At 38.9% G+C, this 72,089-nt stretch overlaps 1 protein-coding gene, 2 long non-coding RNA genes, 1 other non-coding gene and 1 pseudogene across 5 annotated transcripts in view; 2 read left to right on the top strand and 3 right to left on the bottom strand.

Moving 5' to 3' along the window:
- Window positions 1-2,363: 2,363 nt before the first annotated feature.
- LOC140812810 (uncharacterized) lies at window positions 2,364-4,192 on the bottom strand. Of its 2 annotated transcripts, none has more exons than XR_012113756.1 (3): window positions 3,318-4,192; window positions 3,035-3,252; window positions 2,364-2,537 (listed from the first exon to the last, which is right to left on the bottom strand). It is a non-coding gene; the product is annotated as an uncharacterized lncRNA (long non-coding RNA). The 2 variants fall into 2 exon arrangements; XR_012113757.1 differs by having other exon boundaries at window positions 3,035-3,146; window positions 3,278-4,191.
- Window positions 4,193-27,655: 23,463 nt separating this feature from the next.
- LOC140811934 (protein RETICULATA-RELATED 4, chloroplastic-like) lies at window positions 27,656-32,702 on the bottom strand (annotated as a pseudogene).
- A 3,754-nt stretch (window positions 32,703-36,456) lies between these two features.
- On the bottom strand, window positions 36,457-36,563 carry LOC140813396 (small nucleolar RNA R71). Its single transcript, XR_012113930.1, has one exon. It is a non-coding gene; the product is annotated as a small nucleolar RNA R71 (small nucleolar RNA).
- An 18,845-nt stretch (window positions 36,564-55,408) lies between these two features.
- Window positions 55,409-58,643, top strand: LOC140811231 (uncharacterized). The gene is made up of 2 exons (XM_073169098.1): window positions 55,409-56,134; window positions 56,250-58,643. The coding sequence occupies exons 1-2, from the start codon at window positions 55,409-55,411 to the stop codon at window positions 58,641-58,643; spliced, it is 3,120 nt and encodes a 1,039-aa protein (XP_073025199.1).
- Window positions 58,644-69,360: 10,717 nt separating this feature from the next.
- Window positions 69,361-72,089, top strand: part of LOC140812512 (uncharacterized) — a 4,553-nt gene continuing 1,824 nt past the window's right edge. Inside the window, exons 1-2 of the long non-coding RNA XR_012113682.1 lie at window positions 69,361-69,463; window positions 71,090-72,089. The exon at window positions 71,090-72,089 is cut by the window's right edge and continues 339 nt beyond it. This is a non-coding gene — a long non-coding RNA (uncharacterized lncRNA). The remainder of the gene's footprint in view (window positions 69,464-71,089) is intronic.

The following is a 72,089-nucleotide window of genomic DNA, read 5'->3' as shown; positions in this document are numbered from 1 at the left end:
GAATTATTTCATCAATGTTTGCAAATGTCAAGTCAGCTTCGGAATAAATTGGATGGTTCGTAGCAGTAGATTGAGGCACATCCTGAACTGGCTCTTCAGTTGTAGCAACAGCTTGTTCAGTGGATGGCTCTCTACGCTGAGAAGGCGAATCATCTTCCTCATCTTCCGAAGTGCGTTCATGAATGACCAGTTCCTGGTCCATCTCCCAAAATTTTATTTGAGATTGCAGCGCCATAAGATCATTTTCCAGCTGCGTGAGCACAGCTCGATCATTGTAGGCAGTTGGACTGGTGGTAATATAGTTGGCTTTTAATTTCTCAATCAGTTGCCCCAAATTTTTGGCTCTGATTTGATCAAAGAAGTAATTCTTCCGCCCCAAAGCCTGAATTATCGTAGTAGCCTTGACCATTCATTGAACAGTTGCCTCCAGCTTGATAAAGGTATTCAGTTTTGACTTCTTTTTCAGCTTCTTGGCAAAAGTACGTGTTCTAAACCTCGTCCAAGCTTCAAAAATTTTTATCTTCGATGCAGCAAAGGCATTGACCTGTTCCCAAATTAGGTCAATATGAGTTTGAATGGCATTTGAGGGCCTTGGCTCTTCGATCATCTTGCCCTTTCCTTTCTCATCAGTGAAAATATGTGGAATGTTCAGTCCAAAGTGAGTAATGTCCACTCTTTCCTGAATGACGATTCCCTTGGGTCGAGCAGGAGCAAGAATCAAAGGTCGATTGATTTGTATTAAAGGGGCTGCAGCTTTTGCTGATTTCTTCTTCTCATCAGCTGGAATTGCTTTCAATGAATAGCCTGAATGGGCTGTTGAGCATCTGAGGGCTTTAGTCTCTCAGCAGGGATAGAAGTCAACAAAGCCACTGGCTTTGTCTTCTGAGTTCTTGCTTCTTGGTGATCAACTGAAATGGTGTTTCCTCATAATCTGATCCATTGGTGATCAGTTTCCTCTTTGTAGACTTCAGTTGAGCCAGAGTTTTGGCCTTTTTCACTGACTTGGGAGCAGCCTGCTGAGTCCCAATCTCCTTCTTGATCTTCACAAACAGATCAGGAGAGATGTCCAGTTTGGTCTTTGGTGGTTGAACATTTTTGGCATTGAAGACCTTGAACTTAGATGTTCTTTCTGAATCATCAGCCACCAACCCTTTGATTTTCAGCAAGTAGCTCAGTTGAACAGCAAATCCTTTGGACTGCTTGGTGGACTGGAGCATATTCTTTAAAATATTGAAGATAAGACGCTTCCAGTTCAGTCTTTGTTCAGCCATGATGATGGTGATGGCTGAATTTTTTCCAAAGTAAGGACAGCAAAGGATCCTGCCTTCGCCAAAATCCCTTTGGCCACAATATCGGCCAGCAACTGAACTTCATGCTTAAGTTATTTCTTTGGATCGGAAACCTTGATTTTCCGTCCATCAGCGGAGAGGAGGGTTTGCATCTCTTCAATGTCAGATGCTTTCACCTTAGCAAGATGTGCCATTCCATCAGAAGGCAGCAAGAATAACTCTCCAAAAGAATCTTCGGAAATGGTCAACAACTTACCATTGACAGTAGAAACGATGTTTCCATCAGAGGTGATCTTCAACCAAGATCCCATTTAAAAGCGCACTTTTAACATCTATTTGAAAAAGTTTGATTTTCATGTATCATGCAATAGCAATAGTCTGATTGACTCAATACGGGCAACAGGAGCAAAGCTCTCATCAAAATCAACCCCCTCAACATGTGTGTACCCTTGAGCCACCAACCTTGCTTTGTTTCGAATGATGTTTTCCGACTCATCAGTTTTATTTTTAAAAATCCATTTTGTACCAATAATATTACCATGGTCAGGAGGTGGAACCAAGTGCCACACATCATTTCGAACAAATTGCTCAAGCTCCTCATGCATTGCATTAATCCAAAATTCATCTTTAAATCTTCATCAATATTTTTAGGCTCAGTATTAGATATAAAACATGAAAATCTGACATGTGTGTTAGGGGTGTCAATCGGGTGGGTTGGGTCGGGTTTCAGGTCAACCCGCGAATTTTTTTTATTTTTTTTCCAACCCGAACCCGAAGCAACCCGAAAACCCCCAACCCGAACACGAACCCGTATAACCCGACTCAACCCGCCTAACCCGAATATTATTTATTTTTTAAAAAAAATTAATTAAAAAATTTCGAAAAAATAAAAATAATAATAATATGTCATATAGCTAACATTTATAATAATATCCTCACAAGTTTCTCATTAAGAATGTGTAATGCTGTGATTGTGTCTAATAGAATTTTAGTTGTCTATGTGTAGTATTAATTTTTCAACACAATAATTAGATAAATATTCAAAACACATAATGATAATAATAACATTTAAGAGTTCGAACAGCGCTTGATAAAAGAAAACGGTGCATGTAAATCTCTGCAGCAAACATATGATTGAGACATCTTGGATCCTTCTGTAGAATCTTTTTGTTGTATTTGCTGGGAGCTCATAAATCAAAACTTTTAACCTTCCAACCGGGTCATCTTCCAAAACATAACCGGCACTTCCTGAGATTCAATTGATAGACATATTAAGCATGATTATAAGTTCAAGTTAACAATATCTCAAAAGAAGTTGAAGCTTGTCAACTGAACTAGTAGATATATGTTCAAATTTAAAAAAAAACATTGAGAATTACCCAGCCAGGTGTTTTTTTATCCTAACAGTTTGATGTCATGTCAATTCAAACAGTACGATTTATTCTTTATATTGGGAATACCTTTAGAATTTTAACAAATTGAAGAAATAGCAACAAAGTATAAAACATGACAATGGGGCATGCACTCATTTTTTCGTAGAACACAAATCAATTTTTGGAAAACACATTTCAAAACAATCGAATATATATGCACTTTTAATTAACTCCCAAAGTAGTCCAAAACAGACTCTCTAACACAAATACCCAGAAGAATTGCTTCATAGGCTTTAACAACAGCTTGCACAAAAACAAAACCCGTTAACTTACCATTAGCAGCTTTATGATCTAATGAATACATACAAATACCCAGAAGACATGCTTCAATCATCCGTTGCAGCATTGTTTGATCCAGCATCCTCATTTATGAATAAATGCATAACATTTTCAGTCAAATCATCCAACCTCACCTCAGTAGTTTCTACAAAAATAAGATATTAGTAAAACAGATAACTTTAAAATGAAAATAACAAGAAGAATCACTAACCTTTCTGTCCAACTAACCAATCTCTACAACAAACCAACACCTCAATAACAAGAAGAATTACTAACCTTTCTGTCCAACTAACCAATCTCTACAACAAACCAACACCTCAACAACATCAGGCTTCATTGCACTATGATATTGGTCAAGTATCCTACCACCCGTACTAAAAGCTGATTCAGAAGCAACTGTAGAAATTGGAACACTCAAAATATCTCTGGCCATTTGTGAAAGTTCAGGATACCTAAATTGGTAAGCTTTCCAAAATGCAAGAACATCACAATTTGAAGATCAGTCAATTTTTGGTTCATCCAAATAAAGATCCAATTGACTCTTTTGAACTCTGTCATTTAATTCTGTTCTTTGAAATGTGTCAAATTCCTACATCATAAATTAAATGTATTGGTAACGAAAAGTAAAAAATAGTGAGAAAAAGAAAAAATTATCATAAATACCTTGAAAACATCCATGCATCCACTGTCTGAATTTAGAGGAAGAGAAGCATTATCGTCAATGCCACTGTGAGAACTCGTAGATGTGTTGCTACTACTTGATTTAGAAGCAAGGCCCATATATTCCTCAAACAAAGAAACTAATTTAGACTTCACCAGACTCAATTCGTTACTACCATGTCCGTATAACTTGTTGTAACAAAACTCAACAAACTGCATCTTGAACCTCGGATCAACTATCACAGCAATGGACAACAAAATGTTATAATCTTTCCAGTACTTGTCAAATTTCTGAAACATCCGATTGGCCATTGATCTCATGAAATCATCAGAGCTTTGCAAGGCTTGACTTAATGTCAATTGAACCGTAAAGACACGAGGAAAATAAAGGTTGGTAGTAGGATATTTCACCCCAGAAAACAAAGTTGTTGTCTCATAGAAAACCTCAAGAAATTTGCATATTTTGTCAGCTTGAACCCACTCGTCAACCAATGGACAGTGCATGAAATTAGTATCAGTCAATTTCAAATGATTAAAAGCACGTCAATAATATATGGCACTAGAAAGCATCAAATACGTAGTATTCCATCTAGCAGAAACATCTTGCCTAAGTGATTTCTTATGATTCAGCGAAGTTTGGGTAACAGATTCTACAAAATTTTCTTTCTCACTTGACTGCCTTTTACATACTTTACACATTCACGAATCTTATCAACGGAATGATCAATTATTTTCAAACCTTCTTGGACAATTAAATTGAGAATGTGTGCACAACAATGAACATGCAAAAACTCGCCACCATTCACTAATGAACAATTTAAACTAAGATGATCCCTTAAAAGGCCAACAAACACATCATTTGCAGCGGCATTTTCCAACGTAATTGTGAAAACCTTTCTCTGAATTCCCCAAGCATTGAATAAGCTATTGATTTTATCACACAATGCTTGATAATCCTTTTTTGCAATACCCAATTAGAATCAATGAAATGCGCTGTCAAACATACACAGCCATCAGTGGCAACAGAAGTCCACAAATCGGAAGTGAAACAAATTTTTCCACAGCATGAACGCATTTCTTGAGCTAGTCTATTGTATTCATTTTTATGCATCTTGAGAATATCAGTCATTGCGGTGTTTCTAGTGAAATGATTGACTTTAGGTTCCAAATATGTAAAAATTGATCTAATTGCCTCATATTCCACAAACTGAAACGGTAAATCATGTCTCACAATTGCTAATATTAGCAACTCTCTAAATCTTTCTTGGCTGAACTTTTGTGACCTTATGGCAAGACTTTTATCACCTTGTTCTAACAAAGTCCGAGCAATATCACGAGTTCTCTGTCTAGGACACTGTTTGAGAATATGACGTTGGAGATTACCTGTCCCCATGCTACTGTCGGCTTTGTACGTAGTCCCACATGCTTTACATTTGCAACGATTTTCTTCTCCTGCTACTTCTGGAAGCATCTAAAATATTGCCACCATTGTGATTTTAAAGGTCTCTTTCGTTCAAAACTTCCGGAGGCCCGACCTTGCAAGTTAGTACCTGTTTCTTCATCAACATCTAAATCCAACACATGTACACCCTCCACACTATCCTCCTCGTGAACAAGACCAATTGGTTCTGAACTCATTCTATCAATTAAAAGGCATAACAATATTATTAGCTACAAGAAAAAAATTAACAATTCCTTCAAAACAAGTCACAACATGAGAAAAATAAACAAGGCACTGATGTAAATACGTGGGGTATAAATCATAGGAGGAAGCCAATGCACAATTGCAGCTAAATTAAAGCATCGTAGTTGGTTAGCATATTCTGAGAAAATTGTGGACTACAGTGGACCGCCTAAGCTTTTGTCTCAACTAATTATCCAATTGGGTGCTAGCTAGAGATATATTAAGCTGGTGAAACATTTACATCACTAAATTAGCAGGCTGGTTTATTAACCAATGGAAGATTACTACTCCAACCTGTATATATCACTGATGTAAATACGTGGGGTATAAATCATAGGAGGAAGCCACCTAAGAAAACATGATGTCCTTCACAATTAAGATTTGCACACGCTCATTAGTACTAGCCAACAGGATATATGGTAGGCCGTTGGATTAATTTTGGTAATAAATACAAGGAAAATGATTTTATTTTTCACCGAATTTTCACATTTTTTTTTTCATATTTCAGCTATATCCCAATGTAGAGTTCTAAAATTGATAATATGTCGATGTCATTATAACTTGAAATTAAAAGAGTAGCAAAATTAAAGTTTTTTCCGAATTAATACTCAAATTCAGGACAAATTAGTAGACTATTAAACACTTATTTTCCATATAAACGATTTTTGCTCATTTTGTATGAAAACTTGAAACAATAATTGAGATGATTGAGAGAAGGTCCGAGTGTAGTCAAGTAATTAACTGGATATCAAACAAATAAAATCAAAAGATTGACCCATTTGTAACAGATTTTGAATTTCAGCATATAAAAAGTTTTGAATAAAAATTTAAAAATGAGGAAATAAGTCAGAGAAAGTGGTCTGTATTTTCGTATTTGGCTAAATATTTAACAAAACTCACTTCGTTCACCTGGATGGCTGGAAGAGAAGCAGATTAGCCGTGAAGGGTTTCACTTGGACTCTTGAGTGAGAAGCGGAGAAAGATACATCATACGCCTGGAGACTGGACGAGATAGAAATGAGAAGTCAACAAGGGTTAATCTTTAGATACATTAGAGAATTAATGGGTTGGGCTTTATTTTAGTTTAGAAAGGGATAAACCATGGGCCTAGAAAATAGTTGTGTAAATTGTAAAACTTTCTTTTTAAAAAAAAAAAAAACATGATGGGCCGGGTGGGCCGGGTGGGTTCGGGTCACTAGGTGACTTGATATTTTTTTCAGGTCAACCCGGGTCAACCCGAACCCACCTGGGAATTTTTTTTTTCGGGTTTGCATTCGGGTCCGACCTGTTTTGACCCGAACACGAAAATCATAAACCCAAACCCGATATTTTTCGTGTCATCCCGTGTCAGGTTAGCGTGTCGGGTTCATTTTCGACACCCCTAATGTGTGTTTATGGAGCTCATGCATATAAGTCCAGTCATCTTGCGATAATCCACTTTTTCTTTCTTTCGAGTTTGGAAATCTTCGTGCATATTCCCAATTATTTAAGATGATGGATGGTCTTTTTGAATTTTACTTGGAATATTATGTCCATCGTCTACTGTGTCATCATCGATGTTCGTTTCGTCCTCAGATTCAGTGGCTTCAGTGTCACGTGTTGTGCTAGGTGTTGCAACATCGGGGCAACACCTGTATTTTCCAAAATGATTGGAATTTCCAGTAGGTCTTCTACATCATCTTCAGCTGTTTTCTTTTTCAGGTCTGCACAGTCATCAAAAACAACATTAATGGATTCTATAATCCTAGTTCGTAAATTAAACATGCGATAAGCTCGACTATTAGTGGCATATCCCAAGAAAAAACACTTATCATTCTTTGAATCAAATTTTGAAAGTTGATCAATGTCATTTAAAGTGTAACAAACACAACAAAAAAATATGAAAATATTTAAGATTAAGTTCTTTCCCATGATTATTTCATAAGAAGTCATGGTCCAACCACTTCTCAAGTACACCCTATTTGAAATATGACAGGCGGTATTTAGGACCTCTGCCCAAAAACGCTTTGAAATATTCTTTGAAGTCAGCATCACCCTTGCCATTTCTTGCAGTGTTCCGTTCCTGCGTTCGGCAATTCCATTTTGCTGTGGAGTTTTTGGTGTTGAAAACTCATGTGAAATTTCTTTCCTGTCACAAAATGATGAGAATGAAGAGTTTTCAAATTCATTACCATGATCAGTCCAGATCCGTCTTACCTTCAAACTATGGAAGCTCGTGATTCTTGTGACTAAGTGTTTAAACACATCAAACGTGTCCGATTTCTCCCTAATGAAACTCATCCATGAAAACCGTGAAAAGTCATCAACACATACAAAAGAATACTTCTTACCTCCGAAGCTTTCCACTTCTATAGGACCCATAAGGTCCATGTGCAGTAATTCCAGACAACGTGTTGTCCCAGATGATGGCAACACTGGGTGTGACACGCGAGTCTGCTTACCCTTTTGACAATCTCCGCACACATATGGTATACCAGAACAGAGACTGTGCATACCTCGTACTGCATCATACTTACATAAGTTCTTCAAGGTCTTGAAATTCACATGTCCAAGTTTCTGATGACATATATCAAGTTCACTGACTTGTGCATGATTGCATGAAGGTTCTTCACTGATTTGGTAGCAATTATCCGACGACCTTGTTCCTTTTATGATGCACAAGTTAGTTTCATAAAAAACTTCACAAGTATGTTTATTAAACTTGACATGCAAATTGTCATAACACAATTGGCTTATGCTAATCAAATTCGAATATAATTCTTCAACATGAAGCACATTGTGGAGCTTTGGAAGTCCTTCAACATTCAATGTCTCCTTTCCCACAATCTTTCCTTTTGCTCCCCCTCCATACGTTACTCTACAACCTTTTTTGTCAACATAGTCAATGAGATGTTCTCGTGATCCTGTCATGTGGCGTGAGCTTCCACTATCAAAGTACCAATAACATACAGTGTTCGTTTTTAATGAAGTATAAACAACATTACAGTGAGTTGTTACCTTTGGTACCCAAACCTGTCTTATTGTAGGTTGGCATTTGGAGATGTTGTGGGAAGTGTTGTCCAACATTCGGGGCAACACCCGGCTTGACTTTTGGTTCATGCGGTCATCCCTGAGTTTAAAACAACAGGGCCTGATATGACCAGACTTAAAGCAGTAATGACATACATACCTACGTTTTCTTTTATTAGGAACAAGTGCAGTGGGTTGTCTTTTCGGTTGAGAGCTTTTGGTTGAAGGTGTCGGTTGTGACGGTGTAAATGTTTCAGTTTTTCCTTTCACAAAAAACGGTAGATTTTGAAGATTCGCCAATTTCAAATACACTGTCTTTAAACCCTAAACCCTTCTTGTCATCTCTTCCCATCAAAAGTATGGATTCAAACTTAAAAGTGCTCGTATTAAACTTGGGTAAGGTCTCAGTTGCCTTTTGAAGTTCATCATTGGTCTTGCTCAGTTCTAAGTCCTTTTAGCTAAGGATAACCTCAAGTTTGGCAACCACAGCTGTAACGAACCGTATTCTTTACTACTTAAAATTTGCGGAAAAATTAAAAATTTTCTTTTAAACTAAATGAAATGCGGAAATGAAATCAAATACGGTCGTCACTACATCCTTCATCAATAAAAATATTTGAAATCGACATCACCAATAAAATTTTGCTGAAAAGAAACAATGTTCCAAAAGTCTTGAAACGAAACATGACATCAGAGTATTTTAAACTTGCATAAAAAGAATCGTAAAATAACGTGGGCGGTCCTCGGGTTTAGCCTGCCGCTCAGTCCAAGCCTGCCCCTTGGTCACCACCTCCTGCCTCCTCGTCAACATACTCACTTGCATCGATCAAGTCTAGTGAGTCTAAAGACTCAACACGTATAAACTGGGATAACTAGTACTACGTAATAAAATCGCATGCAACTTCAAAATAGGACATACATAACTTGAAACTTGAACTTGCATAACAAACTTGAACATACGTACATGCGTAACTAGAAGTGCCATCAACATAAACTTTCATAACATACTGCATACGTAAACATAAATAACATGATCATTTTTGCGTAGAGGCATGTTTCAAAGCAAGTGACCCATAACATAAAAGAGCCTGATCAGACTATACCACAGTACTGGGCTGACAGGGACGTATCCACTGCCACATACATGAGATCCCCGTTCATAATTTAACGGGTCGGTTGGTCCCCGTTCATAATTTAAAACTTTCCAACCACGATCTAACCCGTTCATAATTTAACAGGCGGATTGGTCCCCATTCATAATTTAACGCTTTCCAATCCTAAACATAATTTGGTCACAAGACATTTAGCATACCTCAAAAACTTAAAATATTTCCTTTGCGCGTCATACATTCTTACTTGACGTTGAGGGATTCGTTGGTCTTCGACTGGGGTCGTTGCTGCGACGTACTAACATGAAATTGCATAACTTAAACGTAGGAATCATACTTACTCTCAAGTTCAATAATTTCTTAGGGCATTCTAAAATTTCCCATAACACGACCTTGATAACCCTTGCACTAAACCATGACATCAAACCTCAAACATGCTATAATAATTTTCCCAATTTATGAAGAACACGGACCCCGTGCCTACATCCGTGTAGGGGTCCGTGTAGATTCGGGTAAAAGGGTTCGGAAAGAAGGGTGGACACGGACCCCGTGCCAGGGTCCGGGTGGAGGTCTGTGTAGACTCTGGAAAAAGTACACTTCGAATGATATAAGGGCACGGACCCCGTCTATAGGTCCGGGTCAGGGTCCGTGTAGATACTGTGAAGGGAATACTCGGAAAGGAGAGGGGCACGGACCCCGTGCCAGGGTCCGTGTCCGGGTCCGTGTACCTACTGGACGCCGAAACCTGCGAGAAGAAATCTTACACTATGCATATTCCACCCCACAAACAACATGGAACACAAGTGGACACCTCAAGACCCATCCTGGACTACCATAATATTGACTCAAACTTCTACATTTGTTCCCAACAATCACACATCCTAAGCGACACAATAAACTCGTGGACACGAATTTGGCATAACGATCAAACCCTATGACCGCCATCGATTACAAGGGCCTAACGGCGCTAACCAACCCATTGAATATCAACCCAACATCATAACAATCATACTTAAATGCAGCAACGAACGCTCGTCGATCCCCAACGAAGCCTGCAACCATAAAACTTGAGGAACACATCAATATCGTAAGTTTTCTGAAAAATGCAGTTTGAGCAGTCACACGAAAAACGCCATAACTCCCTCAATTTTTATCCAAATAACTCGAATTTTATATCAAATCGAAGGCATCGAAAAGTTCTACAATTTTTTAGTTGAAAGTTTTCTCAAAATCTTGACCGAAAAAACGCAGTATTTGACAAGACAGCGAAAACGTGAATTTGGTGATCCAAAAATCGTTTCAAAATTGATCTAAACACGATTGCTCAAACTTCTACGCATCACACATGTATTTTTCGCATAAATAATAACACAACGCATAATATGACAAGATCGATGCATCAAGAACAGAATATACGTGCATTTTCGATATTTAAAAGTACCGTAACGACGACACCGATGCGGGAAAGAAGCGAGGTTGATCCGGGACGACTTGCGGCTCGACTTTCTTGTAATAAAACTCTCGAAAATTTGCTAGAAGATGGAGAGGGAGGGGGCGGCTGCTCTCTAGAAATAACCCTAGGTTTTCACTCTTTCAAAATAATAAAACTGAATGTGTGTGTGTTATACGGTATTCAGTGTGTGTTTGTGTGTGTGAGTGTGGGTGTGTGAACATGTGTGTGTGCGTGTGTTAAAGAGTAGATTAGGGAATGATTTTTGCTTAATTAAAAATCATTAGCAATTAATTAAAAATACTATCTATCCTCTCAACTAATTAAAAGCCCTTAGTGAATTGTACAAGTGCTAGACTTTTAAAAGTTTAAAACTCCTAAAATTACTAAATACATGATTTAAACTTAAAATTCTAAACTCAATAAATTATTTAAACACCCCATTCCTGACTTAAAATAAAGTACCACATAAAATTTCCAAAATCGTCACCGGTCTCTTCCTCGATCCCGCCTCGAATAATCGTCTGAAATATGAAACTCGAAAGACATTTTAACGTGCATCACAATAAACATGAATTATTTAAAATAATGCATTTCATAATTTATGCATGGCATAAAACTCATTTAAAATTAATTAAATGATTTAATAGTTAAATAAATGCATGGGTCATACGTGTACTGAATTTGGGCACTACAACAGCTTTTAGTTCGGTGTTCTCCTTCATGAGAGTTGAGTTAAGCTTGTTTCTATTAGTCCAATCAGCATACAACTCCTCATAAAGTTTTTGTACACTCTCAACAGTTATTTCTTCTTCATCAACTTCTGGCTCATCATCTACACTTGAAGTTCCAGAAGATGTATATTTTAGACAAACTGAATTTAACCACGTGTTGCGTCCAGGAGTGGCAACACCTAACGGGTTCACTTGCAGCCAATGTTTTTTGGTCAGTAGTGCAGTCAAGGAAGCGTGATCAGCTTCTTCATTTGATTTCTCCTCCTCATCAGATTCTTCATCGCTTAAAGTGACATTATAACCTTTGTTCTTTCGTAACCTGTTAGAACATTCATTGGCATAGTGACCGAAACCATTGCATTCTCTACATTGCACCGAGTCATACCTTTTCGAATTGAATTGTGCCTTGCCTTCATTCCTTGGATGAAATTGTTGTTGGGCAGGGAACTTTTGTGGCCTTTTAGGAGCTGGAATACTTGGGAATTTAGATGGTTGTGAATCCTTCTTCTTATCTCTGATTCTCTTCAAATAATCCCCGAATTTCTTTGTGACATAGGCGATGGAGTCTTCACAAAGGTCTGATTCATTACTTCTTGGGATATTTAAAGAAGATCATTATAGGAGTCATTTGAGACTTGGAATGCAATTGTCTTCCCTTTTCTTTCTCCTCCATGTCCATGTTCATTTCGAAGGTGTGAAGTGAACTGGTTAGATCCTCCAAAGCCATCTGAGATGTGTCCTTAGCCTTGTCTATTGCACAGATTTTTACGTTGAATCTTTAGGGCAAAGAGCGGAGAACCTTGCTAACTAATCATTCATTAGAGATAGGGTCTCCAAGACTGAACGCCTCATTAGCAATTTCCCGTAGGCGACGATCATAATCCAGTATATTCTCAGATTCTTCCATCCGCATGATTTCGAACTTGGAAGTCAGCATCCTTAGTCAAGTTTGTCGCACACTCTCAGAAACTTCACAGTGTCTTTGGAGGATATCACATGCATCCTTAGCAGAAATACAATTCGTAATCAAACCGAACATATTCATATCAACCGAGGAAAATATTCAATGCCTTTAAGTTGTAGATAGAAATTTGCACTTCATCAATATTCACTTTCGGGTTTTATCAGACTATCACCATCTTTGTCCAGTCTCCTTGGTGGAGTCCAACGGCCTATAACTCGTTGCCATGCTCTCTCATCTATGGATTTTATATAGAACCTGATTTTGACCTTCTATAGACTGTAATTGTTTCCATCTAGGACTGGTGGTCGAAGTGCTGTGTTTGCAAGTGATGTATCCATTTAAATAATTTTGTCAAACAAAACAAAAACCAGAATCAGCACTTAGTATATCAAGAGTATGTCTGATACCACTTGTAAGAATCGTTGTTCGATAGATGCAAGTGTATATAACAATATTAGTATAAGATGTAAATATGTGTTTTATCAAAATTAAGTGTTGTGCCAAATGTTACAACATTTGGGACAACATGCAGCGGAATATTAAAGATTGTAACACAAATTCACTTTAAATAAAAAGATGGACAAGATTAAATTTGCACAAGTCTAAATACTTGCGTGGTGCCTCAAGGCAAAAATAAATCACTAGTAAACCAAAATGTTTACACAAATCTATCGCTAGTGATTTTCACAAAAATCAATTTTCTCAACACGTTGAGAAAATAAACGCTTTATAAAAACAAATAACCAGAATAAACGTAGTCAAAAAAGCAAAAAAAAAAATGTGAGCCAAAAACTAAATCAACAAAACGATGTCCAGCCAACTTCGTCACGGATGTTTTCTGTAGATGTTTCTAACATTCAAGACACACGCAATTTCTACACTCTTTAAAACTTCACGTCTCTTGAAGAATGTTTTCTTCTGAAATTTCACAAAGCACGAGCGTGAGTATATGATTGATCGATCATCATCTCTTACTATCCTCCCTTCTCTTATTTATCAAATTTCTCACAATCAAATCTATAAGATAAGGAAGGTTAAAATTTGATTAGTAAATAAACTCCTCTTTTTAAATATTATACCATATCATGATAATACTATCATACTTATATCATTATCTAGAAAGAAAAAATCTCATTAAATATTTTACACAATCAAATCAACAAGGAAAGCTCTCTCACCACTTGGTGAGACAGAGATGAAAATAGATGGGCTGCAACTCAATTGTTGACTTTGTAGAAATATTTGTAAATTTTATGTGACAAAAAATAAAGTCAATAGTTGACATTGTAAAAAGCTATATAAAGTTTCTTAACATAAATAAAGTGTGAATGTAATCAGAAAATCTTATATCTGGTGATTCGATCGTCTGTATTTGTTTTGAATACAATAAAACTCATCTACGTCTGGCCAACATGTTTAATTAAGTATGCAGATAACTAGTTGTGGTTCGCTTTTTACCAACAAACATCTAAGAACCAAGAAGAAGACATTCGCTGATTAGGCTGCATAGCTAGCTACGCACTCATACGATCAAAGTTGAATGTATCTTAGCCAGAAGGTGGATTGTGATCTTGCAGAATGAACCTACCTTCGTTAGGCCAACAGATCTGCAAGCCAGTTGAGGCATTGTCCAGCAAACAAAAACATCCGGAAGAGCCAGAGAATGTTTCTATTGGGAAATGAATTCTCATGAACGAGAGATGATCTCCGAGAATACCTCAAATATATGTATTGAAAAATTACAGAAGGTTACCGCCACTACCTATTTATAACAAAAGAGAAGTAAAGCAAGTAAAGAAGAAAAATGTATTCAAGAAATAAAAGCGTGTAGCAACTATTCTAATACTCCTCCTCAAGATGGAGAGTGGATATTGTGAATAGTCATCTTGGACAAGAGTTCCCGAAACCGTCCAGAGAGAAGTGATTTCGTAAATAGATCAGCGAGCTGTAAATTTGAGGCCACATATAAGACCTTGATAATCCCAGCTTGCAACTTCTCTCGCACCACATGACAATCTATCTCGATGTGCTTGGTGTGCTCATGAAACACAGGATTAGAAGCAATGTGTAGGGATGCCTGGTTATCACAAAATAAGGGCACTGGATTACTACAGCATACTTGAAAATCTCTAAGTAATGAAAGCAAGCAAACTACTTCACATGTTGCATTTGCCATTGATCTATACTCTGCTTCGGAAGATGACCTGGACACAGTATGTTGCTTCTTGGATTTCCAAGATATTAGTGACTCTCCCAGAAGGACACAAAAACCAGATATTGATCGTCTCGTATCTGGGCAAGCTGCCCAATCTGAATCAGAGAAGCAACTTAGCTTGAGGTTGGTCGTAGAGCTGTAGAATAAGCCTTGACCTACTGTCCCTTTAATATACTTCAGCACAGAATATATAGCTTGCAAATGTGCGTCTCTTGCCTTCGAAACAAATTGACTTAGCTTGTTCACTGAGTACGCTAAGTCGGTACGTGTGACAGTAAGACAAAGAAGTCTACCCACAAGACGTCTGTATTCAGAAGGATCAGGAAGTAGCTCACTATCTTCTTCACTTAGCTTCAAGCCTACATCTAATGGCGTAGTACGTGGCTTGCAACCAGTCAGACCTGTGTCAGCAAGCAATTGAAGAGCATAGTGCCGTTGAAATATAGAAATTCCTTGCGATGAACGTTCCACTTTAATCCCAAGAAAGTACTTGAGGTCACCCAAATCTTTTAACTTGAATTGGTTGTCTAGAAACATTTTTAAATCAGTGGCTTCTTCCTCATTGTTCGTGGCGATGACTATATCATCCACATATACCACTAAAGCCAGAAACACATCTCCACGATTGCGAATGAACAAAGAATTATCTGCCTGCTTCAAACCATATAGGGACTTGTGCAATTTGCAAACTGCATTCGAAGGCATAAACTCCCCCTGTCGTTGATAACCTTGAGGCAACGACATATATACCTCTTCAGATAAGTCACCATGCAAGAAAGCATTATTCACGTCCAGCTGCGTTAAAAACCAGCCATTAACAGAAGCCAAAGCCAACAAAGTTCGCATGGTTACCAGCTTTGCAACGGGAGAAAAAGTCTCAAGATAATCAATGCCCTCTTGTTGCGTGTAGCCCTTAGCTACAAGTCGTGCCTTATAGCATTCCAAACGGCCATCAGCAAAAAAATTGGCTTTATACACCCATCGACAGCCTATAACACGCTTGTCAGGTGGTAGAGACACAATGGACCAAGTCCCATTACGCTCCAAAGCTCGCAATTCCTCAGACATGGCTTGTCTCCATTCAGGTTGAACAACGGCCTGAGAGAAGGTGGTTGGTTGAACAACAGACGATATAGTGTGTATGAAGGATTTGTGAGCTGGAGACAAACGATGATCACCAAGTGTAGAGGACAGTGGGTGAGCAGTGCCACTAAAAGAAGAAAAGGCAGTGGTATTGTAATGCCCGAGAATTTGATTATCGTAATTTGCTATGAGATTAGTGAATTAAAATAGATATAATTATAAACGGGCCATTACGAGACCAGATTGGGCAAAGCATATAAATTACACAAGTTTTGGGCAGAACTATTGGCGCCCGAGCGGTAGAAAATGACCGCCCGAGCGCCAATGTAGCATGTTCGGGCAGAAGATGTGGCGCCCGAGCGGTAGATTGTGACCGCCCGAGCGCCAAGGTGCAATACGGAAATGCTGGGACAAAGAGTGCCGCGCTCGAGCGGTACTTTCTTACCGCCCGAGCGCCGACCGAAAATTCACGAAAATAAGCCACGTTTCTTATACATGCAATTGGATATATATATATATATATATATATATATATATATATATATATATATATATATGTGTGTGTGTGTGTGTGTGTGACTTGGAATTCCTCAGAAAACGAGGAAGAATCGAAGGAAAAGGTTTCAGAAACTTTCGAAGAAATCCTTACGCCTTTATATTTCAATCTGTCCGTCAGATTTTAAATCCGACTTCAGTATTGTGTTCCTATCGTCACAGGCTACAAGTGGACGTAAGTTTTACTATGTTTTGATATGTCTTGAAATTATGATGTTGAAGGAATCAGATATGATTCATATATGGTGTTTCTGACATATTATACATCGTATAATCGAAATCGGATTGAAGAACGGACACCGTATATAATTGTTATGAATTTCAGAGTTGAATTGATTGGGACATGATATCAGATTTGTACCGTTATTGATTTTGAGTTGAGAGAATGGATATATGTTGTTCAGTGTTGCTGGATACATTGAAACTACACTGTTATGTTGTCGAATAATCTCAAGATTGGTTATAGAATTGGATATGTGTTGATTGAGATTAAATATTGATAGAATATGTATCAACATTTCCATTTCAGATTTGATATTGACAGATTCGTCTTCGAGGCTTCGACTGCGACACAGATTGTGCGACGAAAGGTATATTCATGTTTTGTTTGGGGAAGACACAACTCAAATGAGATTCAATTTGAGTTTCCCAACAAAATCACATACTAGATTTATTGTTTTTCTCTTTGATATGATTTGGATTTGGTTATAGATTTATATTCAAATCTCTTGATAAAATTATGCTTTGTTTATAGATTTATATTCAAGCATTGAGATAGGAGAGTCATTGACAGATTTGTCAAAATAGACGTTCGGTGTATCGACGCATAGGAGCAGACTTCCTCCGATTGTAGACATTCGATACAGACACGACCGCAGTCTAGGAGTAAGACGTACAGTTACCCCGATTGGGAGGGTAGGTAACAGACAGTGACGTCTTATTCACCCCGGGATCCCTAGAGTAGAGTCGAGTTGAGTCAAGACATGATTTGACTAGCATTGTATGCTAATATGGATTGGTTTCATAGACTATGGAAACCATTTATTATTGCTTTTATGCATGATTCATGATCTTATGTTAGCATGTATACACGTTTTATACTTGGATTTGTTCTCACCGGAGTTTTCGGCTGTTGTTATGTCTGTATGTGTGCATAACAACAGGTGGGGACAGGATCTGGGTCACGACAGAGATGATATCGGGATAGTGTGGTGACTACGGGCGCAGAGGAGCACTAGTGATGTTGTACTAGATTTGTACTACTTGTAGTTTATGGTTTGTATTAAACACTAGTGATAGGTATGTATTATAACATGACGTGTGTATGATTATAAATTAAGTAAAGACCTTATGCTTGTTTATAAACATTAGAATTAATGTTAAAAAGCGAAAAATTTGACCCACATTTTCTCACGGATCCATTTAATCCCAGATTGAATCGATTAGAGCCCGGGTCCCCACAATAGGTGGTATCAAAGCAGTAGGTTCTGTAGACTGAGATAGAATAGAATGAGCGGGGTAGATCGAGTCATCTTCCTTGCTTTTGATGTGCTAGCATGATTTATTACTTTCCCTATTGTATGTTGTGTTGTATCTGAATTGATTTACAGTATATAATTGTCAAGACTGAATCAGAACCGATTCTGGATCAACGGTATATGATCAGAGGAGGGCTGAGGCAGCTTATATAGACTGTGTACTAACCTGTTTGATAACCAGATATGCCGCCTAGAAGGATACCGCAACCAGCTGCAGGACAAGTGCCAGAACAGGGGAGTACGTCAGGTACTCATATGGACGTAACCGCTACCCCGATGGAGACTCTGTTGAAGCGGTTTCAGTCGTTTCGACCCCCAACTTTGAAAGGCACTGAGAATGCAGCGGATTGCGAAAGCTGGCTGGATGATTTAGAAATGTTATTTGAATCACTTGCCTATTCAGATGAACGTAGAGTAAAGATGATTGGGCATCAATTGCAAGAAGTGGCCAAGAGTTGGTGGCTAACGGCGAAACGAGCCCTAGAACATCGAGGTATTGATATTACTTGGAAAGTCTTTAAAGATGAATTTTATCAACGTTTCTTTCCAGTATCATACCGAAAAGACAAAGGGGCAGAGTTCGCCAATTTGAGACAGGGGCAATGGAACATAGAGGAGTATGTTGCCAAATTTTCTTCTTTGCTTCGATTTGCACCACATGTAGCAGGGAATGACGAGGCGGTCGCCGATCAATTCATAAACGGTTTGAATCCGGATATCTTCGCCTTAGTGAACACGGGGCGACCCAACACTTTTTCTGAGGCGCTGAACCGAGCAAAGGGAGTAGAGGCTGGCTTGATTAGGCAGCGAGGAGCTTCCTATAGTGTTCAGGGTCAGAGACCGCCACCGCCCGCTGTACAGTTTCCACTACCTCCTCCTCGATTTGATAGTGGAAGCAGTAGTAGTGGCAAGAAGGATTCGTTGAAAGCTAAGGGTAAGCAGGGAGTAGTTCGTCGAGCTCCAGTGGGTCTAGACAGAGAGATCCTGGCCAGAGTTTAGATTATGCAGGTGCGTATTGCAGTTCTTGTGGAGGTAGGCATGCCACTGAGCAGTGTCAGGGAGTCATGGGCCGCTGTAATTATTGTAGACAGCCGGGACACTTCGTCAGAGTTTGTCCCCAAAACGGTGCTCAGAGATTTCAGAGTGCAGGGTCATCAGCATCAGTGACTCAACACGAGAGGCAAGCTTCGTCTGTCCATTCCTTCCAGCCCACGCCTACACAGTCCCAACCTAGAGCCAGAGGTGGCTAGACAGTGAGCCAACCTTCCAGACAACAGGCTCAGGTGTTTGCATTGATAGAGGAGCAGGCACAGGATGCCCCATGCGATGTGATTGCAGGTAACTGTTTTCTTTGCGGTTATCCTGCATATGTGTTGATAGATACAGGTGCATCACATAAATTTATATCAGAACGTTTTGCATTGTTGCATTCCTTGCCTGTCGAGTCAATGTCTACTGTAGTGTCTATTTCTTCTCCGTTGGGAAGTGATTTGATATCTGTGACTTCAGTTAGACATTGCATACTACAGTTTGAGGGGCATGAAATCGATTTAGATTGTGTTGTACTTGGTTTATCTGATTTTGATTGTATTGTCGGAATTGACATGCTGACTAAGTACAGAGCCACCGTAGACTGTTTTCACGAGATTGTCAGATTCAGACCCGAAATGACAGAAGAGTGGAAATTCTACGGTAAGGGTTCCAGATCTCGGATTCCCTTAGTGTCTACTTTGACTATGAGTAGATTGTTGCAGAAAGGAGCAGAAGGGTTCCTTGTTTATTCGGTAGATTTACAGAAATCGAGCCCGGCATTGGCAGTCTTGCCAGTAGTACGGGAATTTTCTGATGTATTTCCTGACGAGATTCCAGGATTACCTCCAGCCAGAGAGGTTGATTTCAGCATAGATCTCGCTCCAGGTACCGTCCCTATTTCGAGAGCTCCGTATAGGATGACGTCAATAGAATTGAAAGAATTGAAAGCACAATTAGAAGATCTTCTAGCCAAGGGATATATCAGACCTAGCGTATCTCCTTGGGGCGCTCCAGTCCTATTTGTGCGAAAGAAAGACGGTTCTATGAGATTGTGCATAGATTACGGGCAACGGAATAAGACAACGATAAAGAACAAGTATCCTTTGCCTCGTATCGACGACTTATTTGATCAGTTGCAGGGATCTTCTATCTATTCCAAGATTGATTTGCGATCGGGATATCACCAACTCAGAGTTCGAGATGTTGATATACCGAAAACAGCATTCCGGACCAGGTATGGACACTACGAGTTTGTTGTCATGCCTTTTGGTTTAACGAATGCTCCAGCGGTGTTTATGAGTTTGATGAACCGCATCTTTCAGAGGTACTTGGATGAGTTTGTGATTGTTTTTATTGATGATATTTTGGTGTACTCTAAGAATCTAAATGAGCATGCCAATCATTTGATTGCAAACACTGAGAAATGAAAGATTATATGCTAAGCTGTCAAAATGTGAGTTTTGGCTGAGACAGGTTGTCTTCTTGGGTCATATCATATCTGGAGACGGTATTTTTGTGGATCCGAGTAAAGTTGAAGCTGTTATCAATTGGCCGAGACCGACTTCTGTGCCAGAGATACGCAGTTTCATGGGTCTAGCAGGGTACTATAGAAGATTCATCAAAGATTTCTCCAGCATTGCGAAACCGATTACCCAGTTGACACAGAAGAATACGCCATTTATGTGGTCTGAAGATTGTGAGTCTAGCTTTTTAGAATTGAAGAAGAGGCTGACCAGTGCACCTGTCTTGATGATTCCTTCAGGTACGGGTGATTTCGTTGTATATTGTGATGCATCTCACAGAGGGATGGGGTGTGTTCTTATGCAGCGAGGTCATATGATTACTTACGCCTCGAGACAGCTGAAGACTCACGAGACTCGATACCCAATTCATGATCTTGAATTGGCGGCTATCGTATTTGCATTGAAGATTTGGCGTCATTATCTTTATGGCGAGAAATTCGAGATCTATTCGGATCATAAAAGCCTAAAGTACTTATTCTCTCAATCTGAGTTGAACATGAGACAGCGCAGGTGGCTCGATTTGTTGAAAGACTTTGATTGCGAAATCAATTACTATCCAGGGAAGTCAAATGCAGCAGCAGACGCCTTGAGTCGAAAGGTTTGTGCTTTATCCTTGTCGACGATAGGGGTTTCGAATTTAGTTGAAGATTGTTGTTTGTCTGGATTAGCATTTAATACAGGTAGTAGACCATTGCTATTTTCTTCGATTCAAGTTGAGCCAGATTTGATTATGCGAATTAAAGAAGCACAAAGAACGGATCAGAATGTTCAGAGATCAATTCAGATGGTCAAATCAGGACATGTTTCAGAATATCAGGTACGTGATCATGTGCTATACGTAAATAACCGTCTTGTAGTGCCAGATGTTTCAGATTTGAAACAACAGATATTGTCAGAAGCGCACTGTAGTCGGTTTAGCATTCATCCTGGAGGCCGTAAAATGTACAACGATCTGAAGACACAATTCTGGTGGAAACAGATGAAGACAGATATCGCAGAATTTGTGTCTAAGTGCTTAAATTGCCAACAGGTGAAGGCTGAAAGAAAGAATCCCGGAGGTTTACTTCAGAGATTGGCTATTCCAGAATGGAAATGGGATCACATTTCCATGGATTTCGTGACGAAAATACCTCGATCATCCCGGGGCTGTGACGCGATTTGGGTCATTATTGATAGATTGACCAAATCAGCATGCTTTATTCCCTACAGGATGACATATCGACACGATCAGATGGCTGAAATATATGTCAGAGAGGTAGTCAGATTGCATGGTGTGCCGAAGTATATCGTATTAGATCGAGATCCACGATTCACTTCACACTTTTGCACAGTTTGCAGCAGGCTCTAGGTACGACATTACACCTGAGTACTGCCTATCATCCTCAGACAGACGGACAGTCAGAGCGGATTATCCAGACTTTAGAGGACATGTTGAGAGCTGTAGTGCTAGACTTTGGCATTAGTTGGCAAGATTCACTACCGTTGTGTGAATTCTCGTACAACAACAGTTATCAAACGAGTATAGAGATGGCACCGTTCGAAGCATTATATGGTAAGAAGTGCAGATCTCCTCTATACTGGGATGATATATCTGAGGTACCAACACTTGGGCCTGATATGATTCGAGAGATGACTGATAAGTAGAAGATAATCCAGAAGAGAATGAAAACGGCACAGGATAGGCAAGCCAAATATGCTAATATCAGACGTAGGCCGTTGGTATTCGAGCAAGAAGACAGAGTGTTTCTAAAGATTTCTCCTTTCCGAGGCGTTGTCAGATTTGGAAAACGCGGGAAACTGTCTCCTAGATACATCGGTCCATATGAGATTTTAGAAAAGATTGTCGATCAAGCATATCGATTGGCTCTTCCTCCTTCTCTATCCGAGATACATGACGTTTTTCATGTATCAATGTTGCGGAAATATATGCCTGATGATTCTCATGTCATTCAACCTGACGAAGCTGAGCTGGATCAGACATTGAGTTATGCTGAACACCCGATACAGATTCTGGATCGGAAAGAAAAGCAGCTCAGAACAAAGATTATTCCGCTAGTGAAAATCCAGTGGAGTCGTCAAGGCACTGAAGAAGCGACTTGGGAGACAGAATCAGAGATGAGACAGAGATATCCCGAGTTATTTCTATGATGTAAGTGTTGATTCAATTTTCGATTTCATTATCCTTTCACTTGATTTAATTGATCTCTTGTGAGTTCGAGGACGAACTCTTATCTAAGAGGGGGAGAAATGTAATGCCCGAGAATTTGATTATCGTAATTTGCTATGAGATTAGTGAATTTAAATAGATATAATTATAAACGGGCCATTACGAGACCAGATTGGGCAAAGCATATAAATTACACAAGTTTTGGGCAGAACTATTGGCGCCCGAGCGGTAGAAAATGACCGCCCGAGCGCCAATGTAGCATGTTCGGGCAGAAGATGTGGCGCCCGGGCGGTAGATTGTGACCGCCCGAGTGCCAAGGTGGAATACGGAAATGCTGGGACAGAGAGTGCCGCGCTCGAGCGGTACTTTCTTACCGCCCGAGCGCCGACCAAAAATTCACGAAAATAAGCCACGTTTCTTATACATGCAATTGGATATATATATATATATATGTATATCACTTGGAATTCCTCAGAAAACGAGGAAGAATCGAAGGAAAAGGTTTCAGAAACTTTCGAAGAAATCTTTACGCCTTTATATTTCAATCTGTCCATCAGATTTTAAATCCGACTTCAGTATTGTGTTCCTATCGTCACAGGCTACAAGTGGACGTAAGTTTTACTATGTTTTGATATGTCTTGAAATTATGATGTTGAAGGAATCAGATATGATTCATATATGGTGTTTCTGACATATTATACATCGTATAATCGAAATCGGATTGAAGAACGGACATCGTATATAATTGTTATGAATTTCAGAGTTGAATTGATTGGGACATGATATCAGATTTGTACCGTTATTGATTTTGAGTTGAGAGAATCGATATATATTGTTCAGTGTTGCTGGATACATTGAAACTACACTGCTATGTTGTCGAATAATCTCAAGATTGGTTATAGAATTGGATATGTGTTGATTGAGATTAAAGATTGATAGAATATGTATCAACATTTCCATTTCAGATTTGATATTGACAGATTCGTCTTCGAGGCTTCGACTGCGACACAGATTGTGCGACGAAAGGTATAATTTATGTTTTGCTTGGGGAAGACACAACTCAAATGAGATTCAATTTGAGTTTCCCAACAAAATCACATACTAGATTTATTGTTTATCTCTTTGATATGATTTGGATTTGGTTATAGATTTATATTCAAATCTCTTGATAAAATTATGCTTTGTTTATAGATTTATATTCAAGCATTGAGATAGGAGAGTCATTGACAGATTTATCAAAATAGACGTTCGGTGTATCGACGCATAGGAGCATACTTCCTCCGATTGTAGACATTCGATACAGACACGACCAAATTCTAGGAGTAAGACGTACAGTTACCCCGATTGGGAGGGTAGGTAACAGACAGTGACGTCTTATTCACCCCGGGATCCCTAGAGTAGAGTCGAGTTGAGTCAAGACATGATTTGACTTGCATTGTATGCTAATATGGATTGGTTTCATAGACTATGGAACCCCTTTATTATTGCTTTTATGCATGATTCATGATCTTATGTTAGCATGTATACATGTTTTATACTGAGATTTGTTCTCACCGGAGTTTCCGGCTGTTGTTATGTCTGTATGTGTGCATAACAACAGGTGGGACAGGATCTGGGTCACGACAGAGATGAGATCGAGATAGCGTGGTGACTACGGGCGCAGAGGAGCACTAGTGATGTTGTACTAGATTTGTACTACTTGTAGTTTATGGTTTGTATTAAACACTAGTGATAGGTATGTATTATAACATGACATGTGTGTATGATTATAAATTAAGTAAAGACCTTATGCTTGTTTATAAACATTAGAATTAATGTTAAAAAGCAAAAAATTTGACCCACATTTTCTCACAGATCCATTTAATCCCAGATTGAATCGATTAGAGCCCGGGTCCCCACAGGTATAACAATGAAAATCACTCAAATGACTTGGGGGTTTGAGTGTTCTATTGGATCGAATAGAACGAATAGACTCAGGATTAGTGGAGACCGAAGAAGATTCAAATTGTGTTGGCAAAACATTGTCAAAGAAAGTGTCCAAATGTGAGGGAGACAACTCACTGTGAAATGGGAAAGTATTTTCATGGAAAACCACATCACCTGAGATATATATTTCATTTTTTTCAAGATTAAGGAGTTTGTATGCTTTAAAACCCAATGGATAACCCAAAAAGACATATTTAACAGCACGGGGTGAGAACTTATTTCGATGACTTAAGAGAGTGGAACCATAGCACAAACACCCAAAGACCTTTAAATGGGAATAGGAAGGTGATCGAGGGTATAATATCTCAAATGGAGTTTTATGGGAAAGTCGAGGAGAAGGGGTTCTATTGATCAAATAAACAGCAGTTTGAACACAATCACTCCAGTAAACTAAAGGAATAGATTATTGAAAAAGGAGAGCACGGGCTACATTTAGAATGTGTTGGTGTTTTCTTTCCACAACTGAATTTTCGTTCAACACACGAATGATGAGAAAGAATGCTTTCGCTACGAAAAAAGATAGAAAAATCCAGTTCAGGAGCATTATCTGCACGAACAGCTTTGATACTACGCTCAAATTGAGTGGAAATCATCTTTAAAAAAAATGGAAAATATGCTAGAGACATCAAACTTAGCCTTGAGAAAATAAACCCAAGTGAACCTCGAATGATCATCTACAATAGTGAGAAAATACTTATAACCCTCAATACTCAAAGTAGAGAACGGACCCCAAATGTCAAGATGTACTAGATCAAATAAATTGTCACTAACTAAGTTGTTTGAGATAAATGGTAATCGTCTCTGTTTAGATAATGGACAAACATGACAATCAAAGTCTTTCGCTGGGCATAAGGAATCAAGAGCTAAATCACTTCCCATAACAGATAATCTGGAAAAGATGGATTACCCATTCTAAAATGCCAAAGTTTACATTGGGTTAAAGAAACATTACAAACAGTGGAAGACAAATGAACACCTGATGTTAGACTGGAGGTGGTTAGCACGTAGAGATTTCCAACTCGTTTACCCATCCCAATCGTCTTGTTCTCGTGAAGTGCCTGAATTTGACATGAATCAGAAGAAAAGGAAACTGAGCAAGTCAGATGAGTTGTGAGTGAACTAATTGACAACAAGTTGAAGTGAAATTGGGGAACAAATAAAACATTCTCCAGCACAAGATCACGTAAGTCAATCCAGATTTCATGCGCAGTAGCAATATACATTAAGCTATCCGCAATTTCTCGAGAAACAAAATTAAGGATCCAGGAAATGACCATGCTATTATAGCGGATCCAAGCCCCATACAACAGATCCTCAACCGGAGGACACACAGAGGTACCGTCGAAAAAACTAATTTTGTTTTTCGCCGTCAATGCCATATTCATTGCACGACTCCAAGTATTATAATTGTTAGCTGAGAGTGTATGAGAAACCAAAACGAGACCAGGATGATCACCGTTTTGCAGATAGAAGAGGCTGTTAGATTCTTCAAATGCAATTCTCTAGCCCTGACCCTGATTGGTGGTGGAGCCTTGAACATTTGAGTTTGGAGCACCTCTCGCCATGGAACTTGGACCTAACTCAACCGCAAAAGCTAGCTCAAGGGAGGAGGATTGTCCAAGCCTATATATACAACTCTCATGTTATTTATCCAACCGATGTGGGACAATTAACACACCTCTCTCACGCCCAGGAATGAACATCTGGAGCTTGGAGTTTACAAATGACCCAATTATGGGCAGAACGGGTGGCCTAATTATAGGCAGTCCAACACATAACGGTGGAACTCGGGCTCTGATACCATATTGGGAAATGAATTCTCATGAACGAGAGATGATCTCCGAGAATACCTCAAATATATGTATTGAAAATATGAATCGAAAAATTACAGAAAGTTACCGCCACTACCTATTTATAACAAAAGAGAAGTAAAGCAAGTAAAGAAGAAAAACGTATTCAAGCAATAAAAGCGTGTAGCAACTATTCTAATAGTTTCTAACATGTAGTTTATTGTCTTATTCTGATGGCTAGTTTCGTTATACAACTATTTATACAATAATTAGGACCAAAGCCGAAAGGGTTGAAAACCAATTGCATGGGTTGAGAGGATTTATCAGAAGATCATTAGAATAATAGGTTAGAAAAGAAATACAAAAGAAAATGGCCGATAAATACATGATCCCTTTACTTCAGAATCCAGATTCAAATAACTTCAAAGCTTCAGTTTACATTAACCTTAGAATCAATCACTCATATGTGATAGATGAACATATTACATTAGTTGAGCAATATCTTTACCTATAAATACTAAAGAATATGTCTGTAGGACAATCCTTGTCAATGGTAGAAAGAGTTTCGACATAATACCAGAGAGTGGTTGTCTTTAAGCGTATAATTGTTGAAGCATGGACTGCTAGTACTAACGGTTGAGTACAGTAATTTCCTAATAATGGTTTAGATTATAGAAATGAGGTCTTGTCAATTTCCCCATGCAATGATTACTTTAAGCCTAGCTTAAAACTAGTATGATAAGATGGATGTCGATGATGAAGGAAGAACAGATGACAATAATGATTACACCTTCAAATTGCAATGTTAATATTTTGATCCATTTTACAACCATATTCAATATGGCACGAGTTCTAACCAAACTGAAGCTCAAAAGAATTCACTTTTTCGAGTTTCAAGCAGGGTTTTGACAAGACTAGATGTGATAAAGAGAATGGTATTAGACTTGGCTCATTTTATCTGCATATCCCTGTCTGTAAGTTATGATTTCTTCCCCATAAACTATGATCGTAATGTAAATAAAAATTCATCGCAGAAGAATATTAATTCTTTGGCCAGATAAGGTTTTCAATAATCCGATACATTTGCCAACCATCCCAAATTAACCAGCATCTAGGAGTTGAGCAATTATATTCAAAAGCATTAAAGAAATAAGATATTAAAGTTCATGGGATTCAATAAAAATATTTATTAACTTACAAAATGTACACAACATCGAGAAATCTTATTTCACGTACAAAGAAAGCAAACCGATGCTTTAAGATGCAGGCTGAGCTTTACAAACCATAGCAAACCGGAAGATAAAAAGATTTGATTCCTTCCACAACAAAGTTAATGGTAATTGTGTAAAGAACACAGAAAAGATGAAATATACAAAGGACAGCTAACTGTTGATAAAACGACCTCATCATCCCATTTGATTCTATTCACGGGGTTGTATTCCAATCCAACGTGCATAATCCACCCACCTGCCATTTTAGAGTGTGAAAAACCTGAAATGAAAGTAAATAGAGAGATATATTCACTTTTTAGTACAAAAATCTTACATCAATGATCCTAAAAAGGTATTTCCAGTTCGAACAACGAAACAGATTGCACCAAGAATGAGCTTCTGCTGGTGCAGTAAAGGTTCTAAGATACGTTGTTCGATTACCCCAGCAAGTATTTGGTACCTATACAGAAAAAAATGCAGATTAGTGAACCAATTGGATAAAATTTCAGCAGTGCAGCGACGATGAAAATGCTACATAATTTGTAAATAAGCAGAATATATGCGATAAAAGAAAAGTAGTCTATGGCAGAGATTGAAAGGAATAACCATAATGCCAATTTTAACCATAGCTTGCTAATTTGCACACAACTGTTCAATGAAGTTTTCAATTGGTGACTTTAGGGAGACGAAATCTTTGATGTTTTTTTTTTGCAATTAAAATCTATTTATGAAATAGAAACTTGTAGATCAGGACATATATTGCATATGTACTTAAGCCCCTCATAGCTAGCCAAACAAAAGCTAAATCTGTTCCTTGTGATCATGTATTGATTGTACAAAAAGGAGAATTGACAATTCTGATGCAAGAAAAAAAAAAGCATGTAAAGCTGACATTATTGAGCACACAAACACCTTCAGGAATCATAGTCATGCAACAATAATCACATATAAATGTGTACCTCAGGTTGCTTGATACTGCCATATAGACACCATAAGCAACACTTGTCGATAGAATAGGCACGTCTTCGGATTCACCGGCATAAGACTTATCAATGAACTTCCGCGTAGCAATTAACAGATTTGTTATGCCTGTGCCCACCTGTAAAACGGACATCATGAGGACATTCTAATCAACATTTTCCTCCAACAGTATATTCCAGACCGCAATTATGCAAGACCAAGTCAGAGGCAAGAATCATGGAAGCAAACATCATGGGAAATTATTTGGAAGCAAGAATCATGAAATAATACAGGTCGATTAAGGAATGATTTAGGGAAACCTGTTACACGATTTAACAAGTAATATTTGCTAGTTAAGGTCATACGTAAAGACATGCACTCAAACAATTGGCTATTGAGATACTCAGTAAAAACTGTTCGAAGACGGCTTGTTAAATAGCCCTGTTTATCTTTCAATGTAGTTCTACTCTCCATCCCTTAAATAAAGTTAATACTGCGATTATACCAATCAACTAGAATTTTTTCATGATTTGTCTTCTGTTCTTAGCCTGTTATAAGCCACCATTAAGCCTATAGAAAGCTCATACAGATCCACGGTAAGGTAGTTAACTCATAACTCCATAGCTCCGTCAGTCCATATAGGATATTTTCACCCGATATTATATTCCTTAAGTCTAAATTTTGGGGCGGTTAGCTCCATAGCTCCGTGTGGGACCTAGGCACCTAGCACTATTCAAGAGAAGGAAAAACTAATTTGAAAGTTGCAATAAAGTTTGACAAATGTTTGGGAAATATGGATATCTTTTATTGGCACAAAATATTTACAGTGATTTTCGGTTGAATGATACGATTATCAGATGGGCAAATTTGCGTAGAAAAGATACTTTGAAATGCCATGACAGATGGTTTGTGTCAATGTCCAATTCAATTCTAAAATCCACAGGAACTATGGGAATTTCACTAGAATCTGTCCCCTTGCTGGGACTTGCAGGACCATTCAACGTGAGACGTCAATCAACATGTCTTCGATAAATGACAATCTCATTCCATACACAACTACCTAGTACCATTCTTACTGCACATCCAACATAAATTTTGAGCCAATATTAACCTTACCCATTGACAACACAAGTCTGATCAAGCATTCTTACTCGAGGACCTACTTTGATTCCATATATCTGACAGTCCACCGGGTGCCATATGAAAAAAGGGTATCTTAACCAAAGGGCGCAGCTGGAAATTGGATGTCAATCATACAATTGGATTCCATAGAGATCTTTTATAAGCTGCTCCACTTTGTTCTTCTACTTTGGTCAGTGTTCTAAAAGGCACCACCTATCTCGGCACTGGTCGATTGCTCACCATTCTGATTTTTAGAAATACGGTATCTCTTGGCGATGTTAAAAAATTGACCGCCTAAACTGTTTGGTTGCCGCCCATGCGACTCAAAATTCACCTGTGGCCGCTTAGCTTAATATATGATTTTTTTTACGTTAAATTTTATATAAAAAAATTGTTTGACTTATTTTTCAATCAATTTGTATCAGATAAAGAAAATGAATATGACATTGATTTTAAGTTTGAATCCGATATCGAGAAATCATTAGAAAAATATGAAGATAAACATAAAAAATTAGATATTTAGGTAGAAAAGAAAAACTGCCTAGGTGCAATGCGGTGGGTTGCCGTCCTCCTACCACTTTTTAGAACACTAATTTCAGTGTTTAATCTACGATAGGGGTATCAAAGTGAGTAAAACATAAAGAAGTTAAAGAATATTTTTGTATTGAGGTAGTTGAATAATGGATTTCAAATCCATTAGACTTGTTTGGATGAATAAAGTTTGATTAAAATTCACTCTGATTTGATTCAGGCGTATTTATTAACAATTGCAATGGACTTCAAATTAACCCAAAATAGTTTCCATTTGAAATTCATTGTCAAATCAAATTCCTCACAGTTAAATACATCCATCCAAAAGAAACCATAGTGAGTTGACGTACCAGAGACGCGCCAGTTCCGACCACAAAAAGCTTCCCCCCATTTCTCTGAACAACAGATAAGAACAAACAGTCAAACTCAATGAGTAGAACGATGATTGAAATAATGTTGAATAAGTAAATTACTAACCACTATTGCTCCTATTCTTTGTAAAATGAATAAGATGTTCCTGCCAAGGCAACCTGCAGCGGCACCCAATTTTGTTTAATAAATAAATTTTATGGTTTTTTCATTGAAACCCGAACTTTACATATATAATAATATAATATATATTAAAAAGAAATTAATGACAATTATTTAAACATTACCTGGAATGCATTATCCGGGCACCCGTAAAAGAATTTATTGAGACCTCCTGCAGTGATGGCTAGAGGTGGTCGGAGAGAAACAGTAGGAGCAGGTAGCCAAACTAGCATGAAATCTGCAATAATGGCCATTACCTGAACACAGATTATCAGAAAATATTGAAAACAAAAAAGGCAACAAAATTAAAATCATATGAAGTACTGAGACAAAAATAAATGAATACTCTGTCCAAAAGAAAAAAAGCAATATTATGACTTTCTGGGAAAGATCAAGATTGTAAGCTGAACCAAAACTGCAAGTCAAGCGCTAATGTGAAAACAAGTATACCACATCAGCAAAGACGAAATCCAGCTCCTTGGTAAACTTTTCTCGACGCCTTTCCAGCTCTGCAGCAGTCTGGAGAACAGACAGCAAATATGATCACATGCTCTAATTGCATGATGATGCAAGATCTACCAAATGCTTCAGCATGACAAGCTCTGAGGACGACATGGAAATAATCATAAAAAAGGCTGTGTGACTGACTATAAGAAACGGTTAAACATGATAACTTAGCACCCACGAAGCCCAACTTCAAAGGTGCCCTTTACATATGATCATACATGCCAAGGCTAAAGAGAAAACTCCCCATTCATTTCAACATTTGGATTGAAAAATAGATCCTCGGAGGTTGCGATTTGAAGCATTTCACCATTCAAAGCCACAAGTTTCAGTAACTATTAGTTTTTCAATAGCTTCTTTACACCTAGAACCAGTGGCTGATCCGAAAATTTAGACAAGATTTAATGGAAATGACTTAATTTATCTTTTGACAAGACATGGATTTTTCTTAAGATTACACTTGAAACGCTAACACTTTGTTGGTTCCACCTGCCCTTGTACCCTAGACAAAAACTCATTAGGCCATCCTCTAGTACCAAAGTAACAGCTATTTCCTAGACCGATCAAGCATAAAAGTGAAACATTTTGTAACGAAACCTCAAAACTAAATCTACGAAGACAACACAATTTTCGACCAAGTTTAAGGAAAATCAGCAACCTTGGTAAATATCCCAACACCACATTCAATGGCTACTTTAGTCAAGAAAAGATCATCTGCAAGCAATCTTTCCTTAAACCCTCCAAACCTGAGCAACCAGCCGAACAAAGGAGATTTCTCGAGCTCGAAAAACCGATACACTATGGAACCCGGAACTTTCCCTGCTTCGATGGCGGCTGCCAAGTCCTTGGGAATGCTATCCAATGACCTTCCCACTTCAACCAAGGCCATAATAGCCTCCGCCTTGTTCCTTTTTCCTGCATCTCCATCGCTACCTCCTTCTCTGCCACCACCAGAGCCTCCACTTCCGCCCCCGCCCTCATCTCCTCCTCCGTCGCCACCAGAGAAGGAGACGAATGAATGGTCACGTGGACTATGACGGGATTTGAGTTTTAGCGAAAAAGTAGAGGTAGCCAATAATGGATGAGTGATGGAACACGGAGACCAGTGGCGGTGATTTCTGCTTCTTGGGGTCGGAGAAACGATGATTTGGGTTGCGAGGCGAGAAAAGGAGGCGCTTGCCATGGTGTTGGCGGCGAGAGAAAACGGCGACGGCCCCCTCCTGGTGATATTTTGGTGCCAAATCGGTTGAGAGGGTGGCAGTTTTTGTGGTGTCCGAAAAGGTGAGAGGTCTTAGCTGTTCAAAGAGAGAGTACTTCAAAAGTGAGGAGCAAATTCATACAATGATTAAGATACTCTACGCTTTACCCTCCCAAAAAATATAATATTATTGGTCACAAAAAAAATTATTATAATATCTCTAAATATATATATATATATCGGATTAGGGATGTAAACGAACCAAACCGTTTGTGAACTATTCGAAGCTCGATCCGATAAAAGCTCGTTTGAGCTCGTTTAATTAGGCTCGTTAAGATAAACAAACCAAACTCAAGTTTTACGGTATTCGGCTCGTTAGCTCGTAACATGTTCGTTGGTAAGTTCATGAGTAATCTTTTAGATGAAAAAATAATAGTTTTGATATTTGATTTATTGATTTTGCATATTATTTATGAAATATATAGAAAAAGCTATTAAATTTATTTATTATAATAAATTTACAAATTTTAATAAGAGTAATATATTTTTCTTTAAATATATAATTTATTTTTTAATTAAATTAATGAAAATTTAAATGTATAATTCATATTTATTAAGTTTGTTTAGGCTTGATAAAGACTTGAATAAGCTCGTGAGCCATGCATATATTCGTTAAATAAAGCTCGAGCTCGGCTTGATTATAAACAAACCAAACTCAAACATTCAAGAGTTCGGCTCGACTCGACTCGATTACATCCCTATAAAGGATAAAGTCTATTAAGTTGAAAATTGGGTCATGATCCACGACCAGTGATCGTGGAAGATAGGCCAAACTACTCAAAAAATACGAACAATTATGTAGAGTGATAAAAAAAAGGTTAGACAGAACTCATCAATCAATTCAAAATTACTGCAAAAAATCTCTTTGAAAATTTCATGTATTTTAGCTAATTAATTTCGCATGTTTCCAGTAGATTTTTCTTTTTTCTTCATATTTTTTATCTTTTATTTTCAATTTATTTGTAAAATATTATGATCTCAATCCATAATAGCACAATTGATTTGGTTGTTGTTCACCATTTTTTTCATTCAATTTCTTACGTTAAATTCCTAGTTTTTGTGGCTTACCGATGAAGTTAGAACTGACGACCGATTCGAGATTTATAACGTCTGTGTTTTTTTTAGAATTCGGATTCTAGATTTGGCACAATTTCGTGCCTAGCACACCAGCAAATTTTCGTGATAAACAATTTGGCACACCCGATGGGACCAAAGATGCCTCCAAAACGTACGGAGAAGCTTGAATGGATTCTCCAGTCATATGAGAAGAACCCATTTTTTACAAGGAGAAGATATTGATGTTGGAGGAAGATAAATTGACCTATAAGAGGATCAGACTATGAAAGAATTAATTTCATTTTCTATTGGTCAAGAAGTTACGGTGAATCTTGTGATGTCAATGGAGAAAGGTATATGCAGTGAACTCAAATAGATGACTAATGCCGGCCAATATTCTCAAGCAGTGAAGTTCGTTGCTTTGTTGTGTCACAGGTTCTTTTGTCCAATACTCCACCATACCTGAAGGAATTGAATATGAAGAAAATGATGAAAAGGTATTGGATTCTTAAAGAAATGATATTTATAGTAAAAGAGTAATGTACAAAGTGAGAAATGATTAGTTTCTTTAAAAATCCACAGAAAAAGTGTTGGTGCCTTAGAGATAAATTTTTTGAGGTGGATGATAGCCATAGGTTGATAGGACTCGTTTTTACGTGTTTTTAGTGTTGGTTTCGAGTCGCATTCATACATCATATTAGCTTGTTCTAGTTTATTCTTGCATTTTGTTTGCATTATTTAGCATATGACTGATTTCGTGTGTTTTGTGGTATTTTGTAGGAATGGAACCAAATATAGCAGAAAATGGGCACAACAACGAAGAAGCCTCGCTAGGGCGGTCAAAACTGACCGCCCCAGCGAGCATTCTAGTCTTACCGAGGATATCGAACAGAAGACCTCTCGCTAGGGCGGTTAAAACTGACCGCCCCAGCGAGACTGCTAGCCTGGACAAGAGAATTTAACAGAAGATCTCTCGCTCGGGCGGTCAAAAGTGGCCGCCCCAGCGAGACTAGAGAGAAGGCTCAAAGTTTTTATTCGAGAGTCACTCGCCCCAGCGGTCAAAACCTACCGCCCTAGCGAGTTACGCGATCCAGCAAGATTCTGCGAGATTTGTTTCTATTTTCATGGACTCTATCCAAGACCACTAACCTAATACACGAGATTGGGCGCCGTTTTTCAGACTTACACATCATATTTTCATCATTTTTTCTGGGAGAGAAGGCTAGGAGTAAGGAAGACTTTCGAAGAACTCGAGAATTCCAAGCGTCGCAGCCATCTTCCATCGTCATATTTAGTATTTTATTATTCAGTATTTTATTCTCTTGCATAGATTGTTGATTTTTAGTATGAATTTGGTTGGCTAAACTCTAAATTTGTTGGGATTTGAGGGGATCCTACCCATACTCGTTGTTTAACATTATTTCTTGACATTTTTACAAGTGATTTGTTTATGCTATTGTTATTTCTTGTTTCAAGCGAAGCCTAGCTATCTTCCTTTGATTATTGCATGTTGTTAACGATTTCGACAGACTAATTAACAATAGGATCGCATAGTATAAACCACGGACTTACAATTTTAGTAGACATACGGAATTGGGTACGTGTCGATAGTAATAGTTCACCCGGATGAAAGCTAGTGGATTCCATAGAACGTAATGCAATCGTGAACTGTTAAATAATTGAGGACACTTGATTACTGCATGTTTATGATTAGTATTAATATAGCTCGACAGAGTATATTGATTAGTCTAGGGAATTCCGTCGAATGCACGAGTAAAAGTCGAGTCTAATTATCTGAACACGAGTGGTAGGTGAACTGATAATTCCCAACAAATTCGTTTCTCATTTGATTTTCATCCAATTTAATCATTGATTTCTTGATTATTTGTTCTTGCATTTTAATCATTTTAGTATTAAATTCACTTTAGTTTAATCACCAACTCCATCTATCGTTGCTAGAGAAATTTAAGTGAAAATAAGAATAGTGTAACGCAGTCCTTGTGGATCGATACTCGTATTCACGTACGTTTATTATAACTTGACTATCGTGCACTTGCGATATTTTAAATCGAGCTTTCATTTATAAAACAAATTTTGGGACTATTCACTGTGCAAGTTTGGCTCGATCAAGTTTTTGGCGCCGTTGCCGGGGACTGTTGATTCACAATTTTTTATTTTTCATTTAAATTCTTTAGTATTATTTATTTTATTGTTAGTTGATACTCCTATTCTGTTGCAGATTTTTCTTGTGGTGCATGCGAAGATCACTCGACGTGGAGCTTGAATTTGACCCTGAAATCGAAAGAACTTTCCGCAGACGAAGACAGCAACAAAGACTCAAAGAACAGATGGAAAGACACGAGCAAGAACGTGGAGAGGAACAACGTGACAATAGACAAGTTGAGATACCACGTCGCATTCCGATGATGGATTATGCACAACCGTCTCTTGAGGGAGCACGTCCAAGCATCGTGAGACCAGTCATCCGAGCTAACCAGTTTGAGATCAAGCCAGCTATCATTCAGATGATTCAAAACACTGTTCAATTTGGGGGAAGTGCACTTGACGACCCTAATTCTCATATAGCTGATTTTCTTGAAATTTGCGATACTTTTAAGTTTAATGCTGTGTCTGATGATGCTGTTCGTTTGCGTTTATTTCCATTTTCACTAAGAGATAAAGCTAAGGCGTGGTTAAACTGTTTGCCTGTAGGGTCTATCACTACATGGGAGGATATGGCGAAGGCATTCCTGACCAAGTACTTTCCTCCGTCGAAGACTATGAAGCTGAGAGCCGACATTACTACTTTTGCTCAATATGAGCTTGAGTCACTTTACGAGGCGTGGGAGCGATACAAGGATTTATTGAGGAGATGTCCACACCATGAGCTACCTCTTGGGTTAGTTGTTCAAACTTTTTACTACGGTCTGCTTACTTCTAACCGTACCATGATAGATGCTGCTGCCTGTGGTAACTTGCTGAGAAAAACGGCTGAGGAAGGATATGAATTATTGGAGGAGATGGCTGCTAGCAGCTATCATCCTCATTCTGATAGGCAGAAACGAGGTGCGGGGGTTAATCAAGTTACTGATTTGTCTGCGGTGTCAGCACAGTTGGAGGCTTTGAACAGAAAGATTGATGGGATGAGTGCGAGTGGATCGGTTATGCGTCTGCAAGAGATTTTCTGTGATAAGTGTGGAGGTGAGCATGACGTGCGGGATTGCCAAGATGGCAATCCATTCTATGTGCCTGAGGGAGCAAAACACGTGGGATTCCAGAACCGTCCTAGAAATGACCCTTATTCAAACTCCTATAATCCGGGATGGAGGAATCACCCAAACTTTTCGTGGGGAGGTCAAAACAACCAAAACCGCCAACAAAGAGGGCCACCACATGGGATGCACCAAGGATTCAAGCCAGAACCGCCTAGGGAGGAGAAGTCAAATTTAGAGCAAATGATGACTAAATTTATTTCTGCAACCGAGACGAGATTTCAGAATCAGGATGCATCCATAAAAGGGTTAGAGAATCAAATTGGACAATTGGCTAAGTTAATTGCTAATAGGGAGCAAGGAACTTTGCCAAGCAACACGGAGACTAACCCGAGAGATCATGTGAAAGCTGTGGAATTGCGCAGTGGAAAGGCACTTGAGTCTAAGGAGGAAAAGAACAAGCAAGGTGAGGATGAGGTGGAACAGCAAGGAGGTAAGTCTTCTAACTCTACTTTTACACCTATTGCACCGAGTAAAATTGTTATCCCCCCACCCTTTCCTGCAGCACTGAAAAAAGCTAAGTTAGATGCACAATTTGGTAAATTTCTTGAGATATTCAAAAAACTGCATATTAACATTCCTTTTGCTGATGCTTTACTGAATATGCCAAGTTATGCAAAATTCTTGAAAGATATCTTAGCAAACAAGCGGAAGCTAGAAGATCATATGACTGTGAACTTGACTGAAAATTGCTCCGCTTTAGTTCAAAACAGGATGCCTCCTAAGCAAAAAGATCCAGGGAGTTTCTCTATACCTTGCATTATTGGTGATATTAATTTTCATAAAGCTCTATGTGATCTTGGTGCGAGTATTAATTTGATGCCGTATTCTGTGTTTAGGAGACTGGGATTGGGTGAACCCAAGCCAACTAGGATGTCATTGCAGCTGGCTGACAGATCTGTCAAGTATCCACGTGGGATTATCGAAGATGTCTTGGTGAAAGTGGATAAGTTTATTTTTCCTGCAGATTTTGTAGTACTTGATATGGAGGAAGATTTGGAGATGCCTTTAATCCTAGGGAGACCATTTCTGGCTACAGGGAAAGCACTGATCGATGTTGACGAGGGAAAATTGAGACTGAGAGTTGGAGAAGAAGAAATTATTTTTGATGTCTTTAATACTCTCAAGCACACAATGCACGATGATAGTTGTTTTCGCGTTGATGTCTTAGATTCTCTTGTTTGTGATTTTGTGCAGGATGGATTGCAAGAGCCATTGGAGGCTACTCTCACTACTGAAAAACAGGAGGACGAGCTGGACAAGGAAAGGATGGAGATGGTAGCTCATTTGAATGCCATTCCACCTTGGAGAAAGCAAGTGAGGCTTCGACTAGAGGAATTGGGGGATAGAAAAGATTTAGTGCCTCAAAAGTCAAGCCTAGAGGAGCCACCCACTTTGGAGCTCAAACCACTACCTCCACATCTCAAGTACGTATATTTAGGAGAAAATAATAAACTGCCTGTTATTATTTCCTCTTCTTTGACAGACGATATGGAGAGAGAGCTCTTGGGAGTCCTTAAGGAGCATAGAGGAGCATTCGCTTGGAAAGTTTCGGACATCAAGGGGATAAGTCCTTCGATCTGCATGCACAAAATCCTAATGGAAGATAAGTACTCACCTCTAGCACAACCACAAAGGAGACTCAATCCAAAGATGCAAGAGGTAGTAAAAGATGAAACGATCAAACTTCTGGACGCAGGTATTATCTATCCTATCTCTGATAGTGCGTGGGTAAGTCCTGTACAATGTGTGCCTAAAAAGGGTGGGATTACTGTTATTACCAATGAAAAAAATGAGTTGATTCCCACTAGAATCGTTACGGGTTGGCGTGTGTGCATGGATTATAGGAAATTAAATGATGCAACCCGTAAAGATCACTTCCCCTTGCCATTTATTGATCAAATGATTGAACGATTAGCCGGTCATGAATTTTACTGTTTTTTGGATGGATATTCGGGATACAACCAAATCACAATTGCCCCCGAGGACCAAGAGAAAACTACTTTCACTTGCCCTTATGGTACTTTTGCGTTTAGGCGTATGCCCTTTGGTCTATGCAATGCACCTGCTACATTTCAAAGATGCATGACCGCTATTTTTCATGACATGATTGAGAATTTTCTTGAAGTTTTTATGGATGATTTCTCTATTTTTGGCTCTTCATTTGATGAATGTTTAAAAAATTTGAATTTGGTGCTCATTAGATGTGAAGAGAGCAATTTGGTGTTAAATTGGGAGAAATGTCACTTCATGGTGCAAGAGGGGATTGTGTTAGGACACAAAGTATCGGAGAATGGAATCGAGGTCGACAAGGCCAAGGTGGAAGTGATCAAAAATCTACCACCACCTTCATCGATAAAGGGAGTTCGAAGTTTCCTAGGCCATGCGGGTTTTTATAGGCGTTTTATTAAGGATTTTTCTAAAATTGCTAAACCTTTATCCTCTTTGTTGATGAAAGATGTTGAGTTTAATTTTGATTCTACTTGTCTGCAGGCATTCGAAGTACTCAAGAAGAGCTTGGTGACAGCACCTGTGCTGACTGCCCCTGATTGGGAGTTACCGTTTGAGGTAATGTGCGATGCTAGTGATACAGCTGTTGGTGCGGTGCTGGGTCAAAGGAAGAACAAGGTATTTCATACCATCTACTATGCAAGTAAGACCTTAAATGATGCTCAATTGAATTATGCTACTACTGAAAAGGAACTACTTGCTATAGTATTTGCTTTTGAGAAATTTCATTCATACCTTGTTCTGTCTAAAGTGATTGTGTATACAGATCATTCTGCCCTAAAATACTTGCTTGCTAAGAAAGATGCGAAACCTAGGTTAATTAGGTGGATTTTACTATTGCAAGAATTTGATCTCGAGATTCGAGATAAAAAGGGTGTAGAAAATGTGGTTGCTGATCATCTGTCTAGGCTTGAGGATGTTAGAATTAATGGCTTTAACACTGATATAGATGACTGGTTCCCTGATGAGCAATTGTTTGAGGTAAATGCGTGCCCTTGGTATGCCAATTTCGCAAATTTTCTTGTCACTGGCACACCTCCCCCAAATTTATCGTTTCACCAAAGAAAGAAATTCTTTTCTGACGTGAAATATTATTTTTGGGAGGAACCGTTTTTGTTTAAAATCTGTGCAGATGCCATGATAAGGAGATGTGTAGCGGAGGAGGAAACCAGTCAAATTCTGAACCACTGCCATGACCGTGAGGTAGGTGGTCACTTTGGACCCATACGGACGACATCTAAGGTACTCGAATGTGGCTTCTATTGGCCAACTCTTTTTAAGGATGCTCGTTTGTATGTTCTCAATTGTGATAGATGCCAACGCACAGGTAATATTTCTAACCGTCATGAGATGCCTTTGAATAACATTATTGAGTGTGAAATATTTGATGTGTGGGGGATTGATTTTATGGGTCCTTTTCCTGCGTCTTTTACAAAGAAATTTATTTTGGTGGCAGTAGAGTATGTATCTAAATGGGTGGAGGCGGAGGCTTGTGCCACGAATGATGCACAAGTGGTGTTAAAATTTTTGAAAAAACACATTTTTAATCGATTCGGTACACCACGTGCAATCATAAGTGATGGTGGCACCCATTTTTGCAACAAAATTTTTGATAAACTGATGGGCAAATATGGTGTCACCCACAAAGTTTCCACTCCATACCACCCTCAGACTAGTGGACAAGTTGAAGTGTCCAATCGAGAGATTAAGAGGATTTTAGAAAAGACGGTTAATGTGAATCGAAAGGACTGGTCCATTCGGTTAGATGATGCTTTGTGGGCTTATCGTACTGCGTTCAAAACACCTATAGGCACTACACCATATAGGTTACTTTTTGGTAAAGCATGTCATCTACCCGTAGAATTAGAGCATAGAGCATATTGGGCGACCAAGGCACTGAACTTTGATTTTGCTCTTGCAGGTGAAAAACGACTGTTGCAGTTGAGTCAGTTGGATGAGTTCCGAGGTACAGCGTATGATCTTGCCCTATCTTACAAGGAACGCACCAAAAGAGCCCATGATAAACACATTGTAAGAAGAGAATTCAAAGTGGGTGAAGCGGTGTTGTTATACAACTCTCGCTTACGACTCTTTCCGGGCAAGCTGAAGTCAAGATGGTCAGGACCATTCGTTATAGCCGAGGTGTTCCCATCAGGTGCAGTGGTGTTGCATGACGGCAAGGAAGGGACGTTTACTGTGAACGCCCAAAGATTAAAGCACTATATTGGTGGCACGATTGAGCCACAAATTGGAGTCACTCGGCTCCAAGACAGTCGTTAAGGACATGGGTGAAAAGTCGAGCTCTAGACGATAAATTGAGAACTACTTCTACTCCTTATTTTATTCTTTTCGTTAGTTAATTAATTGCATCATTTGCATTTAGATAATTGCATGGCATTTGCATTAAATTTTTTTTTTTTTTTTTTTTTTTTTTTTTTTTTCAAAATGATTTCGAAAATACCTCACTAGGGCGGTTCATTTTAACCGCCCCAGCGAGAGGTTGTAATTTGTAATGGATTTTTGGCCGAGCATGCATCGCTAGGGCGGACACTTTTGTCCGCCCCAGCGAGGAATCGAAATTTTCAAAAACATTTTTTCCCGAAAATCCCTCGCTAGGGCGGTCAAACTTGACCGCCCCCGCGAGTGTTACAACTTTTCAAAATAATTTTAGTCGAGGATGTCTCGCTCGGGCGGTCTAAACTGACCGCCCTAACGAACACTCGCGTCTTTTTAAAATTTTTAAAACCGAGGTTCTCCCGCTAGGGCGGACACTTTTGTCCGCCCCAGCGAGCACTCGTAATTTTCGGGCAGACAGACTCTCGCTAGGGCGGACACTTTTGACCGCCCTAGCGAGTCGCGAATGTTTAAAAGCTGCGCCCTCCCTTCTCTCTTCTCCCACTCGCAAAACCTACACTTTTCTCTCAAATTTTCGCCCCTCCACTCCAGATCTGAAGCGATTGACGTGGTTTCTTGCCAATTTACAGGTATATTTGTGAATCTCCATTGTTGCAAAGCCCAAGACGCGATTTTCCCGGCCAAATCTACACTCTCCGACCACCACCCACGCCGCCGCCTCTTCACGTTCCGGCGAGCTTCCAAATTTTCCGGCGACTTCATATTACTTGTGCACTCTACTCTTACCATGGCTTCCAAACGCTCGAAGGTAACCCGCGGTGCCTCTAGTTCTCGATCCACCCCCTCTATATTTGTGAATGATAGGGCTAGGGAGCGATTTGAGCAAGCTAAACTCCATAGAAAACCAATCCCTGAGAGGGGATGTACTTCGTGGATTTTAGATAATATTTTTGAGGAGTTCCAGGTTGCAGGACGAGGGTGGACGAATTTTTTAGCACAACCGAATGCGGCTGTGGTGCCGGTTGTACGTGAGTTTTACGCTAACGCCCCGGAAGGGACTGAAAATAAGGCTAGGGTGAGGGGACGTCAAGTCCCATATGATCCTAAAACGATAAATGATTTGTTGGGTTTACCGGCAGTGGATGATTCGGTATTCCAGGCTTGGGTGCTGAATCCGGATTACGATCTGATCATTCACACATTGTGTTATTCGGGCACTACGTGGAAGCAGCCGGGAACGTATACGGTGTTTCTTGAGAAATTTTTGAAGGTGGAGGCGGCACTTTGGTATGCCTTTCTATCGAAGAGATTGATGCCGGTAGGGCATACGAGTGATGTACAGCGGGATAGGGCGGTGGTTCTTTATGCGATCTATACCGGGATGCCTATTGATGTGGGCAAACTCATATTCGGGCAGCTGACTATCTGTATCAATTGCAACAATTTAGCCTTTTATTTCCCCACTATCGTGACTGAGCTATGTGCCCGCGCGGGTGTGATTTTCGCGCACGATGATGAGTGGCTACCGCCACTGAGATCCATCGATGAGGCTCTGCATACCTCCAAGTACGCGAAGAGACGGGATGAGCTGCCCGCTGATGTATTTTACGGTCACGTGCAAGCCGCTCCACCACCGCCGGTCGTCGGACATCCACCACCACCGCAGCCACGCCGCCGTGCCATTCGAGACCGAGTCGACGAGTTGGGCGCTTGGGCCACCTACCAGACTCATTATCAGGCCATCGACCAAGCCCACACTCTGAACATCGAGTACTTGGTGCAGGGCATCTCGACTCACTTGGGCTTAGACACTTCCGGCCGGCCGCCTGTTCCAGCATACCCGCCACCTTTCCACTTCCAGTACACGTATCCTATGCCGCCTGCAGCTGACGAGGGCAGTCCACCACCTGAGCATGATGAGGAGGAGGAGTTTTGATCAGGGGAGTTCACTGTTTCCCCTTTCTTTTTCTTTTGCATTTTCTATTGTTGCATTTGAATTCATAAGTTGTTATTGTTTTTCGTGTCTGTTTCGTTTTGTGCGATGAGGGCATTGCACAACTCTAGTATGAGGGGGTCGGGTAGTTTGTTTTGTTTGTTTGTTCAGTTATTTAGTTTGTTAGTTGGGTTTTTAAGTCGGTGTATTTTCGTTGTTAGATTGTGAGTCGTTTATGGTGAGTTGACATGATTTATGAGCCGATGATGATGTTGCTTTGAGAAATATTGATTGGGTCAATGCATGAATGATACTCTGGATTGTTGAAACATGAGTTTTGGTGCAAATTTTGAACTTTTTGAGCACATATGTGTGGGGCCTAGAATTTTGCAGGAATAATGGTGAAATTTGAAATTCTTGTTGGTTAACTTGAAAGACATCACGTATGAATTGATTTAGCATGAAAACCCGTGGAAATAAGTCACTAATTGAGATCGTGCATGATAGCATTTGACTGACCTTGAACCGTACATATGCCCCCTTGTCAATATCCTGAATTCAAATACAGTACTCCTAACCAGCTGTAATCCAAAAAGATATATTCTTAGCCTAGGGAGTACATGTGTGAAAATTGTGCATCAAAACGTTGAAATAACAAAGTTCTTGTAAAAAGAACTTTGTGAAAAAAGGAGATGTAAGGTGAGGGGGAGCCGAAAATAAAAGGAATGAAATTCTATTCCTAGGCTAAAAGTTGGAGATGTAAGGAGTCGAGGAAGTCTGACACACAGTCTTGACAATTGCACAATGAAAATGATCGATGTACTCCCAACTTTTCGCCACTTGAGCTTATTTTCTTTCCTTTCGACACCCTTCTATGCACTTAAAAATTGACTAAAGTTCAAAATGATGGTTAGTGATGAATGGACACGGGGATGCATGCTAGTGAGATTTGTATTGAAGTGTTAATTGAGTGACTTGCATAACTTGACGATTGATCTATTTGACATACGAATGACTAGACCCACCATGACACACACACGTTCGAATTAGTGCCAAGACTTATTTGTAGATGAAAAAGAGTATTTATTTGTGAAATGACTTGATTATGATGTGAAAAAATTTACTGAGGCACGAACATAAAATTGTTAACTCACCATTAACTTTTTCTGGTGTTGGTTATTTCGTTTTTTTTTATTTATTTTGTCTGTTTAGAATCTCGTGCTTTAACCTATTTTACTCGAGGGCGAGCAAAAGGTTAGTATGAGGGGGTTGATAGGACTCGTTTTTACGTGTTTTTAGTGTTGGTTTCGAGTCGCATTCATACATCATATTAGCTTGTTCTAGTTTATTCTTGCATTTTGTTTGCATTATTTAGCATATGACTGATTTCGTGTGTTTTGTGGTATTTTGTAGGAATGGAACCAAATATAGCAGAAAATGGGCACAACAACGAAGAAGCCTCGCTAGGGCGGTCAAAACTGACCGCCCCAGCGAGCATTCTAGTCTTACCGAGGATATCGAACAGAAGACCTCTCGCTAGGGCGGTTAAAACTGACCGCCCCAGCGAGACTGCTAGCCTGGACAAGAGAATTTAACAGAAGATCTCTCGCTCGGGCGGTCAAAAGTGGCCGCCCCAGCGAGACTAGAGAGAAGGCTCAAAGTTTTTATTCGAGAGTCACTCGCCCCAGCGGTCAAAACCTACCGCCCTAGCGAGTTACGCGATCCAGCAAGATTCTGCGAGATTTGTTTCTATTTTCATGGACTCTATCCAAGACCACTAACCTAATACACGAGATTGGGCGCCGTTTTTCAGACTTACACATCATATTTTCATCATTTTTTCTGGGAGAGAAGGCTAGGAGTAAGGAAGACTTTCGAAGAACTCGAGAATTCCAAGCGTCGCAGCCATCTTCCATCGTCATATTTAGTATTTTATTATTCAGTATTTTATTCTCTTGCATAGATTGTTGATTTTTAGTATGAATTTGGTTGGCTAAACTCTAAATTTGTTGGGATTTGAGGGGATCCTACCCATACTCGTTGTTTAACATTATTTCTTGACATTTTTACAAGTGATTTGTTTATGCTATTGTTATTTCTTGTTTCAAGCGAAGCCTAGCTATCTTCCTTTGATTATTGCATGTTGTTAACGATTTCGACAGACTAATTAACAATAGGATCGCATAGTATAAACCACGGACTTACAATTTTAGTAGACATACGGAATTGGGTACGTGTCGATAGTAATAGTTCACCCGGATGAAAGCTAGTGGATTCCATAGAACGTAATGCAATCGTGAACTGTTAAATAATTGAGGACACTTGATTACTGCATGTTTATGATTAGTATTAATATAGCTCGACAGAGTATATTGATTAGTCTAGGGAATTCCGTCGAATGCACGAGTAAAAGTCGAGTCTAATTATCTGAACACGAGTGGTAGGTGAACTGATAATTCCCAACAAATTCGTTTCTCATTTGATTTTCATCCAATTTAATCATTGATTTCTTGATTATTTGTTCTTGCATTTTAATCATTTTAGTATTAAATTCACTTTAGTTTAATCACCAACTCCATCTATCGTTGCTAGAGAAATTTAAGTGAAAATAAGAATAGTGTAACGCAGTCCTTGTGGATCGATACTCGTATTCACGTACGTTTATTATAACTTGACTATCGTGCACTTGCGATATTTTAAATCGAGCTTTCATTTATAAAACAAATTTTGGGACTATTCACTGTGCAAGTTTGGCTCGATCATAGGTACAAAAGAAGTTCAAGTAGAGTGAATTATTTTTACGATAGGAGGAATCCGATATATGGAAAGAGTAATTTGATATACGATGAGAGATTTTGTCCTCAATATAAGAAACCGACAATATTAAACCATTATCCTTCAAAGGTCAAGGTAGGTCGAATATTAAAGCTCAATATGGAAAATCTCCACAAAATAGGTTGGTGGATTAGAAATATTCTCAAGTCAGTACTCAAGGGATTAATCATCTTCCTACTCAAATGATCTATTTAAGGAGCATGTAATTCGTAATTCCTTCTGTATCAATGAAAAAAGAGAGTGATATATGGTAGAACACCATAAATTTCCTATACCACTCGCTAAAATTCAAAAGATAAGATTGTTGTTGCATAAGACGGGAAAAATTGAGGAAAAAAGTTGCAAAATTATAGGAATTAAGAACAAGCATGATAAAAAAAGGTTATTGAGACGATGAACTATTTCTTGAGAAAAAGTTTCATGTAATGAGAAGAATAAATTTTCGAGTTGGACATATCAATATATTATGTGGTGCCCTGAACTTTGTCACATAATCATACAATATGATATGTAATATGCAAAAATTTTCTTTCGACTACATGATAATATAGTACATATACTGCCAAATTAATACAATCAACACACTATTTACATCAGTATATCATAGAAATTATAGTCATTACACAACACATAACTCGAATACTGCAATAAACTATAATATCTCTATCCACTATCAATTACATGACTTCTTTGACTAGACACATCTTGCCCTTCATCTCTATCATGTCCCAATACTTGTCTCGTTACATGTTCAACATAAACAGATCTTGATGTGAGCATATGCAATGCACATCATCACAATACGTAACAGTTATATTAACAACATAAGATATAACTGAAATTATAACAGAAATACTCTCGGGCTCATTTGTAGTCTCTGAACATTCATTCGTTATTTCTGGACAACAGCACCAAAAATATGAAATTTATGCCTCAAATCGAAGATCCCGTGTCAACAATCCTAGAATTGAAATCGGTTTGTCGATTAGATAAACTGATGAATCGCGAAGTCAAAAAAAATTGAGAATCTTGTTTCTCTCTTCCTCTTTCCTCTTTTGTCCGTAAATTAAATTTCCTAATTTCAAATTTTTTAATATTATTTATATAATATTAAAACATTTGAAAAGTATGTCTGTGATAATTTACATTTTCAACACCGATATATTTGTTCATACCACTAAAACGATCACATTTTCCAAAACTAAAAATACGAGACTTATATCTCTCTGAGTTTTCTAATTCTTCTCCAATTTTCGGTCATTTGAATGACAACTTCAAATGACCAAGATATGACATATTTTATTATTTTAACATCGTTAATTATTTTGTATTCTTACATTAATAAATTGGTAAATTTTTATATCTCTCAAGGTATTACACTTCTACCCCCTAAATGAATTTGGACCCCGAAATTAAGTAATAACATAAGTAAATAATAATACGTCACACCATTAAAATAAGTAAGGGTAGAGTTCCCTCATATGATGCTCTGTCTCCCAAGTAGCCTCTTTGACATCCTATGTTCCACTGAACCTTCACCATCAGTATAAGTTTACTACGAAGCTTCCGTTCAGATCGATCCAAAATACAAATTAATCTCTCCACATAAAACACAATAGGATCTAACTAAACATGAGAAATCTCCAACACATATGAAGGATCGGGCTCATACTTCTGCAGTATCGACACATGAAATACATTATGAATACCTGATAAAGATGAAGATAGAGTCAATCGATAAGCCAAAGTCCCTATCCACTATAGTATCTAATACAGACTGACATATCTCGGTGCCAAATTATCTTTCAGACCAAATCGTACTATGTACCAAAAAGGATAATCTTTCAAGAATACTTGATCGCCCTGTTAAAAACTCTAAGGGTATTAGTATTTTATTTTCTTAGGCCGCTTGTCTATCATGGACTACTCTCAATCGCTACTATTTCAACTTTAATTTATGTTTCATCTAGTGAATAATCTCATAACCGGTAACTACAGCTCGATCAATAGCATACCAACATAACGAAGATCTACAATGTCTCCTATACAATGCTTTAAAAGGAGCCATCTAAATACTAGTCCGATAACTATTATTATACACAAACTACACCAATGTAATAAATGAAGACCAAAAAGATTTAAGATCCATAACATAGGAACAAAATATATCCCCCAACGCCTGGATAGTAAGCTCTGTCTGGGCATGATAACTCGTACTCAATCTCAACTATGTTCTCATCGCAATCTACAATCCTTCTCAAAAATGAGAAGCAAATCGAATATCTCTATCATAAGTAATAGACATTGGAGTCCCATGCAATCAGACAATCTCTCGCACATAAAACTATGTCATCGTCAAGTACCTATTACTCATACTATAGCGTATAAAATGTGAAACTTTTATCTATCGAACAACAATCAGACAAATAACATTAATACTCCCAATGCTCCTTGGAAAATGAGTCACAAAATCTATCAGGATGTGCTCTCATTTCCAAGTCGGAACCTCTTAACTCCTCAACTCACCTCCTGACCTTCTTCTATCAGCTTTGATTTTTGACAATCGAGTCATCAACGTACAAAATCATTCACATTTTGTTTCATTCCATTCCATCAAAACTGAGAACGTTTATTCCTATACATCTTCTTGCCACGAGGGTGAATAACTACCGACTGTAATGTGCATATTGCAACAAGCCTTTGTGTAACCTAGATGTGTCAAGAACTACCCATCTATCATTCATCCTCAAACTATCATCCTCGGCCATGCTAAAACAGGTATCTTGTTTCCGATAAATCAACATTTTCCATCGCTGAACTTTCTCATCTGTTATGTGTCTTACGAATACAACTGCATATATCAGGTTCATTTAATAGGTAGATACCTGGATATGAGTCATCCAAATATCAAAATCATATCTCAAAGAAAAAGAAGACGTAATCATGGCTGATAGATGACACATCCTCAGCAGTGCAGCTCACCTTTTGATTCAATGCATCATATGTGAGATTGGATCGATCAGGATGATACTCAATCTCACTGTCATAATACTTCAACAAATCTATGAATCGCTTCTACCTCATATTCAACTATGTCTATGTAAACAAAAATCTCAAACTCTTTTTATTTTTATAAATCATAAAAGAGATATCATATAAATAATATCGTCATATATTCAAGGCAAATATAATGGCTGCCAATTCCAAATCATGCACGTGGTACCTCACTTCATGTGGCTTCAGATGTCTCGAGGCAAGGCTTATTCCAAAACATGTGATCCTGCATTAAAACACATCCCAAACCATGAAATGATGCACTAGTAAAAACAAAAAAAAAAAAACCTCTCCTTTTCTGTAGGAATTGACAACACCGATGCACTTATTAGTCGTTGCTTCAATTCCTGAAAACTCTTCTCACATGCCTCAGGCCACTGAAATCACACATTCTTCTGTGTCACCTGTGTCAAAGTTTTTGCAATATTTATAAACCCTCAATAAATAGATGATAATAACCTAACAAACCCAAAAAACTACGGATCGCTATTACAGATGTAGGTGCAGACCACTGAAAAACTGTCTATACCTACTTTAGATCAACAAAAATTCCTTATCTAAATATAATATGACCCAAGAAAACAACCCGATCCAGTTAAAACTCATCTGATGCCTTTAGAGAGAAACATCCTAACAGGTTATAATTTCTTGACTTCATTGTTTTTGAAACGTCCTCATCTTTTATTGCTTTAAAAGTACTAGTAAATTTTTTTTTTTTTTTAACCTCACATAGCATTCGGCCGAACCATAAAATTTCATAAAATATTTTTGACATCATTTTAAAATAAACAACCAACTAACATTTTTCTAAATCTAAAAATAACATTTGAAAAGTATAGCCCATACTATAACCTCTCAAAACCACTCATACTCATGATAAAAGTCATAAAATATTTTAACGTAAATCATAACATATATGCGGAAACTAGCGTCGGTCCTCGGGTCATGTGCACCTTCAGTCCAGTCGGATCAACCATCAAGACCTCCATTAGCATTATCATGATAACCTGCATCCATCACACCTAGTGAGTCTAAAGACTCAACACACCATAATTTTTATAACGAGTAATACGTAATACAGTCAACATATAACAGTGAAAAATAATTGTACTTAAAATATCGTTTTCATGAAGATGCATAAACTTAAACTTAAGCATTTTCGTAAACATTTTCATGATGCATAAAAATATTTTCATAAAAACATAAGCATACTCATATTCATATACGTATTCATATTCATATTCGTAATCATGTTCATGTTCGTGTTTGTTGAATTCAGATCGTGATTGTGACTCGTATTCTTAATCTTAATAGGCGATGGATCCATCTAGAAAACCACAGTACTGGGCGGCGGGGACACCAGCAACACTCTCACCGGTCAACTGGGCCTTGGCCTACGTATTAACATATTCGTATTCGTATCACGTATTCATATTCGTATCCGTATCCAAGGAAACACGATCGTCGGGCTCCCACTGGGACCATAACCCTCACGATATTTCCAACATATTTAGTCACAATCCCTTCACATCCTTCAACATGTCATATTTCCATCACTTAAAAAACATGCATATAATATCATTTTATTTTGAAACCAAGCATGCAACATATCTTTTAAATGTCCAATTTAACCCTTAATAATATACGAACATTTAAAAATCATATTTCAACAAATAAAAATTCAGAAACATGTTACATATATCATTTAGCATATAAAACAGCAAATAGGGCACTGCCATGACGTTTATTAATTTTTAGGTGTAAAAAGACCGTTTTACCCCTGGACTCGACATTTTACGTTTTCGACTTTTTTCTTGATTTCATGACTCTAACATGTCCCAAATAATTATTAAAGCCTACAAGAATTTTCTCATATTTTTATTTAGCTTAATTCGATGACTTTTAAATTTATCTTTAAATATAGCGTTTTAATGCGTTTTAATCCCAAATTAAACCAAACTTTCATATAAAATTCCCAAATTTAAAACTTAGACTTATAATAATTATTTAAACTTAAACCTATTTTTTCATAATTTTATAAAGCATAAAACTAAGTGTTTCAATTAACTCGTTAATTGGCGTTTCGTGCGGCGATTAAATTCCGAATAAATCCAAAACTCGTTATTTTGATCCCAAATTTTAAACATAGCATTTTTAGTATTTATTCTACCATTCCAAGTCATGAGCCACCCCCGTGGACCCTTGGATCAATTTTTAGTTCATTAATTTCGAAATTGACACCCTAACGAACGCACTGAGCCATCTCCTAATTTACTCGAGCCACGCCCGAGCCACCTCGAACCAAAACTTAGCCAACCCGTCTAGGTACCCTACGGTGCAAGCCCAGCCCGAAAAAGCAGCCTTGGCCCGACCCAAAGCTTGTTGGAAACTTACCCAATTTACATGCAGGTGTACGTGAGTTGTGTTTTGGCCCACCAAGACTCCTCCTCCTTCTAGGACCCTACTAGTTGCTAACCACTTGACCCAACCTGACCCTAACCTTCCTGGACCACGCCTAGACCTAGCCCAGACCAACCCAGTGCCCTTAACCCGCACAACAAGCCGTGCAGAAGCCCCTTCCCCCAACTCGCACAGCAGACCCGCGCGCAAGCTTCTCCTCTCGGTTTCATGTTTTCGCTTGGCCCTCCTGTACCAAACCATACCAGCCCCTGCCCCAACCCTGGACCACCTTCTCTAGACCCTAACGGACCTAGCTTAGCTCAGCCAAAGCCCCTAGCCGATCACCCTGAACCCTGCGCAACATCTTTAGTCTGCGCGTGAATTCCCTTATCCTCTCGGGTGGAGTCCTAGCTTGCTAGGACTCCTCCCCAGCCTTAGATCTCGAGTCCTAGCATGGCTAGGACTCCTTCCTAGCCCCTAACATAAACCCAACAGTGACCCAAGCAAGCCCATGCATCAATATTCCCTAAAACCGAGCCCCAAGATCAATACGTTCCGATACGGTCCCGACTTGTTTTTATTATCAGTTGCGGCTTGTTTCTTTGGTGATTGCCGTGAGTCTAGTGAGTGTCTTAGGCCCTTAAATCATGCATTAACACTACTAGTTCATACCTGTTTGGGCTAAAAATAATTTAATTACAAGCCCAATTCAATTAGTGAAGCCCAATTTAATTATGCAAGCCCATCAAACTTGGCGGACAAATTTCCATCGGTTCAAACTAATCACTGAGCGCGGAAGAGGAAGAAGAACGTGGGAGGATAGGTAGAAATCGTGGCATGAGTGGGAAAGATCATGGGCTCATGGGGGAGTGGAAAGAAACTGCACAGGCGCTGGGAAGAAAAAGGGATCGGCAAACACAGATCAAGACACACACAACTCTACACAGACAAAATTCTGCAAAAAAGCTCTCTGCAAAAAATTCAATCTTCAAGCGATAGTTTTTAAGATTTCTAGCATATTCCTAGCATTCTTCGTCTAGATTTCATCAGCTTTCTTTAATATATTGTTGTGTTTTGTAATTTCCTACTGATTTGTTGATACAAATTATGTCAGGGGTTTATTTTCATCAAATTCCAATAGTTTTTATTCGTTATGGCGTTATAGTTGTTTTAGGAGACTAGAACTGACGGTCGAATTTAGAATTCACGTCGTTTGAATTTTTAGAAGTTAGATTTTTATCATTTTCACACATCGGTGCATTTTCGCACCTGGCACGCCCGCAACACCAAATATTGTGCAAACATATTTTTGGCACGCCCGGTGGGACCTCACTATGCCGCCAAGAAGAAAGGAAAACGTGAATCAGGAGGGTGGGGAGTCTCTGGCTAATCAAGAGGGAACTCAAGCGCCTCAGCCAGAGCAACACGCTGTTGAACCACAGGTTGAAGAAATGGATCTACATATTCCTACTATGTATGATCAAGTCTCAAACAGGGTGATTGAAGAACTGACTGCTACAAAGATTGAGGAAATCTCACTGGCATTATCTAAGGCGATGGCTGACTGTTTGAAAACCATTTTGTGTATGCCGAGTCAGTCCCTTCGAGGAGAGCAAAATACCACTGTCAAAGAGGCTGACCATGGAAGCAACCAAGTTCATGAATCCGATCAGGGAGTGGGAAACTCAAGGGCTGGCGATCCCCGCCGCCCAGAGTTTACTCTCCCAAATCATCCAGAGAGAAGGTATACACCACCTCACAAGAGAGAAGAAACCTTATGGGGGAGATCTCAGCCATATCCACGTGCTCATGGAGTGGGGAGCTCGAAACAACCAGTTACTCAAGTGTACAGCATGACCAATCCTCTGTACCAACCGGGAGTTTATGATGACATATTGCACATGGATCATCAAGGAGTGGATGGGGGCTTCCCAGGAGGCAATTTTGGTTTAAATGCAGGGTTCCAAGCTCGGGGGGCAAATTACTACCATCACCAACTCCCCGCTCGGAACATGCACGGGATTGATCCAGAAATGGTGAGAGAAGCTGTTCAAGAGTTATATGGGCCGGCTTTGAAACAGATTGGCCGCCCAGAGTTCCACAAACCCTATCCAGACTACATTGACGTGAATAACCCGTACCCAAGGGGTTATAGAGTTCATGATTTCAGTTTATTCTCCGGGGAGGATGGCCAGTCCAGCATGGAACACATAGCCAGATTCACCATCCAGTGCGGGGAATTAGCCAACTTGGAGAACTTCAACAATCTAAAGTTGCGGCTATTCCCGAATTCCCTCACTGGGACTGCATTTGCCTGGTATGCCTCACTCCCCAGAAATTCAGTGTTGAGTTGGCAAGAGATGAAAATGCAATTTCACATTCAATTCTATAGAACAGAGCCTGAAGTGTGCATTGCTGACTTATCGAGAGTCACTCAAAAGAAAGGAGAGTCCGTGGAATATTTTATCGACAAGTTCAAAAAGATGAAGAATAGATGCAAGGTGTTCTTACCGGAGACAGAGTTCGTGAAAATGGCACAAAAAGGGCTGGATTTTGAACTAAGGAAGAAATTCCAGGGAATGGAGTTCAGGGATTTCTTCGAGCTAGCCGCCAAAGTGGCTGAATACGAAGAACTCTTGCGGGAAGAGTCCTACAAGAAGAAAGCTGCTATGGGATCTTATTATCAGGAGGTGGAAGATGTGGCATTGGCAGAGATTCGGTCAGCTGGTTCTTGCACAGTTCCCCTATTAAAAAAGAAGCCAGCAGAGCCTGAGAATAAGAACAACCCCCAACTCCCCAAAGACATGCAGTATACGTTTGACACGTCAAAGACCGAGGAAATTTTCGATTTCTTGGTAAAGGAAAAATTCATCACATTCCCGCCTGATCACAAGATGCCACCTACAGAAGAGCTGAAGGGACGAGAGTATTGTAAATACCACAACTCCTATAATCATGCCACCAAATCTATTTGGGCGTTCAAGAACATTTTGCAGGATAGAATTAACAAGGGAGTTGTGAAATTCCCTAACAAACAAGAATCTATGGCGGTGGATGATGATCCTTTTCCTCCAGTGGCTTTGGTTAATGTGAATGTGACAGATTTGAGGGATCTTCTCAATGAGAAAAGAAGTCGATCCTTTGCTGTGAAAGACCGAGTAATCAAGAAATACTGGATTCCAAAGGATCAATTGTTTGAAGCACCTAGAAGGCATAGTGCCGATCGAATGCGCACAATTCAACCACGTTTCCCCAGAAATTTTGGTGAATCCGCGGCCTTTAGGCCGAGGAATCAACATTTCCTTGAAAGACCAGTGGTGGAGAAACAATGGTTTAGAGGGGAGTCATCTTGCAATCATCGTCAAAGGTATTCGGACAGGAGAAATGCATATGCATTTGAGTCACAAAAGGTGGAAACTAGAAAATTATCAGCTGATCAAGGCAGAGAACGGCGTTCATACGAAATCACAAAGGAAAAATGATTGAGAACAGTGAAGTAAAGCCGAGATACGTTCTTCCAGCCAGAGGGGAGTTCAGTGAGTCTTGGAGGGTGGCCCAACACAAAAAGTTCCCTAGGCCACCAACTAGGACACAAAAGAGACGACTTTTGAGAGAAAGAGCTGTGGCAAGAAGAGAGGAGTCCGCTAAGTTGAAAAATGAATCCACAATTGATGTTCCAGTTTCCAGGGAGCCAGTGGGGAGTAAGTCCAAGTTTGGAAGATCCGCTACTGAGGATAAGTTTGTTGAAGATGATGATGATTTGTTAAGCGAAGAAGATGATCAAGCAAGAAAAACAATCAATTTTTGATTGGAGAATTTCACATCACTGTGGATTGTGCCACAGGAGTGGTGATACTACCCGAGAGATTTAAAATGATGGAAGAAGAGAATGGGGAGTTGATGCCCCAAGGATTAGTGCAAAAGAAAGAGCATGCAAATAAACTCCCTGAAGGGAGTTCAAGAGTGATTATCAAGGAGGATCACCCGAATAAGCATGCAAATAAACTCCCTGAAGGGAGTTCAAGAGTGATACTTGAAAAGCCTACACCGGCCATGACCAAGCACATAAGGCCGTTGTACATCAAAGCCCACATGAATGGAAAGCCAGTGTCCAGGGTGTTGATTGACAATGGTTCAGCTGTGAATGTTCTTCCGGTAAGAATGTTGAAAAGTTTGGGCAAAAATGAAGAAGACTTGATTCCTTCGGAAGTTTCGGTTGCTGCATTTACTGGGGAAACCCCCAAGACCATTGGGGTATTCCCCGCTGATGTTACTGTGGGGAGTATGTCATTGTTATGTGCATTTTTCGTGGTAAACTCCTCCGCCAACTTCCAAGCGTTGTTAGGCAGAGATTGGATCCATGCAAACCAGTGCATACCATCCTCAATGCACCAACTGCTATTATTTTGGAAAGGGGATGATGTGGAGGTTGTAGAAGCTGATGGACAACCATTCCAAACAAGTGCAAATGCAGTAGAAGCCAGATATTACAATGGGGATTTTGGGCCCATCAAAATCCGTAGTAATAGCAAGAAAGAAAATCCACTGTACATGCAAACACCAACTCCAAGCTCGGTGTTGGAAAGAATCCTCAAAGCTACTGTTATCGTGCCGTCTAGGCCGATAATTCAGCCACTGATTGAGGAGATTGATGATTGATTTGAACCAAAAAGAAAAGGAGCTAGCTGCAACCTCTATATGGAAGGCACATGTGCAGCAAGTACTGGAAAAACTAAAGGAAGAGGAAGCATGGGACACCTGTGGAACTGAAGTTGTCCAAGAAGAAGAATACGAAGATGATGAGCTCCAAGTCGATGAGTTGTTGATGGCGCCATCTCAACTGGAAGATGGCCAACATGAAGTTCAAGATCCATTGGAAGAGATTAACTTGGGGGAGCTTGAGAATCCAAAGGTGGTATATGTGAGTAAGCTACTGGAAGAACATTTGAAGCAAGACTTGATCAGCATGTTGAAGGAATACAAAGATTGTTTTGCATGGAGTTATGATGACATGCCAGGGTTGGACCGAAAATTGGTCGAACACCGACTTCCACTCAAAGAAGGTTTCAAACCATTCCAACAGTCATCTCGTCGCATGTCAAAAGAAGTTGAATTGAAAGTGAAAGAGGAAGTTGAGAAATTGTTGAAGGCCAAGTTTATAAAGCCAATCCGATATACCGAGTGGCTTTCAAACATTGTGCCAGTAATGAAGAAGAATGGCAAGGTCAGAATATGCATCGACTTCCGAGACTTGAACTGTGAAACTCCCAAAGATGTATATGTGATGCCGATACCTGATATGTTAATTGATTCAGTGGCTAAACATGAGTTGTTGTCTTTCATGGACGGGTTCTCGGGCTACAACCAAATCAAAATAGCTGAGACTGACACTCACAAAACAGCATTCAGATGCCCGGGAGCTGTTGGTACGTTTGAATGGCTTGTTATGCCATTCGGGCTAAAGAACGCGGGAGCCACGTATCAAAGAGCCATGAACTCCATCTTTCATGACATGATAGGACATCATATTGAAGTATATATAGATGATATCGTTGTAAAGTCTAAACAAGCTACTGATCACATTGAGCACTTGAGGAAGAGTTTCCAAAGAATGAGGCAATATGAATTGAAGTTAAATCCATTGAAATGTGCATTTGGCGTGAAGGCAGGAAACTTTCTGGGATTTCTTGTGCACCAGAGGGGAGTTGAAGTGGATAAAAACAAAGCCAAAGCCATTATGGAAGCAAATCCGCCTAGAAACAAGAAAGAGTTGCAACGCTTCCTTGGGCAAGTGAATTACCTGAGGCGTTTTATCTCTAACCTTGCAGGGAAGACAAAGGAGTTTTCACAGCTGTTGAAGCTCAAAGACAGCGGGGAGTTCAAATGGGAGGAGTCGCATCAGAAAGCTTTTGATGTGATCAAGGGTTATCTATCTAACCCACCTGTTCTGATGCCTCCCAGGTATGGAATGCCCCTTAAATTATACATCTCTGCTGCTCATGAGTCAATTGGATGCCTACTAGTTCAAAATAATCATGAAGGAAATGAACAAGCCATCTATTATTTGAGTAGATTCCTTACTCCAGTAGAGGTGAAATACTCTGTGATTGAAAAACTATGCTTAACACTGTATTATGCATGTACTAAGTTAAGACATTATTTGATTCAATCAAGAGTGTTTGTGGTGGCTAAAACCGATTTGATTAAATACATGCTTAATAGACCAATCCTCTCTGGGAGAATTGGCAAATGGTCTTTAGCATTGGCCGAGTTTACATTGACATATTATCCCCAAAAATCAGTAAAAGGCCAAGCTATCGCCGATTTTTTAGCTGATCACCCTTCACTTGATGAGTTTATTGGAGAACAGGTTGGGTTTCCAGTTTGTGGAGTGGGAGTTCAACCCTGGGAGTTGAAGTTCGATGGATCAAGTACAGAAACAGCAGCTGGAGCTGGTATTGTGATCACCTCCCCAAGAGGTGTGAAAACCGCTCTATCCTTTAATTTGGATTTCCCATGCACCAACAATCAAGCGGAATACGAAGCACTGGTCATTGGATTGGAAATTCTGAAAGGCTTAGGGGCAAGAGAGTTATTGATATCAGGGGATTCTCAGCTGGTACTCAAACAGCTGTCAGGGGAGTTCAAATGCACAAGTTTGTCCTTAGCTCCTTACTATACCGCCGCATCCCAACTTCTAGATGATTTCGAGGAAGTGTCATTAGTCCACGTCCCAAGACAAAAAAATTGGGAGGCAGACGAGTTGGCACAGGTTGCTTCGGGATTGAAGGTGTCTCCAGAACTCACTCACAGACTAGTGTTGATTCAGAAGAAAAACCACCCTTCAATTCAGCAAAGAGGGATTCAGGTAGACACGCTCAACTTGGATGTAAACTTAGCTGGGGACTGGAGAGATGACATGAAAATGGTGCTAGAATCAACCGGGAAAGATATTCCACATGGTTTAAAAATGAGAGCTCTTAATTACGTTTTAGTGGAGGGTGATTTGTACATGAAAGGGTTAGATGGTTTGCTCCTCAGATGCATAGGCTTCCCAGAGGCTTTGGAGATCATGAAGCAAGTCCATGAGGGAGCGTGTGGAGCGCATTAATCTGGAATAAAGATGAGATGGTTGATAAGGAGGTATGGCTACTATTGACCATCCATCCTTAAAGATTGCATCAAATATGCTAGGGGATGCCAGCCATGTCAGAGACACGGGAACATCCAAAGAATTCCGGCGGATGAACTTCACAGCGTTGTCAAACCATGGCCATTCAAAGGCTGGGCCATGGACTTAATAGGGAAAATCTACCTTTCATCATCTAAAGGCCACTCGTTCATCCTTGTGGCTACAGATTTTTTCACTAAATGGGTAGAAGCAGTGCCTTTGAAGAAAGCGGAGCAAGGGGATGTCATTAACTTTGTGAAAGAGAATATTATTCATAGATTTGGAATTTCAGAGTCATTGACCACGGATCAGGGAACTATGTTCACTGGCTCAGATATGAGGGAATTTGCAGAAGGCTATGGAATTAAATTGATAAACTCATCCCCTCACTACCCACAGTCAAACGGGCAAGCCGAAGCGTCAAATAAAGTGTTGATAAAGATTCTACAAAAGATGATGGAAGAGAATCCTAGGGATTGGCCAAGGCTGTTATCAGAAACTTTGTGGGCATACAGAACATCCAAGAGGACTGCCACTGGAGTGAGCCCTTTTTCCCTTACCTTTGGCCATGATGCAGTGCTCCCTTTGGAGATTATGGTGCCATCAATGCGAGTGGCAAAGCAAAATGAACTTTCCCTTGAGCATTATAATGAAGCAATGATCATGGAGTTAGAAGAACTAGATGAGCTGAGAATCCAAGCTTACAATGCTTTGCTGTTACAGAAACAGAAAGTGGCGAGAATCTATAACAAAAGAGTTAACAAGAAAAGTTTCCATGAAGGAGAAATAGTGTGGAAGACCATACTACCACTAGGAACAAAGGATAGGGAGCTGGGCAAATGGTCTCCCAACTGGGAGGGACCATTCAAGGTACATAAAGTGTTAGGCGGAAATGCATATTGGCTATCAAGCATAGATGGCCATCCACACAAAAGATGCATAAAAGGTAAGTATCTCAAGCCGTATTTTCCAAGTATGAGGGAAGAAGTAGGAAGAGCTTGCCAGTAAAGCAATCACGAAGGCTAATCTTCAGTGGGGAGTTGGCATTTTTCAGTGGGGAGTTGGCCTTCAGGGCCACTTTTTTTAATATTAAGTTCCTGATTTCAAGGTGTCATGTGATGTAGGCCTTAGGGCCACTGAAATAAATATCTGTTTATGATTCAACAATAAAATTGATAAGAGAGAGTGGGACAGTAAGCCACTTTCATTCATCATTTTTAAGGCCATTTGTTTCACTAGGGAGTCGGCCTTATGGCCACTTATTTCCAATGTTTTTATGGTATGAGAAATCATGGTAAAGTAGACCGTACCGCCATTATATAAATTGGTTGTTTGCATGTGCAGTGACAGACCATGAAGGCCACTTAGAATATGGCAGGAAAGAAATATACTGAGCGGGGAGTTGAGCTCACCGATCGGAAAAGCGAATAATAAAGGAAGAATAGAAGTGAACAAGGGCGTTATGCAAACCCCAAGATGACCCAGAAGTTGACTTTGGAAGAAAAATAGGCTGACCAGCCATTTTTGTATGTTCTAGCTTCATGTTCATGTTGTAAGATTTTATTTGAAGTAGGCCTTAGGACCACTAATGTAAATATTTGTTGGTTATGATTCAAAAAATGAAAATGATCAATTAAAGTTAGCCAGTAGGCCACTTTTATCATATTGGATTCATTGTGTTTCGAAAGGGAATCAAGGAAGAGGATACTCTCAAGTGGGGAGTCTTAAGCCAACTTATGGTTTTGATTGAAACTGTTGGAATGAATTGGGTTGAGTGGATTAAGAACGAATATAAACTCCTTCCCAACATCCAATACACAACATCACATTAAACCCATCCTCATTCCACATCCAACACCCAATGACCACAACACCAAACCAACAATCAACAGATAAGAAGCGGAGCCACCGCATGCAAGAACAGTAAGTAAACGTGTATGCAGGAAAGGGGTCCGACTGAAGTGCAAATACGTGTATGCGGGAAAAGGGTCCAACTGAAGTGCAAATGCATATACGTGTATGCGGGAAAGGGGTCCGACTGAAGTGCAAATGAATATACGTGTATGCGGGAAAGGGATCCGACTGAAGTGCAATGCATAATGTAAAGGATGAGGGAATCGTCTTGAGTGGATGCAGCACATAAGAGCACATAAGAGCACGTAAGAGCATGTAAGGGTTAAGTCTTACCTGTGTTTCAAAAAGCTCTAAATGACACCAAAGCTTAAGTGTCGAGCGCACTGGAGAACTGAGGCCAATCCATGGCCAACTCTCAGTTAGTGTTACCTGCTATCAATGAACTTACCAACACCAACATATAGAAGCAGGAAACAAACGTGATAATGGTGATACACGCAAGGATATGCAATCGGGGAACATTCAACTAACAGAGCAAGATAACAAAAAAATAGATAGCCATAAAGATAAGGACTGGTGGTTGGCTGGAGATCAACACACTTACAGCAAAGATAATGACATCAGACTCCCCTGTCAGACAAGAATATAGATGTGGGAAGGCCAACTAATGGTTTATGAAGCTTGCATACATTGCTTCCACGAGGTAAATGCATCAAAATATCCAATGTCATATTTAATTCAGTAGGTGCAAGAGATGAAGCCAAGGGAGTGGCCGAGACCGAGACAGGAATAAACTTGGAAATAGTATGTTTATGAGGGTCAAAAACCACTGCATAAACGCAAGAGATATTCAGAAAAATCAATGGCTACTGATGTACACAAGGCCAAATAATGGCCACTTTACCGCACCTTCAAAGCAAAGGCTAATGAATGGCCTATTAATACCCAATCCATAATTCCCCACAAAAAACTAGAGTTAGCCCAATTACACAGATAAACCAATTGCTCATCCTTTGGTTCCTAGGATACAAAATCACAAAGCAGGGAATAAAAATTGCCAGTCAATCATTCAACATTAAAGGAGCTGGAAAAGAGTTCAAGGAATGAAGAAATACCCATGGCCGTCGATGAGTTCTGACCCAAGCCGAGAAGAGCACACGCTCTTGCAGAAGAAAGCTGGCCAAAACGCGATACGCCAATTGATAACCCAGAGATGACGGCGAACGAATTGGGGCCACTATTGGAGCCGGCAAATGCCACGGGCAGCGTGGCAGCAGAGCGGCGGAGGCAGACGCAGCACTCGCAACGTTGAAGGCAGCGGTGGAGGCACCGGAAACATCGACTTGGGCAACGTTGAAACCAGCACCCATGACACTCGATTCCAATGGAGGCGTCGGAGCCGATTTTTGAGCCATATCGAGATGTCAAGCGACAACAGCGTGGAGGAGATGACAGTAAAAGAGGGGGCTAGCGAAGCGGCAGAAGTGCACGATAGCAGCGGGAGCAATCGGAAGAAGAAGAGGGGAGAGATTTGTAGAAGAGGCGGGGAAGGAGCGATCGAGATAGGAGATTTGAATCAGAATAAAGTGAGTCCAATGATTTACAATCCAGATACTAATTGGGTTTGGATAAATGGCCCAATGCTAGAAATAAAATGATAAATGACTATGGGCCACTACGAATAAATGGGTCGGACTAGGCTATATACAAGCATTTTGGCCCAATGGGCCAATGCTTGCGGGGGGCAATTGTTTGGGCTAAAAATAATTTAATTACAAGCCCAATTCAATTAGTGAAGCCCAATTTAATTATGCAAGCCCATCAAACTTGGCGGACAAATTTCCATCGGTTCAAACTAATCACTGAGCGCGGAAGAGGAAGAAGAACGTGGGAGGATAGGTAGAAATCGTGGCATGAGTGGGAAAGATCATGGGCTCATGGGGGAGTGGAAAGAAACTGCACAGGCGCTGGGAAGAAAAAGGGATCGGCAAACACAGATCAAGACACACACAACTCTACACAGACAAAATTCTGCAAAAAAGCTCTCTGCAAAAAATTCAATCTTCAAGTGATAGTTTTTAAGATTTCTAGCATATTCCTAGCATTCTTCGTCTAGATTTCATCAGCTTTCTTTAATATATTGTTGTGTTTTGTAATTTCCTACTGATTTGTTGATACAAATTATGTCAGGGGTTTATTTTCATCAAATTCCAATAGTTTTTATTCGTTATGGCGTTATAGTTGTTTTAGGAGACTAGAACTGACGGTCGAATTTAGAATTCACGTCGTTTGAATTTTTAGAAGTTAGATTTTTATCATTTTCACACATCGGTGCATTTTCGCACCTGGCACGCCCGCAACACCAAATATTGTGCAAACAATACCTAAGATCATGGCAGCCCTTTGAAGCACACAAACGTGAGTTGGAACCTTTAAATCGTGAGTTTCACAAATAGCTATGCAAATATACGTAGATTTCATATGAATTTCCAAGTTATCATGCAAACATAATTTAAAACACTAATATGATGTAATGGATGAGCAAAGGAGATTAGGGTGTGCCTTTGCGTTATAAACGCTCGAATAAACGTTGACGACGAAGAACGGGACGCAACCTAGGCTTGAAACTTCCTTGCCACTCACGATTTTTCCTCCAATTTAATTGTGTGTGTGCCGTGAATAATTAGGGGAGGGATTTTAAAAGTGAAATCTGATAAGTGTCGTGGGTTGAGTGGTGGGGAGAGTTTTAATTGGTGCAAAGTGTGTGGCCGTGAGATGGAGGTGCAAAGTGTGGGGTTTAGGGTGATTTTAATAAATTAAATACTAATTAAATTACTAACAAGGCTTAGGCCTATTAAGCCTAATCTAATTAAGCCCATTAATTAAATTAGAATTTAATTAAAATAATACCAAAGTTTTCTTTAAAATAAAAATGTGAATTCAATAGCCGGGTTGCCAAAACGTTCGTATTTTTGTTAAAAATCCAACACCGATAAAATTTACGCCCCGGCGTATAAAATCATCTCAAAACTCCTTATTTTCGAAAATGCTTAAAAATATCGACCATCTTTTAAATAATTAAAAATAATCATTTAATAAAAATATTTTACATTTTCAGCCCTCGGTCCCCGTTCCTCGATCGTCACTTGAATATTCCTTAAAAATTACATTTTATGCATGATGACAAATAAAAATCATATTTTAATGCAACAATGGAGAAAAATATATTTTAAATATGCAAATATGTACAACATAATATAATAATGCAATTAAAACATTTAATTAAAAATACAGAAGAATTTAATAATTGCATGTATATGGTTTACGTGGACCTTAAAATTTCGGGGCGTTACAGTTTTATTTGTGTATAAGGATATTTAAAGTTTGGTTGGACTGCAAGCAATGCCCAACATTGTACAGTGTATGTTTTGATATATGCGAGTTTCGTCTCCTGCTTATATTGTGTCATCCCATTTTATGTTCTGTAAATAATTATGGAAGAGAAGCCTACACATGTTTGTCAACTAGTTCCGGTGGAGAGGAATTCAAAATTCGGATCAAGTATTGACCACATTCTTATAGCTGGACCTTGCTTACATGAAAATCAAAATGAGTTTCAGAGTTTTGTGAATTGTCATGTTGAAGAGTGTGACATATTAGAGCAGTTCAAACATTGGAAACCTAGTAACACACCTAGGTAAGAGAGAAATTTTTAATTAGTAGGTGATTTTGTGATACCGCAATTCTCAACATAATATATAAATGAAATTTTAACAGGAATACTATATAACTCATTCGTACTATCCAAACATCCCTTGGTTGTTTGTGGAAAACGACTAATATCACGACCAACAATATCAGCAAACGTCGCTCCCCTAATACTGAGACAAACAACATCAACAATATGTCATTCCCCTACTATTATGACAACAACGAATCACTTCCCATTAACCAACAACATCAACAATAATAACATTAACACATTTAATATCAAATCACTCATTCCCAGTTATTTACTATCGTCCAACGCAATAATATTCATCAATACTAAACCATAACAACATAGGCTTATACGTCAACAAATACCTGATAATCGAGTATGTATAAAATCTGGTTATTTCTTTGTCACGATACTTGTGACACATCTATATAATTCAAAAATAATTATCTTAGCGGCAATAACCTTTGAAAACAGAGAAGATCCAGTTGATAAAGTAATAATGAAAGTTAGTTGCCAAATGCGCCCTTGGGGTGATCTCGTAGTTCTTACGGGGTGGAGATGATGGGGTCGGTCCATGGATTTTCCTTCCTTTTCTTTTGCTGCTTCGTCACCTTATCAAAACAATCATAACAACCTCAAGATATAACATCAAATATCCCAACAACAATTAATTTAACAAAAATATAAAACTCAATTATAAATATTCATCGTTCAATAATTAATATTATATTCTGGTGCATTTAATTCATAACACTAACATCAATTACATCATAAATAAATTAACTTCAAATAATAGGCTATATTAAAAAATTTGCTAAACTATGAAAACTTCGTATAAAAAGATAGTTTATATGTTGTAGAATCTGAATATATAATCTGATTTAACAACAAACAATAAATAATGTCTCAATTTCAATTCAATGATTGAAATTCATCATTATAATAAATTAGAAATAACTCTAAATACATTTTATATTCTGAGCAAAAATCGTACATTGTCCAACAATATTCAATTTCAGTACAATTTAACAATTTAATGGATTTATTTCAAAAGTTAAATAATTTTAAATATCGCAAAAAAAATATATAAAATTAATATCTCAAATCGAAGATCTCGTATCAACGATCCCATAATTGAAGTCGATTTATCGATTGGATAAACTGATAAATTATGAAATCAAAAATGAAAATTCAGAGTCTCGTTTCTCTCTATTATGAATTGATCCCAGCTCACGTTCAATCAGGATTCGTCCATAAACAAAGTAAAATCAATCAAGGAACAATTCGGTGCAAAGAAGATAAGATAATCTCCGAAATAAAAAACACAAGAACACATGAATTATAGTGGTTTGGCCAATAAAGCCTACATCCACTTCGAACCAGGAGAGACAAACTTTAGTCACGCTCAAGTAGAATTTACATTCTGTAGTAGAAGAAGCAGCCCTTCTCCAGTCTAATTGGATTAATATATATAGAGAGATATAACTCGAGAAAAGAAATAAAGAAACCGTTAACCAATAACTGAATCCTTTAACAGATTATGTTAACAATCCTTATCCTCTCCTTTTCCATTATGTCAACTTAAGTTCTATTAATATCAACATAGACTCGAGCCGACCCTCTTTCAAGTTGGAGCTGATTCATTGGTCTATTAACAACAAACCTCCACTTGAGCGATGCATCAACTCCAGTCAGTCCCTCCTGATTTTATGTTTGCCTCGTACCTTCTAAGGTGGCCTGCCAACTCTGAGCTTTGTACCTGCTACCACTTTAGTTAACATATCTGCGGGGTTGTCTCCAGTAGCAACTTTCCGAACTATAACCTTCCCTTGAGTCACCACATCTCTTATGAAATGAAATCTCACGTCGATGTGTTTGGTCCTTTCATGATGTACCGGATTCTTGGCTAGTTGTATCGCTCCTTGACTGTCACACCAGACCACAGTCTCCACTGTGTCTCCCTCCAGTTCTTCAACCAACCCTTTAATCCACAAGGCTTCTTTAAACGCTTCAGTTGCTGCTATGTATTCTTACTCTGTGGTGGATATGGCCACAATTGGTTGAAGCGTTGATTTCCAGCTGATCGTGTTCCCATATAAAGTAAAAACATACCCGGTTTGTTACCTTCTTTGATCTCTGTCTCCCGTAAAATCAGAGTCCATATATCCACATATCTTCTCAGACGTATTCCATATGTTTCTATAATTCAACCCAACTTCGCAAGCTCCTTTTACATATCTCAAAACCCACTTGACAGCATGCCAATGTTCATGCCCTGGGTCAAACATGTATCTGCTTATTAAACTTGAAGCATATGCTATGTCAGGCTGTGTGCTTACCATACCATACATTATGTTGCCAGTAGCACTAGCATATGGGACCTTTTTCATATTGGATATATCGTCCTCTAATCTGGGACTTTGTTCAATAGATAGCTTGAGTGTGCACCAATGGGGTTGCTCACTGGCTTAGAATTTAACATGTTAAACTGGCTGAGAACTTTCGAAATGTATCCATGATGTGTGATGTGTAGAAGCACTTTCACCCTATCTCTGCATATCTCCATTCCCAGTATTTTTGAAGCCTTACCCAACTCTTTCATCTCGAATTCAGAGCTTAACATGCCCTTTAGAGAGTCCACCTCTACCATTGTGTTGCTTGCTACGAGCATATCATCAACATACCGTATAAGGTATACACTGGTGTTGTTTTTATGTCTTTTGTGATAGAAACAGCTGTCATAACAGCTTCTCATGTACCCATTATTGATCATGAACCTGTCGAACCTCAAATACCACTGCCTTGATGATTGTTTCAGCCCATACAAGAATCTCTGTAAAAGACACGCTTTATTCTTATCTCTAGCTTTTACATATCCCTCCGGTTGAGACATGTAGATAGTCTCCTCTAGCTCACCATGTAAAAACACTGTTTTTACATCCATCTGTTCTAGTTCAAGGTTATGAAAAACCACCATCGAGAGCAACATTTTAAGAGATGTATGCTTGACCACGGGTGGGAATATTTTAGTGAAGTCGACTTCCTCTTGTTGAGTGTAGCCTTTGGCCTGTAATCTTGCTTTATATCTGGCCTTTTCAACTCCGGGAATTCCTTTTTTTACTTTAAAAATCCACTTACATCATATCAGCTTCTGGTCCTTTGGTTTATCCACTAGAATCCATGTGCTATTTTTATTGAGAGAGTGAATTTCCTTATCCATGGCTAACTTCCAGAGGTTACTTTCATTGTTGTTTATTGCTTCTCTATAAGTCCTAGATTCATTGTTCATCATCACAGCTGCATCAAATAATGCATGGGCTGAGATATCAGCATATCCGTACCTCATAGGTGGTATTATTTCCCTCATTTTTCTATCTCGGGCCAACTGATATTGACTCAAGGTTGATTGGTCTTCCTGATTTACATCTTCATAGGTTTTTTCATGTTCGACTTTTACCTTTTGTTCTGTCTCCACCTCCAACTCAGATCCCTCATTCTCTGTTGGAGGCTTACTTGACTCCTCCCTGTTATAAATCACGGTTTCGGGATTTGTTTTCAACATCTCTTGCTTATGGAACACCACATCTCTACTAATGATCACTTTTGACTTGTTTCCATCATTTAGCCAACATCTATATCCTTTCACACCATCCGGGTAACCAAGGAACACACACTTATTTGATCTAGGCTCCAATTTTCCCTCATTGACATGGACATAGGCTGGACAACCAAAATTTCTGAGATTCGTATAATCTACTGGTCTCCCTGTCCATATCTCTTCTGGTGCCTTAAACTCTAAGGCTGTAGATGGTAACTTGTTGATTATGTGCACTGCGGTTGCCACTGCCTCCCCCCAGAAACACTTGTCAAGATTTGCGAGATTCAACATACATCTTACTTTATCCAAGATGGTTCTATTCATTCTCTCCGCAACGCCATTTTGTTGAGGAGTGTGCCTTACTATCTTGTGCCTAACTATTCCAGAATTTTTGCAAAACTGAGAGACTTCTTCACTTAGGTACTCAAGTCCATTATCAGTTTTAAGCCTCTTGATCTTCTTTCCAGTCGGATTCTCTATTAAGCACTTCCATTGTCTAAAAGTTGTTAATGCATCACTCTTTTGTTTCAGCATATACACCCATACTTACCTTGAGTAATCGTCCACAAAAGTGATGAAATAACTAGCTCTTCCTAAGGTCTTTACTGAGGTTGGCCCCCAAATATCTGAGTGAATGTAATCAACGGTGCCTTTGGTATTGTGGTTAGATGTGTTAAACTTCACTCTAGTTTGTTTACCTAAAATGCAATGTTCACAGAATTCCATCTTGTGGACATAATCTTTACCAAAAGTGCATTGCTTATTCAGTTCATCAATGCCTCTTTGGCTAATGTGCCCCTGTAACGTCCCGAAAATTTGAAAGTCCACGGAAACCACATGCATGCAACTTATTAAATTTCTTTGGTATTTTATTAAATTTTTTTAAAGCAGTAAATGCATGTTTATTTCATTAATTATGTATTCAATTATTTTTATGCATTTTATACATAATTCATGCATGATATAATTTAATTCATAAAATTCATGCCTTAGGATTTCTAGATGCATTTCACGTTCGAACGAGGATCGGAGACCGGAGAATTTTGGGGAAAATTATTTTATTTATAAATTAATTTAAAGCGTTTTTAAGTTCATTTTTCAAAAATGGGAATTTTTGGATATTTTTACCCGTAAGATTTTAATTTTTAATGGTACACTAATTTTATCAAATCAGAGGACTTTTTAATGGTTCAGTTATTATTTTCAAAATCTTTCCAACTCAAAATATTTTTCGGGAGTGTATTTGAATTTAACGAGCCAACTTTTAAACTCATTAGACTTAAATATTATTTTAAACCTTTAATTAGCAAGGTTAGGGCCTTTAATCTTTTTAATTAACATAACAATTAAACTCATTTCCACCACCCCTTAACCTCCTCGTAAACCCCACATCCGATATGCACAAATCCTTTTAGAATTTCATCGGTTTTTTACAGCAGCAAGCTCAAGGGACACGGCCACATCATTATCCATATAATTAACCCTTAAATATTTCCCTAAACTCCCACTAAATCCAAATACGTTTCAGCAGCCGTCCACCTCCACCACTCACAAGCTTCTTCGTGATTCTTGCTGCTGCAAAGTTCGGTAAGGCCAATTTCTCCTTCAAGCTAAGCGTTCATCCCTTCGGCCATGTCACACGATCAATTATCCTAGATTTTTCCACCAAGGCACGCTTTGTGTCCTTATTTCTGCATCATTCACGCCATTATATGTTGTTCCATTTGTGCTCGCATACGAAAAATGTTTAAACCCGTTGTTGCTTCATTTATGCATTTGGTTTTCAAGTGATCATGCTACCCTTAGTTTGGTACTCACGTTTTCTGACTTTTAGTGCAAGGGGTTGCTGTTTTGTGAAGGTTAAGGGGGCGTTCAGGAGGGCAGACCGATGCTGTGTAGAGGGCGTAAGTTTTGGACAGGTTTGGGAGGGGGCCGAGAGGTGTAGGATGGAAGGGTTTTCTCGCTTTTGGGTGGTGAGCGAGGGAGAGGTCGAACCGCCGGCGCGAGGGCTGAACCGAGCCACGTACTAGGCCCTGGTGGGCTGAAGACACGGCTTGGAGAGGCTTGACAGCCGCTGGATCTGTCCTCATAGTGGTTTGATCAAAGCTCAAGTGCTAAGGGGGAGTCTCGGGTGTGATCTTTTGGCTGTTTTGCGGTTCTACGCAAGATTTGTACAGCTGCCTCTCGCTTTGGTTTACCTTGGTTTATCAGGTCTCTTGTGGCCTTAAGGGTGAGATTTTAAAGGCTGTAAATGGGTGATAAGAGGTGGACCGAATATTTCAAGGGTGGGAGCCATGTGGGGGTTGTTGATTGCACTAAAAGAGGGGTGACCGAGTGCTTGGTGTTTCTTCTGGATTGGTAGTCGAGAGTTTTGGGTAAGATAATAGAGTATTAGGAGTTGTGTAGTGTATTTAAGGTATGCAAAAAAGTGGGAAAGATTTAGTTGAATTTTGAGTCGATTCGGATTAAAACCGGAACTCCGGTCCAAGTTTTAAAAAAATCGGTTTAGTTGTGAATGAGCTCGAGTTTACGTCTAAGAATGTTTTTAAATAATGTTTTGGGACATTTTAAGGAGTTTGGTAAGCTTCGGGTCAATTTTAGAGGCCCAAGGGTGAAACGATCATTTTCGGGTTTCCAGGGGAAAAATGGTCATTTTGCACCCGGGGTGAGATTTTGGTCTTGGCATCGCCCTGAGCACAAATTTATGATATTTTAAATTTTTATGCATCATGATCACGATTTTAATATTTTATGAAGATATATGTCGCATGCTTGGATTTAAGAAAAAATGCATTGATGCATGATTTTTATAAGTGATGAAAATGATAATGTTTTGAATGACGGGAATTAGTTGTGGCTATCGAAGTATATATAAATGTTTAAGACGTAAATGCTGATGATGAGGCCTAGGCACAGTGGATGGGTGATCCTGTCACTGATGTCCGATAGCCACGGGGTACCGCGGTTCTATATATGATGGATCCATTGTAAATGATGTACGATAGTCACCTCTAATGAACTGAGTTCACCAATGATAAATGATGAATGATAAACGATGAATGATGAATGATGAATAATGATGAGCTGTTTTGACACGTCATGATTTTACACGACACATTTATGTTACGTTTTTAAAGTTAATGAAAGGTATGTTGAGTATGGTATTTTTCACTGATGTGTGCTATGTATATGTATTTGCTATTAACGGTGTAGGTGTGTTGAGTCTTTAGACTCACTAGGCATGTGTGATGCAGGTGAGCTTAATGATGAGGGGACTGAGGTGATGAATTCTGAGTAGGCAGACCTGGTGCGGTGCAACGACCCGAGGACCACACGTTTTTCCGCATTATGATTTATGAGATTGAAAGGAGATAACCATTTTTACACGTTGATGATTTTAAGATTTTTATTTGTTTATGGTTATTTTAAACTGCAAGATTTTACTGTCAAATATTTAAGATCATTTTTTTAATGTTATATTTTCTGTAGATCGCATGCATGCGAAACGTTTAAATGTTATTTCGAAAATGTGAGCTAAAAAAAAATATTTCCGCGCTTTTAAAACGAGTAGATGTTTCAGTTGGTATCAGAGCAAATGTCCTGTATAGGGTTGTGCTACCGCCAGCTTCTGCAGCTCAATCTTCAATCCTCAAGTCTGTAAGCTTTTATAATTTAAATATTTTAAATGTTTTTAATGCTATCACCTGCATGTTTACATGATATATGCTTTACAGTACATGTTTATCTATCATTATGTTTTGAGATTAGATGTTTCAAAATTTTTATGCATATTACGACATGAGTTGATAAATCATATGATTTTCATGCATACTGGTTTTGTGGTTGAATTGGACTTGATAAGAATTTTGCTATTGGGCATTAAGAAATGTTGGAAATTATTTGACTATATTAATTTTTGAGTTAGTAGTACTGATGATCTACTTATGGGTCATAAGTTAAATTTAAAATTTGTGAATGCCTTTGGGACTTGTATATTTTCTAAGAAATTACCGATGGTTCGTGGTTGTTAGTCGAGTTAATTTTTGAGGATTTCTTATAAGGATTAATGATTCGAATATTATGACGATCTTTGGAAGTATAAAAAATGTAGAATTTATTTAGGATGCATACTCTACCTAGTAAGACCTAAGGATTGACTGGATGAATTGAGAATTTTAAGGACCTAATTGTAATAACCAATAATTGAGGACCT

This window comes from Primulina eburnea, chromosome 14 (genome assembly GCF_022965805.1).
Source record: "Primulina eburnea isolate SZY01 chromosome 14, ASM2296580v1, whole genome shotgun sequence".
NCBI lineage: Eukaryota > Viridiplantae > Streptophyta > Magnoliopsida > Lamiales > Gesneriaceae > Primulina > Primulina eburnea.
Note: the sequence above shows the minus strand (reverse complement) of the source record. Positions and strands in the feature narration are given on the sequence as shown.

Excerpts from the sequence above, each read along its gene's own strand:
- LOC140811231 (XM_073169098.1), top strand. The coding sequence starts at position 55,409 with ATGGAAGAAGAGAATGGGGAGTTGATGCCCCAAGGATTAGTGCAAAAG. Across the intron at positions 56,135-56,249 it reads AAAGAATCCTCAAAGCTACT|CAAGTACTGGAAAAACTAAA; the intron begins GTTATCGTGCCG and ends GCACATGTGCAG.